Genomic DNA, 64,684 nt, shown 5'->3' on the forward strand with positions numbered 1-64,684 from the left:
CGGTTATCTCGAGAGTATTTCCTCCTGGGGTAAAAATAATCTCGTCGAATTTAATGTTTCAAAGACCCAATCCTGTCTGATTACGTCTAAAAGGGATCCAAATGATAATCTAGTCTCCTTCAACGGAAGCAATCTTCCGAACAGGCCTTCCATTGATATGCTTGGTGTAACTATAAGTGACCAGCTCAGGTACGGGGGCTCCATCGAAGCTAGAGTAAAGTTGGCCTCTCAGAAGCTGGGCATACTGTACAGGGCCCGCAGATACTTTAATAGTACACAACTGCTCACCCTGTACAAATCGCAAGTGCGCCCTACTGTCGAATTTGGCAGCCATCTCTGGTCTGGAGCCCCAAAATACCTGAAAAAAACCCTTGACTCTGTGCAGAAACGGGCGGTCCGTTTGATAGATTCCCCAATCTTAACAAACGGACTGCAATCTTTAGAGCACAGGCGTCAGGTAGGTATGCTGTCCTTGTTCTATCGGTATTACAATGGAAGATGCTCTGAGGAACTAGCGTCATTGATCCCTTCGGCACCGGTGCGTAGTCGGGATACACGCCAAACGCGCGCCCAACATTTGTACACAGTTGACACTTGTCACATGAGAACGGGTCGCTTCTACGATTCGTTCTTAAGTTCAACAGCTCGGCTGTGGAACGAACTGCCGGCCTCTGTGTTTCCTCCCTCCTATAACATGGGACTCTTCAAGACCCATGTTCACTCCTTCCTCTCCACAAAAAGACCCTCCACACAGCATCCCCAAAGATGACATAGGCCCTGAGGGAAATTATTTTCTTCAGGGCCTCCTGTGTGGAGTAAATATAAAAAAAAAATTAAAAAAACATACTCTTAGATATGTAAAATATACCATTTTCTTTAGTTAAGATTAATGTATTTTTAAACACTAAATGAACGTAGGTACAAGAAATGATTTATTTTGTATTGAATGTAAAGAAATATTGATTGGGAATTAGAACCTACAGACGAGCTGTCATGTCACATGTACTTATTATTATATACTGAATTATATATATTACTTTGTAATACTTTCGAATGTTATTGCTAACCCAGCTGTAACTTTAGTTTGAATAACTGTATTTAATTTGTAAAACTTTTGTAGGTTTATATTTAGAATATTAATTTTGAGTTAATATACATTATTTTTATTTGTACCGTTTTGCTGCCGCACATCTCGACATGGTGACACAGGAATGCCATAATGAGATGAGCGGCCCACGATTTGATTGTATTAATTTAATGTACATCAATCGATTAAACTTTCCCTTGTGTACTCTAGTCCTCTAGTCTCTAGTCGATGGCTACCATGATCAGTGTGTAAATTTTAAATCAAGGCACTGTTGTTAGTTTTGAATATTATTGGGAATGTACATTTGTTTTTTTTTTTAAATAAACACCCGCTAAACTACCAAAGCCGTAATATTAATTATATAACGAGACACATATAACTAGAAGCCACAATCAAATAGACATAATAATAATATCTTTATTTGGGAAAGTTTACACATTACAACTAGACATACATATTATGGTGTACATTGATTTGTAACTTTTATATTTAAGATTATAAAATTAAAAAAAATAAAGAACTATTAATACAAACATAATATTGTGAAGGTAAATAAAAAATATAAGTACAGTTGTGGTTTCTCAAATACCGCCTCACTAGGCTAGCCTGTGTTGAGGCAGAATTTTTCGTGTTAGTTCCTAATACCATTGAACATACCTATCGCTCAATAATGTGGTGACTTCAATAACTGCGAATTTGGGTGAATGCACCGGTAAAGGCCCTATTCTTATTTTTAATCCAAATTTTTACACTATCTTTGAAATTTTTTCGTGAATCACATTGTTTTAAGCTGTCTGGAAGAATGTTGTAGAGTCTTGTCGCAAAGTATTTACAGTTTCGTTGACCAAACGTAGTACCTATGTGTTATCGGAATTTGTAGTAAGATTTTGTTGTTGCTTCGAGTACATCGTGTATTTGAACTTTTTACGTAGTAATTATGTATATTTGAGTATAGATGAGTTAGGATAGTTTTGCATATAGCTGCCGAACATCAAACACATTCATAATATTAAAAATTAGATTCGAGTCTGTAATTATAGGTAGCCTTAGAATTATTTTTAAAATTGTTTTTATATAGAAAAATAATATTTTAAGGGACTACAATACAAAGACATACAATACATAAACATATATAACACAATCAACATAAGCATACCAGTGGTAGCTCGTGACTTTTCAGTGTGATAAAAGTCCTTATCCTTTAGTCGAAATCGATGTTTCGATTTTTTGTACGAAGATTTCAGGAAATATCAGTTTGCCGTGCGCTGCACGGATTTCCTGAAAATCTTCATACAAATTTTTCCTGAAAATCTTCAACAATCGAATTTTCGAAAAAATATATATATCGCATTCTGTTATAATAATAAACTACGAGTATAGTACACCCAAAAGCCACGGCGGCAGTGACACACAACATTCTCATATTTATACAATAACATGCACACAATCAATGGATACTAGCTTAGAGTTAGTTACGGAATATGTCTATCTTGGTGTTACAGTAGATTTCCTTTTCAAATGGGACAAACATATTAAAAAAAACCTGTAAAAGACTCAGATCAATTGCTGGCAGAATGAACACATTAATTTTTTTTCCTATCAATTGAAACACTTAAAATAATTTATATGTCAATGGCAGAATCTATTATAAGATATGGATTGACCATATGGGGAAATACTACTATAATCAATCTGAAACAAGTCCAAGTTGTACAAAACGCAATTGTAAAATTACTAGTCGTCCCTAATATTTTTAAATAGAGACATAATACACCGTTGCTGTTTCAGAGTGCCAAAATTTTACCTGTTAAGGCTATTCTATGGCAAAAAATCATAATTCAGTGTATATTTACCCCGCAGCATAAAGAAAAATTAGAACATACATACAGTTCTAGATTCACGAGCAATGACGGGTTAATAGTTCCGAAATAATACATAAATACGGACAGAGAACGTTTGAATACAACATACCGAAGATATTTAATTTATTACCTGACACTATAAAGCAATGTAAGTCTATGAATAAGGTTAAATAAATGGTGAAAAATTGGAAAAAATATTCACTTTAATATTTATGAAAAATTGTATGAAAAAAATGTTGATTCTGTAGATATAAGAAGTAAATTATAACTTATAAAAATGTATAGATATATTATGTAACTAAACTTTAAGCACCTATTTACAAGCCAATTCAATTGGCTTAGCAGGACTTGTTTGTTGATATGTATTAACTATTTATTCAATAAAAAAATAAAATTAAAGTGTATTTGTAAACAATATCAATACAGAATATCTTGGTCCATAATCACTGTTTTAGCTTTTTTAGTTCAGTTGTGCAGGTGCTTATTGCATTGGCATCTTATTGTAGACAGAAGGCACTAGATAAGTAAATAATATCCCTCAAACAGGTGATATATTAAATGACACATATAATAATTTAATTTCTCTTCTTTGTGTATATATATACGTTTGCTAACCAAAAGCTTAGTCATTGAGTATTGGATTGTTTGAACAAAATCTATATTTGTCTTACACGAGTTTCCCAAGACGTTATTCCGTATCTGAGTAGATTCGATTAGTGACAAATAGATTATTTTTAACGTACTTACAGGCATGTAATATTTAATTTTGTAAATTCACGCCGTTATAGCTCGTAGACGTTTACAAATATTAATTATGTTAGTATCCCATTTCATGTGCGAGCTTACAGTTATCCCCAAATATACATACGTTTGTACCAGTTCAATGTTTCCACATTTACAGGGCTTTGTAAAATTGTGTGTACACTCAAATATATGTGACTTTATTATATGGTATATTTGGCATGTGAAGATCATATATTCATTAATTTAGTTTGTTTGGAATTTATTATAAGGCCCGCATCATGTGACCATTTTGTAAACACAAGAAATCGTGCTGCATGAGTTTTATTGCAATGGATAATTCTTAAATTGATCCGCTATAGTGAAATCACAAATACAAGATGCAAGTAGGCACGTCAGCTGTTAAACTTTATAAAGATGTGATCTACGCAAGTGCGTGTAACATTGCCGGCTACTGACCCTTCCCTTGTCACTTGGTTGATACACTTTATTAAATAATGGCTACATAATATATTTTCGTATGACATAATAACTGGATTTTAAGGGTTTGATAAATCTAATTAACACCTCAAAAAAATTACATATTTTCCACCGGGTTTAGTAACATTTGATAAAATAGATGAGATTTCATTTAGAAACAACGATTTGCTAAGGTTTGGAGGACGATATATTGCTAAAATATTTATTGTTTTATTATTTGGGTAAAGTTATGATACTAAATACACTTCCACAATATTTTGTTTCAAGTCATTTTTGTAGAAAATTGATTTAATCTCTAACATATAGTAATATACCGCCTCCTGTTTTTTTATTTGTACGACAATAGTTGTAAGATTTTGCAGTGTCGAGCAACACTGAACAGGCGGTTCGGAACCGCTCGAGAAGTCCGAGCGCTTCCGATCCAGTCGCGTAAACAACGAGCGCTGCGCGGAGCCGCGCCAGACGGAAATTTACCCTGTTAACGAGCACACGTTACCAAACTAAGATTGTACAGCTCTGTTGTAAGAGCATTATATCGTAATAAATCTAAATACGAACCATCATAGTTTCAATCATCTAACGAGCCTTGAGCTTCAGTAAAAGTGTAGTAAACACAAAACACTACAGTGGCGCAGCCATCGGAGTCAGATTAATATTTCGACAGAGCAGAGTGGGCTAAGTCACGCCGACTTTGTTTGGGTACCTACAGCCGAGGACAGAGGAACAATTAAATTTGTTACCGTGAAAGGACGGTGCAGAAAAAAAAAAACCGAAATCCAGATAATTGAGGAAAGGGTTATCGGAAACAAGGAAGAAATCCAGATAACCGAGGAAAAGGTTATCGGAAACAAGGAATCTTTGCAGCCGCGTGCACAGCATCGGAGATTATCCCTGGAGCCAAGGTCAGGAGACATTGGTCGTTTTTGGGCTGGGAACAACAGCTATCCACGGAAGTCAGGATCCAGATAGTCGAGGAAAGGACTATCGGAAGCAGAGATAAGTCATTTGTATTTTTCTTGTGGGGGAAGTGTCGAATTTATAAATATTTTTTTCATCGCGGGTATTGTTGTAAAGGGGTGTTAAATTTTTGCTCGTGGTATTGTGGTATTTCAGTGGTAATATTTTTTTCCGTCTCGTCAGAATGGAGTTCGAGAGAATGAAATCGTTTTCGCACATTTGCGGGGATTGGGATTTATTTTGTCTTAAGTTGGGTCAGTTCCTCGTGTTACATGATGAGATCACGGAGATTAAAAAAAGGGCATATCTGATTAACTTGATCGAAGCGGAGACTTTAACCCTTCTGACTAATTTATGTTTTCCGGCTAAAATAACAGATGTTAGTTATGAGAAATTAATTGAATTCCTCGAGAAACATTGTATTAAATGCAGATCACTTTTTAAAGAGCGCGAATCGTTTTTTCAAGCCAAACAGGAACAGAACGAATCTATGAGGGAATTCGCAGCTAGACTCGGAGGATTGAGTACATATTGCCAATTTGGTACAAGGTTAGAGGACAATTTGATAGATATTTTCGCAATCGGTCAACTCCCGGGTCCGGTACGCGTAAAATTGTTCATTGAAGGGCCTAAGCAAAGTTTTAATCAGCTAGTTGAGCTTGCAGTGGCGGCGAAAGGTCCGGAGACCGATCCTAGGGAAGTGAAATCAGAAGTAAATTCAGTGGGGAGGAACTCGAAACCTTCTCCCCAGGCGCGATCGTTTGAGGATCGGGCATATAATAGAAATCCGCGAGGGCCAGATAAACGGAGTAGGACGTTTTCACCTTAGAGAAAATGCGGCATCTGCGGGAAATTAAATCATGACACGCGTGATTGTAGATATAAAGAAGCAAAGTGCTTTAATTGTGGTAAATTAGGGTATTTACAAAGAAATTGCAAGAACGGATCAGTGAAATCACTTTTGAATTGTAATAATAATAATATTGATAATGTTTCATTTGTTAAGGCAATCAAGGCACAATTGAAATTAAATGGTAAATTTTACGAAGCTATGAATGATTCAGGTACTTCAGTTTGTGTTTTTCCAGAAGCTTTGTTTTGTAAACATTTTGGGAATGTAAAATTGTCTCCCAAGTCGCGGAACATTTCGGGGTATGACGGAAATAATTTCCGAGTTGTGGGTAATTCAAATTTCAAGGTCGAGTAAAAATAATATTGTTAAATTTGTAACGTTTACTGTAGAGATTTCATGGAAGCTTACAACTTAAACATTATTCCAGGACAAAGTTTTATTAATTCGGTTTCATCAGGAATGGAAGGTTTAGATAAAATTAAGGGGAAATTCCCAGATGTTTTCGCCCGGAAACTAGGACGTTTTAATAAATTTAAAGTGAATTTTAAAGTGAAAGAAGATGCGAATATTTTTTTCTGTAATGCAAGGCCAGTACCATAATATGCAATTATGAATAAAGTGGAACTAGAACTTAAATCCATGGTTAAAGATGGGATTATTTCGCCCGTGAAGAGCAGTGAATACGCGTCTCCAATTGTACCAGTAGTTAAGAAAAACGGCGAGATTCGTATTTGTGTAGATTATAAACGCAGTTTAAATCTGGTTTCAGAATTAGAGAAATACCCTCTTCCTAGAATCGAAGAAGTTATTCACAAGGTTAGTTCGGGAAAAAATTTCGCAAAATTGGATCTGAAACAAGCTTATTCACAGTTAGAATTACAAGATAGAAACTAATTGCAGACGACGCACTAATTTATATTGCAGAAGATAATTATGAGAAAGCAATCAAAAAGATAACTAGTGACTTAGAAACATTGTCAAAATGGCTCAAACTAAATAAATTAAAACTAAATGTAAATAAGACAAAATACATGCATATAGGCAGAACAAATACGCATGAGGAACCAAAGGTTTCTATAAATGGAGAAATCATAAAAAAAGTGGAAGAAATTAAATATCCAGGTATTATAGACTCAAAATTGAACTTCTCAAAAAATGCAGACTATGCAATTAAAAAAAATTGCAAAAAAAATATCATTTCTTGGTAGAATCAGAAACAAAGTAAATAAAGACACATGCCAGATAATATACAATACAATTATATCACCACATTTTAATTACTGTTCAAGTATTCTTTTTCTCTGCAATAAAGAGAAAATGAAAAAAATGCAAATACTGCAAAATAAAGCAATGCGAATAATACTTAAGCGCAACATATACACACGGATAAGAGACATGTTAAAGGAGCTGAATATTTTGACGGTGAAGCAAACTGTGTATTTGAATGTACTTATTTTTATACATAAAATTAACATAGGGATGATGTCTAAGGAACTGAAAAGAAAAATAAATTACAATAACGAGATACACGGACACGGGACGAGAAATTCTAAGCAAATTAGATTGCCAACAAGAAAAAAAATAAGCACCCAAAAATCTCTGATGTACCAGGCCGTTCAACTCTATAACAAAATCCCGAAGGAAATTGCTGTGATAGAAAATATTAATAAGTTCAAAAATGAATTAAGAAAATATGTCTATCTCAATTATTAATGTTTCTTTTTTGTGACTTTATTGAAATATTTAAAGAATGATTATGTTTGCCAAACAATGTACATGTTTATATGTTTATAAAACTATTAGCACACACGAAGATGTGAGCTAACTTACGATTAATAAATAAATAAATAGTTGTAAAAAATTCACAACGATTAATACGCATCTAGGGTTGTTTGTTTACAATAGATTAGTGTTTGGATTGGAAGTCTGCTCCGGCGATTTTCGCTCGAACTATCGCTGGTTGCTTACAAGGACTCAAAGGAGTGGCATTTTATTTAGATGATATTATCATCTCGGGCATCGATGAAAAGGATTTATTGATCAACATCGTGGCAGTCTGCAAGCGTTTACAAGAATGCGGATTATGTGTCAATACTGAAAAATGCCAATTTCTTGTAAAAAAATAGAAGTTTTGGGGTTCATAATATCTGAAAAGGGAATTCAACCGCAAACGGATAAATTAGAAGCCATTAAAATCGCACCATATCCAACGGATATTCATCAATTAAATAGTTTATTGGGATTTGTCAATTTTTATCGGAGTTTCATACCTAATATGTCGTCAATATTGGAGCCACTTCATAATCTTTTTAAAAAGGAGGTCAAATGGGTATTTTCTAGAGAATGCATTAACGCAGTGGACACGATAAAAAAATCTGTTGTGTAGAAATACAATATTAACGAATTACCGACCTCACCTTCCAGTAAAATTGTATACGGATGCGAGTACTTCCACTTCGGGGCTTGGGGCCTGTCTGGTACATGTTTTCGCAAACGGAACATTGAGACCTGTAGCTTTCGCATCCAGAAGTTTAACAAACGCGGAAAAGAAATATAGAATCTTAGATTTGGAGGCTTTAGCTATAGTTTTCGGATTGAATAAATTTTTTCAGTATTTAAATGGCAGAGAATTTACGCTGTGCGTGAACAATTTGCCCTTGATGAGAATTCTCGGTGAACATAAAAACATTCCAATTCTTGCAGCTAATAGGCTCCAAAGGTACGGAATAATCTTAGCAGGTTTTACTTATAAAACAGAATTCGTAAGATCCTGCAAGAATCAGGCCGGTTTTTCTGTCTCGTCTACCGGTAGAAAGTACTATTGAAGAGTTCAATGAAGATTACGGGTCAGATTTCGTAAGTTATGTTAGCAATTGTGAGCACTTAGACGTCAATTTGATCACGGAAGCCACTAAAACTGACGCGGAAATTCAAGGGGTACTGACTTTTTTGAGGCAGGGCTGGCCAAAACAAATTAGGCGCGAAGATAACATATGGAAATATTGGATAAAAAGAAATGAACTTTCGATCGTGAAGGATTGTCTATTTTGGCAACATAGGATCGTCGTTCCAAGTCGTTGCATAAAAAAAAATTAGAACTTATACACCGTTCACACTTAGGAATAGTCAAAATGAAGGGTCAGGCCAGAGGTTATTTTTGGTGGACGTCGCTGAGTAAAGATTTAGAAAAAAATGTCTAGGAATGTCCAGACTGCGCGTCGACAAAGCAGTCACCTCCAAAAAGTCATTTATCTGTGTGGCCTAATTCAGGGAAGGTCTGGAGTAGGTTACACCTAGACTATTGTGGGCCATTGGCAGGGAAAATTTTTTTGGTCGTCTGCGATCCATTTTCGAAATGGGTCGATTGTATAGAGGTTCAAAGGGCAGATTCAGCTAATACAATATTTGAATTGAGGAAGTTATTCGCTAATTTTCGTAACCCTGAACTAATAGTTTCAGATAACGGAACAACATTTACGAGTGAAAGTTTTAAACATTTCCTACAGGAAAACAATATTAAATTCATGACATCACCCGTGATGCACCCCAAGAGTAATGGTCTCGCTGAGAACTCAGTAAAAACTACCAAGGGGTTCCTAAAAAAACTTATGGTAGGAAATAAATTTCAGGGAGATTATAGGGATAAATTATTACATTTTCTCTCCGATTATAGAAATACTCCACATTGTACGACTGGAGTCGAACCAGCAGTATTACTGTTTGGTAGGAAACTAAGGTCTACGTTTGACAGCTTGATTCCGACAGAGACCGAGCAAGGGGGATCTAAACAGCTGGAGTGGGTAAATGAAAACATTCTAGCTAGTCAGCGTAGGCAAGCTAAAAATTATGGGGGTGTGAAAACCAGAAATTTCTGTGTGGGACAGAAATGTATGGTGAAAGACTTCAGACAGAATAATAAATTTACATGGGTAAAGGGAATTATTACACGTAGAATTGGAAAAAAATTGTATTTGATTGAAACTTGTGATTCACATTTAGTATGGAAGCGACATGTTGATCAGATGAGGAGCTTTTCTATCAGCTGGAGCAAAGATATCTTAGATTTGCCAGATTCCGCGTCTGATGACACGAGGACTGAGCTGTCTGAGAAGGAATTGTCCAACCTGTGGAGTGAGCTAACGGTTTTTTCTCCTGATTCCAGGTTGACAGAGGGAGAGGAAGCGATGCTGGATGGTGCCGGAACGATACCTAGTACTTTCACTTTCTTGATCTCATCCTATGTAATGACTTCGTCACGGTCTCTACATGTGATGAACCATTAATTTCAGAAGACCCTCATCACACCTCACTAATCATAGAAGTTTCATTTTCGGAACCCGACCCACTAGTGGAGGAACTAAGAAGCGGTTACGTCTTTAGGCGCGGTGATTACGAACAAATTAATACATGTCTCGACCAGGTAAACTGGCATGAGCTCCTTTCGATTGGTGATGTAAACACGGCATTAAAAAAATTCTATTCACAATTAAATAATCTTATAGACGCCTACATTCCCAAAAAACTATGTAGGAATTCTAAATACACGCCATGGTATAATTCGGCCCTCATTAAATTGACATCAGAAAAATACAAATACTTTAAAAAGTTTAAGATATACAAAAACCCACCTGACTACGCCACTTTCTCTTTACTAAGATCACGCCACAAAAAACTTAATTGGGAATGCCACAATATTTACTTATTAAAAATCGAACATGATATATCCTCCGACCCAAAAAAGTTTGGAATTACATAAAATCCAACTCCAAATCCCACAGTGTTCCGAACACTATGACATTTAAAGACGAAAAAGCTGAAAATGGGTCTGCCATCTGTAACTTGTTCTCTAAATATTTCATGTCTGTCTACAACAATAATGCTCGAAACATCCAGATCCTACCGGACAACCCCAAAGAGCTCTATGTTGCTAGCATTAATAATATTGAAGTCGACCAGCATCATATACAGAAACACCTTGAAGATTTAGATCTCAAAAAAGGCGCAGGCCCAGATAAAATTCCCCCTTTCTTCATAAACAAATGTGCCCGCAGCCTATCTAAACCGCTATCCATAATTTTTAGTCGCTCCCTTAAAGAGGGAATAGTCCCAAACAGCTGGAAAACGGCATTTGTAACTCCCATCTTCAAAAATGGCCAAAAATCTAACGTCGAAAATTATAGGCCAATTTCAAAGCTCTGCATCTTTAGTAAGGTTTTCGAAAAAATTGTGTATGACCAGATGTTTTCGGCCTTGAGATCGTCACTCAATAATAACCAACATGGATTTATGAGGGGGAAATCTACAACCACTAACTTAACGGCATTCACCGAATTCTTACAAGATAATGTGGATCAGCGTATACAGGTAGATGCAATATATACAGATTATAGTAAAGCTTTTGATTTAGTTATTCATGATATCTTGCTGAGAAAACTTTTACAAATCGGTGTACACGGAGACCTCCTCAGATGGCTCTCGTCCTATATTGCAAACCGTAGCCAAGCAGTAGTCGTCGGTGGCTATAAATCGAACTGGGAAACCGTGCCCTCGGGAGTACCCCAGGGGTCATTATTGGGACCATTACTCTTTAATATATATATTAATGACATTGGGAAATGTTTTCACCACTCCAGAACTTTATTATACGCAGATGACATGAAAATATTCTCCCCTGTCACGTGTATCAATGAGTGTACCCGCGTGCAAGAAGATCTAAATCGCCTAAATATTTATTGTGCAGAACACAACCTGCAAATAAATGTAAAAAAATGTGGCACCATCAGCTTCACCCGAAATAAAAATCCCATTTCTTTTAATTACTCTCTTAACGGCACAATACTGAGCAAAATGACAGAGGCTAAGGATCTGGGAGTAGTGTTAGATCCGAAATTACTTTTTGAGCGCCATATCGAATCCACGGTTGCAAAAGCTTCCAAGGTACTTGGCTTTGTACTCAGAACCTGCAAAAATTTAAAAAAAGTAAATACCATGAAAATGCTGTACTTTGCGTATGTACGCAGTTCTCTGGAGTACGCCTCTCAAGTATGGAATCCCATGTATAAGTCACACATAGAAAGGATTGAGAAAGTGCAATATCGTTTTCTACGATACCTTGATTTTCGGGCCTATCGTCCTCATGTGAGTCACGAGGAGTCAGCAGCGTTTTTCAGGATTTCGTCACTGGAAAGTCGTAGAAACTCCGCCGACGTACTATTTTTACAAAAAATTGCCACCTCTGTGATAGATTGCCCGGAATTACTTGAAAGAATCAAACAAACCAGACAAAATCACACATTAAACATCCCTCAATGTAACACAAACTCAAAACAAAATGCTTTTATTCACCGTGCTTCATACAATTTTAATACTTCATACAGTGAATTAGACTTATTTAACTCAGCACCCCACAATTTCAAACCTAAAATCAATAAATAATTATATTATCATTTTTATTTTTTATTACGTACATGCTACACATTACACAGACTAGATCCATCCCATACCCCTCCCTTCCCCATCCCATCCCTATAGGCTAATGTAACTTTTTTTATTACATAAATATTATATATTCACTAAATAATTAAAACACTTAAGTGAAAACCTATTATTGGTTAAATAATTAACACTTAATACACCATACTTTGTAATTATTATCACTGTTGGTTTTCCAAATAAAATAAAATAAAATAAAATAAATAAATAAAAAAATAAATAAAAAAATCTTTAGAAATCCATTTCATATAATAATAACAACAAATACGTACATATATTTGACAAACCCAAATAAACGTTTGGCCTATACACCTCTCTCATCTAAATCGACCATCTCTCATGTAATAGAAAGAGATGCAACATAGGTGATCCGTTGTACGTACAAGTCACGACACATGTGACGTCAGAATTCTTTCGACCAATCGTGGAGCGTATACAGTCTATTGCTATTGAATGCTTTTTCAAGAACGTTTAACTAATTCTAAGAATAATAATATAGAAATATATTTATATATTTAGAATCGATATTTTTTGATCTACATGAACATATTTTTTATAAGTCAAAATATTTTTCACTCAACTTCCTTATTGTATTAAACTAAAATTACTTATCGGCTGCTCGGCAATATTCGGAAATGCTCGGCCGTGACGTCACAAAAAGAATCTGAGCGGAGAACCAATTTCAAATAAAGCGCCGAAACACTTCACTTCGGGTATGCTCGGATATGTTGGCCACGCCCCCTGTCGACTAGTCGCTGTGCATATAGCGACTCCCCTCCTCTACCTGGTAGGAGCCCTTGCAAGTGATACCATTACAAAAAATATTGACCTAAAATGGGACTTGGACACGGTCAAGCGGCTTGATCGCAAGCACGTAGTTTTTTTTGTCTATTGTTGTCTATTGTTGTCTATTATTGTCTATGCTTAGCGGCTTGACAGCCCGCATCAAGCCTCTCCGTCAAGCATGGCCACGCCTTCCTGTGATTTCGTGGTGGTCTATGTATATGTACTTCTATGCCTTCCTGTCATTTCGTGACTCGCGGCAAAATGGAATCTGTCAAAGACGCGTTCTTGGCTCTTACGTTAGCTTTATGTTTGAATAAAATAATAAAAAGAAACGAATTTGGTGTCAAGAATGGTACAAGTTAAGGTACCGCTTTACCCATGAGCATTTGCAAAGTGTATTACAGGCTACAGCTATTTTTTGTATGAATATCTTGTGCGGTATTCATACAAAAAATATGTTTTCTCCATTGAAAATTCAGAAAATTATTTATTCTACAGTTTGATTATTAATGACCTTGAAAACCGCTGTCATAATTATTAAAAAATACTAAAATACTTCCAAAAATTTTAAATTAGATGGATTTCTACAAATTGAACACAAAAACAATAACTAAGTACCTATTTTATAACAATTTTATTCAATTTATATCATTGTTTATGATACGTGATATTTATTTGTCTATTGTCGTTTGTCTATTCCCACAAAAATATAAATTCGCATCAAGCCTCGCCGCAAGCACGTAGAATTGCGCAATGCTTGCAAGCCAGCTTCGGTACACGGTCAAAATGCTTGACACAAAGTGCCATAGACAATAAACTACGTGCTTGCGATCAAGCCGCTTGACCGTGTCCAAGTCCCTGATAACGCGAATTTTTACGAAAAAATCGCCCATTTTACGCAAAATTACTAGGTGAATTTTGCCATGTTCACCCGATATTCTAGTATTATAAAAAACTAGGTACGTGCTAAATATTTATTGTGTGTGGTTTTGACAATTTTGAATGGCCGTAAAATGAAAGGCAAGCAAATAGTGTGCTCAGCTGCAGTGTCAGGTTCATACCTCATAACCTCGGCGTACCTCATTCCTCGAGTGATGGTTGTTCTGAATTGTTACGGTGAATAAGTTTGTTCTGAAAATTCATGTGATAAGTTATCATATGAATGCAATCCAAGGTTTGTAGAAAATGTATAATGAACGTTTTCTAACGGACAAAAAAGCCCTAAGGGCTTTTTTGGTTGGTCCATGCGTTTTTTACGAACCCTAAATGCATAAATATACCCTGAATGCCACCCATGGAACCATAAATAAAATAGAGCAAGAACAATTTCGAGGTGTGTGGATCCCTTTTAGGTGTTTTATAGGGCGAAAACATCACTATCTACCAGCCTACGCCTATCGTAGGGGCAGGGAAGAAGAAGAAAACTCCCAAAATTCGATTTTCGCAGAATTTTTACTTGTCAGAACTCGTCAGAACTGTGTCAATCGATGAACTACAAAAAACGACGAAAAACAGCGGAAAATTTCGTTTGTTCAGTGAAGATACCTTGGAATATTTTAGCAAACCCGTAAAGATGATTCAGTTATAAAAATTAATTCTTTTATGGTAAAGATAAGGAACTTTTTTAGTATTGAATGTAATTTTCTTATTAATAAAAAAAAGCACTGTTATAATATCCATTATATGCTATTTATTCTAAATCATAGCCCCTCTTACGGTTTTATTTTTATCATAATAATTTATTGCAATGGAATAATTTCGGCAAAAGTGTAAGGTTACTTGAATTTTATCTTATCTTATTATATCTTTTGTTATTTCCAGAATAACCAACAGCGGTTGTAACGTAATATCTTCAGCAGAGCATGGACATTGCAAATGGTGTAATGAAATAACATTGAATAAGAAGAATGCTTACACCTCGTCAGAAGATCCTATGGTTTGCGTTTACGAGCAGAATATTTATTATATGCATACAAGTGGTATTTAATCTGTTTGTACCGGATCACAATGCACACGTGTTCATCAGCCCCCTGGATCCGGACATATCCGTGTCATGGCTGGACCGCGGAGTGGACATTGTCCTCGGGGGCCTCAAGCGCTGGGACGCACAGTACTTCCTACACATATCCCAGTACGGGTATACCTATGAGAACTGCCTGGCCTTCTTCCCCCTGTTTCCCCTGACAGTTAGATACTTAGCCTACATCTTTTCTTACATTATTGGGAGTTTATTTAACTTCCACAGTCTGCTCATCATATCCGCCACCATTTTGAACATACTATATTTTGTGAAGTCAGCGGATGCTCTGCATAGATTAAGCTTAAAGGTCTTAAAGAGTGAGAGTTTGGCTTACAAAGCGAGTATCTTATATTGCATCAATCCGGGGAGCATCTTCTTCACAGCGCCTTATTCTGAAAGCTTGTTTGCGTGGCTCAGTTTCCAGGGTATGTTGCGGTGTACCGAGGTGGAGACCTTGAGGTTCACCAACATAGACATTCTCAGTAGCATTCCAATCGGATTATCTTTAGTAACTAGGTCCAATGGTATTCTCAACTTAGGTTTTATATTGTATGCAAGCTTTAAAAATGTGATTGAAAAAACCCTTCCAGAAATATTTCATCGATATAGAACTTTAAGGTACAGAATATTAACTCCACTACTATCATGGCCCCTGGTTGCATCCGTAATGGCCTTGATCCTCACTTTGGTTTTAAGTGTTTTACCGTTTCTTCTTATTCAGGTTTACAATTATATCAAGTTTTGTATTCCCCACGAGCACAATTTACCCCAGCATCTGATTGAAGGGGAGTGGATCTTGCCGGGCCAGGCCAAGGGAGAGTGGTGCAACAGTTCCCTCCCGGTGGCTTACTCCTATGTGCAGAAACACTACTGGAATGTTGGATTTCTAAAATACTACCACTGGAAGCAAATTCCAAACTTTTTACTGGCTACGCCTGTTTTAGTGATAATTTTATACAACTGCTATAAATTCCTCCGTCAACATTTGAGGCATAGTCTCAAGTTAGGAATATCCGTAGCCAGATTCCAAAGAACTGTAAGTTATGACAGTGCAGCTTCTAAAAGTATCAGGTCCAGTAAGATAAACAGTACGTACACATACGACCCGGATATGTTTGTGTATGTAGTACATGGCTTGTTTCTGGCTTTGTTTTGTCTCTTCTTTGTGCATGTGCAAGTAACAACGAGAATGTTGGCCTCGGCGAGCCCCCTGCTGTATTGGTTCATGGCACTTAGAATTAAAGCAACCCCTTCCAAAATGGCGGAACAGAACCATATCAATGAGCACTTTAGAAAGATCGGGGCATCTGGTAGGATATCGGGAGACTATTTTGCAATAGCAAACCTCGAAGGTATCAATAATATGTGTAGCAAATGGAAAACATTTGTTCTGTCCAATAACTTTCCTGATGTTACATTTAAACTTACAAAATTGTATTTCCTCGGCTATTTTTTTATAGGAACCGTGTGTTTCTGTAACTTTTTCCCTTGGACATGAATATGTCGAGTCAATTAGAACAATCGTAGCCTTAGTTTAAATAATAATTACTTGTATAATGCGATTCTATAGAAGCTTTGTGATTTTAAAATAATTCAATTGACTGTAGTTGTAAGTATTTATTAGCAGATTAATGAAGCCTTACATCTCCTAGAATAGACATTTTATCCCTCAGTAGACCAAAGAGTAGACACATAGTCACGGACACAGAGCATGCATGAAGATGCTTTACTTTATAGTACAAACAGTTAAAACATATTTAATATGGACTACTGATTCTTAGGATTTAATTCGGGACACAAATTCAGACATTTCCTGTTTATCTAACTTCATATCATATTGAATAAGAGTGACTTCTATTGTTAAATTATTCCAATACTTTTGTGATATTTAAAATGTAAGTTTATTTCATGATACAAAAATAAAGAGCTACCATTACTTTGTCTTTATCTAAACAATCCTAGGAAACCCACAAGTCAAAAGAAGGTTATATGAAATTCTTGTAAACATTGCTTGTTTACGAGGAGTTATTTCTTAGGGTGAGGAAAGACAACATACTGTTGTGCATATGAGTTGTACAGAAACAAATATTTCACTGCGGGGTTCTATTCTAACGTAACCAACATGGCAGTTTGATCATGTTGTTGAGATATAGCCTAGTGGACAGAAGCGTCGGGTTCGATCCTCTGCTCATTGCACAACATTTTCCACTTATGACATAAGTAGGAGTTCAAATATTGTTAGGTTATTCGTACCCAGGGAATGTATGTTTCTTTTTAAAAATTATATTGTTGCAGTCATCATAAAGAAATTTTAATCAAAATATTTTTCATTCTTTACCAGAAAAAGCTTCTTTACATGTTTTAACCAAAGGGAGACATGGCATGGAAGCCGAATGATACCAAGCTATGTCCAAAGTGCATAGACTTTCAAAGCGACGTAGCCAATGAAAGGTAGTGTGTAGGAGAAGAAACAAAGGTGGGGTGCTGCTGTATGCTGATGTGATTTGCACTGGTTTTGTGGCCCATCTCTCTTGTCTATTATCTATGATTTCAACAGTACTGAACGCTAACCTGTTCAATGCAATCTATCCCAACATGTGGCACATTCGATACAATGTTTATGCTTTAGTGAAACAATAAGCAAAATCCGCATACGGGTATGCGACAGCGGTGTAGATAAGGGAATAACTGTGGTAATGCAAATAAAAAGACAAGAATATGTATCACATATAATTTAATTGGCTTATAAAATGTAGACGATGATTGATATAAATACTAAACAGGACGAGGAGACTAAGCGCATGTGTTAAGCGCCTCCTGCAGCTTTCTGCGTGCGCGGTTGACTCTTTCCTCCTGACGCCGGATATCCTCCTCCACCACGCTGACGGCCTGCACCAGTGGCTGCTCGGGGTTCAGGAACACGCCGGGATTCTGCGCTATGGCCGTCTTGGAACCAGTTTGCCCTGAGGAGATGAAAATATTAAATTATATTTATTTTTTGACTTTCGGCATTAGCTGACCCACGTATTTGATTAACTCGAACGTTAATTTGTTTTCCTCAGGCACCCGTGTTATATTATATTCTCCTAACGGAAGATAATATAATGTGAATGAAGCAACTAACCTGTGACGGGCTGTGGGGTGACATGCAGGGCGGTGGCCAGTGCCTGGATGGTGGTGGCCTCGCTGATATGGGGGCCCATGGACTTGATGCCTCGGGGCAACGATGCACCCCCCAGAACTCCCCACGAGTCGCACGCAGTCAGGCCCTAGAATTATTACAATGTGATAGAAAAGTGAGCTTGATTATGATCTTGTTTGAGAACTTAATCTATCACTTTTGGAGGAATATGGAGAAATTTAATATAAGAGCGCCCTTGAGGTGATTTTTCACAATAACGGCACTATAAAAATCATCCAATTATTATTATTTATTATTATAACTCTTCCCGTTGGCAACAGGCCTGACCAAAATCTCTGAAATTACTATCCTCCATGCTTAAATAGTGAATTACTATATTCCTAAAAAATTTACAAAATAATGATAAAATCTGTGGGGTATATCAGTGACCCCTCATGGTAACACAAGTTTTGTCTTGCATCAGTACGCCGAAGGTTAAGAGATGAACAATTAACCGTAATAATAAACATATCTCCAGTAAGTAGGCATGGTCTAACGTATTCGTAACAGTGAAAATATCACAATACTATTAGATATCGGATATGTCAATACCTCCACCCTCCTTTACCCTTCACCAATACGCTCTTTGAAGCTCTGTCCTCATTATTGCTGCTTATTCATTATCGAACCGAAATGCGAGCCGAGCTACGAGTTATGGGAAAGGAACGAAGCAATCCCTTGCTACGTTTAGAGCTATTTGCGGTTGCTTTGTTCCTTTCCCACAAGTCGTGGTTCAGCTCGGCAGTTCGGCTTGCGTGTGTGTACGCAAATTATATGATTTATCTCTCTCTTTATGTTAATCTTACATTATAATTAATGTAACATAGGTTAGTACTAGTTAGTTTTCAATAATGCTATCTTGAAGATAGTTGAGTATAACCAAAACTAGTTAACACAATGTATTATGTAATTCTAACAAAGTGGATAAAAACAAAATAACGTTTCATCTAATGTTAATGTCAAGTCACAAAGTGGTTGCTTTCTTTCATAATTATATACCATTCTATTAATACTTTGGTAAATGAAAAAATAAAACTATGCACAATAATAAAATATATACGTTTCCTGTTTTTGGTTCTATAGGACCTTTACAGAATTAAAAAAAAATACAGAACTTAAAATCATTTTGTGTTATTTATTAATTCTTTTCCTGATTCAGCATATAAAAGTGGCCATAAGTATAATTTTCTTTAGGGCTTTGTGTTCATATTACAACACCTCTGACACAAAATCTCCGTGGTTTCGCTTACGTCTTCGAACGCATGTACAAAAAGTTTAAACAGAGGTGGATTGTTATTTCATCTCCATATTTGTGATGTACACTGTTCGGGCTTCTCTTATTGGCCGACAAATGAGCAAACTACATTATGGGATTTGAGGAATAACTTTGTGTTCTATTTTATATTGTAGCGAACATGTATATATATTATCTAGGCTTTCTAAGCGAGGTGGCGGTATTCGATGGAGAGTTGTATTGTGAAATTACGCCTAGGTGGGGTTATTTTTAAAATGAAATTAACTAGACAGGGCAAATCTAGTATGATACATCAATGGGCAGACCAATATAGAAATAAAAAAGGGCTTTGTCTTGCAAAAGGTGGTCTAAAAGGGCTTTGTCTTGCAAAAGGTGGTCTAAAAGGGCTTTGTCTTGCAAAAGGTGGTCTAAAAGGGCTTTGTCTTGCAAAAGGTGGTCTAAAAGGGCTTTGTCTTGCAAAAGGTGGTCTAAAAGGGCTTTGTCTTGCAAAAGGTGGTCTAAAAGATACTTTGATTTTATATTGTAAAGGTTCGTACCCTGAAAAAAATTTAAGTTTTCGACCTCGGATGACCTCCGCTAAAGTCGCCATTTTGTATAAAAGGTGCCAAATTATTTTTTTTTCAAAATAATTCATAAATGGTTGATTTTACGATGCTGGTGTGAAACACAAACTAAAAGAAGATAAAATTTCTCACACTTCAGAATTCTTTTTTTTTTTTTTTTAAAGTATAAGACATAATAAGTTACACAGAAAGAATTTTATTTGGTCGAAGAGGGATGATGTCGTGTCGCAGTTACTAAACGCGTGTAGAAACATAATCTTCTCACGTTTCAAACTACTTGCAGATACAGCCTTTCAACAGCTTTGCCTCTCCCAGGTTTGGATGGTGCTAATGCTGTCAGTAGATAGACGTTTTCGATAATGACCAAAACAGCATTTAAACATTGAGCAAAAGAAACGCTGTATTTAAAACTAACACATCAGCATCTTCTTCAGCCTGCTTAAGAAGGCAGCCTGTTTTTTTGTCAGCATTGCAATCAGATATACATTTTTTTTCACTGGCTAAAAATAAAAAATAAAAACCGGCATTGTTTCATCGAAAAGAACACCATCACAAAGATATTCATCAAAAACAATGAGTATTTGTGAACTGTAGTAATTTTTCACGGATTGAACATATTTTTCGCAAATTAACCAACACTAATCCTTTTGATGGCATACAACTTGTGTATGGCATCAAAAGGATTAGTGTTGATGTTAATGATTTCATCCATCAACAAAATTAATATTGTTATCTCCGAGATCCACGCCTTTTGGAAGTTGTTTGAAAACAGCATGATGATTTCATGCATTTGCGCATTCCTTCTTCTGAGTAATGGGGCTGACAGATTACGCTACACACATCATGGCTAGGCCTATTTCAGCATACAAATATCTCCGAGATCCACGCCTTTTGGAAGTTGTTTGAAAACAGCATGATGGATTTCATGCATTTGCGCATTCCTTCTTCTGAGTAATGGGGCTGACAGATTACGCTACACACATCATGGCTAGGCCTATTTCAGCATACAAATATCTCCGAGATCCACGCCTTTTGGAAGTTGTTTGAAAACAGCATGATGATTTCATGCATTTGCGCATTCCTTCTTCTGAGTAATGGGGCTGACAGATTACGCTACGCACATCATGGCTAGGCATATTTCAGCATACAAATATCTCCGAGATCCACGCCTTTTGGAAGTTGTTTGAAAACAGCATGATGATTTCATGCATTTGCGCATTCCTTCTTCTGAGTAATGGGGCTGACAGATTACGCTACGCACATCATGGCTAGGCCTATTTCAGCATACAAATAAGCTCTATCTATACAATCCCGTTGGGAATGTATAGCGAGCGATTTGCTAATATCTTTATCACCTTTTGCAAGACAAAAACCCCTACTGACTGGACTAATTGGGCAATACTGCAAAAGAACAGTTTTAGAGCGGGGACAAACAGAGGCCCGCAAGTGTTTTTGGTGCGGACCGCAAGCACTTTTAGTGTGTCGGGCTGAAAGTACAGCAAAACAAAAAAAAAAATTCAGAACAAGAGAACAGTTTTCTTTCACGGTAAAACAAATCTGCGGAAAACCATTTTTTTGTTTCGCGCGTAACTAAAATTTAAGTTGGGGACTCGCGTACAGATCCGCACTTAAGCTAAAACCAGTTTTGTGTTTTGAATGCAATGAAAAACTTCTGGGTGTGGGTACATCTGCATGATACATTTCAAAGGAAACCATTCTCATGTTCCAAGTACAAATATGAAATTAGAGTTGCAGACTATGCTGAGTTAAACCATTTTTATGTTCTGGGTGTATTGATAATAAAAGGTACCCCCACAAGGATTCAACCTTAAGTTAAAACAAATTTTTACAGAATGCAGTCACAATTCCTGATGCGGTTTCATCTGCTGACCATTTTAAAGGAACCAATTTTGACCAAGGGAAAGAAATTTTGACTGTTCTTTTGTTCCAAATTGAGTATAAAATTCTAGTTGCACACCATTTGCTGTAAAATTAGGAGGAATACCATTGGCAGATTCTGATAGTTATCCTAATTAAAGCTGGGGAACCGCATACAGATTCGCTTTTAAGTTAAAATAGTTTTGTGCTCAGAATGTAACATAAAATAGTTTTGTGCTCAGAATGTAACATAAAATAGTTTTGTGCTCAGAATGTAACATAAAATAGTTTTGTGCCCAGAATGTAACATAAAATAGTTTTGTGCCCAGAATGTAACATAAAATAGTTTTGTCCCCAGAATGTAACATAAAATAGTTTTGTGCCCAGAATGTAACATAAAATAGTTTTGTGCCCAGAATGTAACATAAAATAGTTTTGTGCCCAGAATGTAACATAAAATTTCAGTTGCGGATTCATCCACTGACACATTTAAGGAAACCTTTCTCACCTTTTTTAAATGATGTTTAAAATTCGGGTTGCACACTTGCAACATAAGGAGGAAAACTATTTGCTTGTTCCGCACATAACAATTATTTAAGTTTATGGACTTTTAAGCAGAATCACTCTTAAGTTAAAACCAGTCTAGTGTTCTGAACTGTGCGTAAAATTTTTCGACTTGAGGACTCATTGCTGACGCAATTTTATTTATTTTATTTTATTTGGTACATTATTTTTTACAATTTATGTTTTCCAGTAATGTTGGCCTCACTGGGTGGCTTGCCCGTGCTGAGGCCTTCATTTTATAATATGAAAATCTAATCTACATATTACATTTAAAGAGAAAATAATAAATTTGAAAAGAAAATAATAAATTTAAAATTAAAAATACGAAATACATAATAATACATTTAAAATTAAAAAATAATACAATGAAAATAATCATGTGTGTTTGTGAGTGATGTGTGTTTATATTGGTTTTGTGTGTTACGCGTAGGTTTTATTTTTATTTTATGCTATGACATTTTGGTAATATTGTCTTTTTTGTTCTTTAATCCATTTTGTAATTTTGTGTGTGAATTTATTTTTATTTTGCTCAATTTTATTTTCAAGTTTTACACTGTTGAAAGCTTTTATAGCACGGTATTGGTAGTGTCTTATTTCAAGGTAAACCATTCTCACATTCTGAGTGCTGTTATAAACTTTTAGTTATAGACTCATTTGTGACGTTTAGTCAAACATCTCCCCATTTTTTATTGGAAGAATTCTTTTCAGGTGTGGTATAAAAAAATCGGTGCTTGGTAAAATGAGGTTATAATAATATATCGAGAATTCCGATCCCACATACTCTTGCAGCCCGCAGGTGATACTACAAATGGCCCCTGACAGTAAAAATGTTCCTTACCCTGCGCTCTGGAGCAAGGTCATATGGTTTAAAACAGTTTATATTGTTATTTTCAATGTAGCAGCAAAGTGGTAGATGCTCTCCGGATCACCCTGGAGAAAAATCACTGCGCTGATAATGTATTGATGTTAAATATTACCTCTAGTCTCTTCTCCCAGAAGAGCTGCTTAGGTTTGTCTTGCGGCCCGTGCTTGAAGTCCGTCTTGACCTTGCTCTCCTGAGTCTTATGCACCGTCACCGGCTGCTTGAAGATGGACGCTGTCTGGCGGATGGGCGGCACCAGCGACGCGTCGGACCTCACGCCCCGGCTTAAATTAAACACTCACATTAATGGTCGGTAAAGTTTACATTAAACAGCTAGTTATTACTGGTGAAAATCGTAAGATAAAGGAAAAAGTAAGCTCATTTAAGTATGCACATTTCAAATGTGGAATTAAAGTAAGCTCCTCCTAAGGACGGAAGTACTCGTAAAGAAAAATATATGTCATTTTATCATAATATAAAGCAGTTAACTTGTATATAAGTGTGCGAGTGAAGTAGGCAGTATGTTTGATAGTATATGAAAAATGTTGACACAGCTCAAATTAACAAGCATTGCCAAAGCTGTTCGGGTTTCTATGGAATAGGGGCCTAAAACCTTATCCAATTTGAGGGATATATGTGGAAATGGATTAAGCTTAAGGAAAGGGCAGTCTGACGGTTGAGCCTTCCAAAGTGTTTAATGTAATGAAATCTTGCAGTCCGTAGGCAGCTATTGAAAGCTTTTTTCGGTTTTTTGCTTCCTATTCTATAAGTATATAATAGGGTTGGATCTCATTGCTAGGAGCCAGCAGCTATATCTCAATCCGACTGTGGCCACTAAATTGCAGAAAGCAACTAGACATTTATTATTATTATTTCTTCTGAAAATCAAGCTCCGACAATGCTCCTAACAATATGAGAATAATACAATGTATCTATTATTAGAATGATTGTAAAGTTCTCTATAGTCTGCTAATGCAAGAAATACTACAATGGATTTATCTGAAAATTCTATACAGGTAATTAAGAAAATGTATAAGGTTTCCAACACGGACGAAAGAAGGGAGAGGAGGTGGTCATAGAAACATTTCCTACAAGATTTTTGTTGCTAACATCGGGGACGGAATCCAGAGGGGAATTTCAAATTGACACTCCCATTCATCGCAGTACACTTGCCAATCATTAGTCAAATTAGCAATAGATGGCGTTCATTAAAAAATTAAATTAATTTAAACTTTTAATAAAACTGGTCGTGAAGCATAACAAAGGAAATAAACAAATATCTTATTTATATAATAACATTTACAAGTCAGTATTACAAGGCAGGCGAGCAAGCTGGTACACTAGATAGTAAAAATGTGTTTAATGTTTATTTTATTTATGTAATTATGATGAGAGGCATCTAGAATTAAAAGAAACAATTAAATCAACATGTCGTATCGACCCTTTGGAATAACACTGTTCCACCTGACAAGCCAATGCTTTGCGATTGTGACCTCTTAAGTAACTTTCTTCAAAGCACCATTTCATAATATTGCTTTGAATTTCATCTTTTATAGGTAGCTTAGCTTAGCTTAGCATAGCTTTTATAGCGCACTTTGTAGCTTATTAACAGCCTGCTCACGCTGAGCTGTGAAATCATACTGCCCGCCCGAGTTTCTTTGGTGTGCCGTGCCCAGTTGCCCTAGTGCCATCTCCTCTCCATTCTTTCCTCCATGGTTTCCAATGAAAAAAGTTCTTAAACTGTAAGCTTTGTATGAAATACAAGCTGGAATTTTAGGTATTTAAAATGTTCGAAATTGCCTTCACTGGTTTTCAAACTGCAGCTAATTACAGATATTCTGGTTTAATGAATTTCATAGCATTTAAAATATTAAAGTTTAAGGATTTTTTTCACTGAAATTATATTACATATGGGCGAGCTATGACTACCCAAATTTGGTTATTTGATTTTTATTATTTTTATAAATTTAACAATTTTGAATATATTTTTTTTATAAAACCTATCATTGGCATTAAACTCACAGTAAGCAGTTCATATGTGGTTTAATGCCAATGATTCCACCTAGATTGGCATTAAACCACATGCCAATCTAGGTGGATTCATTAACCATACCGTGGTTCAGTTCATATGTTTTCATATTTATATTTGGAGGTACGATATTAATTAAATTGAATGATCGAATCAAAAAACACCCGGAAATCTCCATCGCTGGAGTGGCTAACTATCTTTACATACAATTTACAGATAAATCATTTGTAGTATTACTTGAGTTAGCATACTAAGAAGTGATGTTTATTGTGATTTTTAAGGAAAAGAGTAATTAAAAGAGTAGTTTTTAACCCACTACATATATAATACAAAAGACGCAGAAAGATAATGGGAAACATGCACTTTATATATCCAGTGCATGATACTTTTAAAGATATGTACATAGTATTTTATTTGTCTTAGTAATTGTAAATTGTAGCTACACTACAAATAGTTGATACACCCAAAACCAGTAAAGAGCAGAAATATAAATGAAAGCTACTGTTTTTAAAATTATACATACAGATTAATGTGAGGCAATTTACTCAGAATTTTTTTTAGTAGAGGCAGTTTAACCCATCGGCATACCTGCCGCCAAGATCGGGGGCTGCACTCTTTTCGCATCGGCATATTGCCCGCACAATTGGGGCGACTAAAACTTTTCCCCAATTACTTAGATAGTTCACAATAAAATTATAATTTATATAAAAGCATAAAAAGTGTTTAATTTGGGGAAATATGGGGTGCAATACTGCACAGTAATAATACTTTTCAAGTATGCATAGGGTGTCACAAATAAAAATTAGTATGCTGATGGGTTAGTATGCAGGAAATGTATTACATATTCTTCTGAAAAACTCAAATACAAAGGAATGTGTATTAGTTTGTCAACTTACAATAGAAGTCTGTGGTCAGCAGAGGAATCATGGTTAAAAACCAGAACGTAACGTAATGTGTATTTGTTTGTCAACTGGTAACAATAGAAGTCTGTGGTCAGCAGAGGAATCATGGTTAAAAGCCAAAACGTAACGTAATGTGTATTAGTTTGTCAACTGGTAACAGTAGAAGTCTGTGGTCAGCAGAGGAATCATGGTTAAAAACCAGAATGTAACGTAATGTGTATTAGTTTGTCAACTGGTAACAATAGAAGTTTGTGGTCAGCAGAGGAATCATGGTTAAAAGCCAGAACGTAATTAGGTAATTTCAAGTAAATGCACAGCAAAAGAAAATCCATAATCAGCAGCAATGTTATTAATCAAAAACAAATATTTCACTTCAGGCCAACATCAACTCTAAATTAATTTCTCAATATGGACAATGAAATAAAAAGTACACTATCAACACACTTCCTACGGGAAGGGTAGTTCCACCTTTTACGCCGGTCCTACTTGAATGGCGGAAAAGGCATTGCTGCCCATTAATTTTATATTAATCTCTTTGTAAGGGTCCCAACTATATGTATTTATATTAATCTCTTTGTAAGGGTCCCAACTATATGTATATATATTAATCTCTTTGTAAGGGTCCCAACTATATGTATTTATATTAATCTCTTTGTAAGGGTCCCAACTATATGTATTTATATTAATCTCTTTGTAAGGGTCCCAACTATATGTATATATATTAATCTCTTTGTAAGGGTCCCAACTATATGTATTTATATTAATCTCTTTGTAAGGGTCCCAACTATATGTATTTATATTAATCTCTTTGTAAGGGTCCCAACTATATGTATTTATATTAATCTCTTTGTAAGGGTCCCAACTATATGTATTTATATTAATCTCTTTGTAAGGGTCCCAACTATATGTATTTAAAAATGTGAATCAAGTCTTCCCCATCTTCAAATTCTTGCCTTTTGTGCGGTCAAATAATTTTTAAAAAGGAAACTATTTAAGGGTAATACATCCTTTTTTGTGTAATTTGTGCGTAAAGGAAAAAAACAAAATTTGTAATGTAAACATCACTAAATGACCCAACACTGAGTTTAACTTCAGTTTATGGAGTCATATTACAAAAGTAGGTTTTAATTTTGGACAATAATTTTATAGTTGGGGTGTGGTGAGAACTATGTAAAATATTTCACTAAAATATATGTATTATTTTCAAAGATATAGATGTTTTAAACTAAATTAATTTTCTCAAATAGGACCCTTGTTTTCGCCCAGTTGAAGTGTGTTAAGCATAAAATATATGTTTCTTTCTAATAAACAAGAGTGACAATAGGTGTTTTTCACCTGGACCCTTCAGTGATTTCACATGCAAGAAGTAATTCAATTGACGAATGAACAAACTAATAGAAAAATCTTAACCAGCTTCAGTCACCCCGACAATTTATTTATCAATTTTGGAGAAATATATTTCACACTTAAAATAAAAATGTTAAAACTCTGCCAAATCGAATAGGATTGTTTAGGGCACCAGAAGTGGTTAGAAATATTTGTTTTTGTCACAAATTCGTCTCATATTAGTGATTCTATGTATGATGGAATGCATGATATTTTTGAAGCACAGGTCTATGGCAAGGTAAGATGAGAGGCTAAATGAGGTTGGCTACTAAGAAACCTGTAATCAAATTGCGTGCCACGAGGTTTCCTGCTTTTGCGCAGCAGCAGGCTGTTTAGCCGGCCCTGTTGGAAGTCAAAGCACGCCAGGTCCAGGCTGTCTCCGAGGTAGCGCGCCAGCTGCGGCTTGCTGCGGAACTTCTTGCCCGAGGGACTGTCAACCATAAACCACACTCTTCTTACTGCAGCTCTCGACACGCATCTCTTAACCTAGTTTCTGCTCTGCCCTCTCGGCCAAACTGCCCTGAAAGAGTAGTAGCCATTTCATGGATGCCATTTGAATAGTAGCGATAAAATCACTGAGTGTAACTCAATTAGCAGCTTTTAAACATAGCGATGAATCAATTAGATTTTGGCAGTCATGTGACCTCTTCGCCACTACGTGACAATACTATTATAACAATCTGGAGCCAGTGAGACTATGGCGTCCCCAATTAGGGTATGTTGTGAGGTTGAAGGTAGTGGGTAGGGAGAGGAGGTGGAGAAGAGGAATGTGGGGGGGTACCTGGCTATTCAGATCTGGTCACAAAATGGTGGTCTTGCACCAGGGCGATATTGAGAGTATCTTCCACTCTGGAAGACATCTCAAATCGCTATTTGTTGACTATTTTTCATTTGCTTCAAGTAGGACATTTCACTCACTACCCTCGCAGTTTCAGTAGTTCCGTGTGACTGGTACTAGAGGATGCAACAATTTGTCGACCATCAGCCGCGGCAATGAAATCGCTGCATATGACCGAGATTTGTCAACACGCTCCCCTTACCATTCTTCGCATCGCCTGCGTCTCATGTCGGTTTTTAGTGCCCAAATCAAATGCCAGGTGAACCATCACCATGTAACGGGTAAGGAATGAACGCAGTCACAACACAACCATGTGATACAAGATAGCACTCGGGAAGGTCTTGCCGGATGTTTTGGCCAAATATCGCGCCGAGAGTGCAGAGCAGGAAGTTGTATATTTCAAAATACACACACACAGGACACAGATAATTTAGTAATTATTTTAGCCTTCATATTGGGCAAGAAGTATTATTGAAGGGAACATGAAAGGTTTGGCAAAAGTGGCTTCGCTAGTAAAGGTGATCACAGGAAACAAATATCCAAATTCCTCAATAGTTGAAGGATAGGTTTTTACCTTTTTGGCTGATATTTTAAAATGAATCCACAAGCGTAGGTTACAGATATACAATATTAACACACTTCAGCCGGGAAAGGTAGTTCTACACGCTTGGTCGATTAATGCTTAAGGCCGGGAAGGGTAGTTCTACCTTTTGCGCCGACCTCATTTCAATGGCAGAAAAAATAGAATTATTCAATGTTATTACATGAATATTATATACCAATCTCTTTGTAAAGGTCCCAACTATATGTACATAATTATCGAATCGTAATGCAAGTCTTTTTTAAATTTTATTTTCGTGTCTTTCATTTACATTGGTATTTCAACAAAAGGATAGTATATTATTTGAAGAAATAATTAAATTCTTGGAATGAGGGTTTTTATGACCGTGAAACCCTATTCGAATCTATTTCTCCGCTCCGCACCCACTCAACTCCTATGTTGTTTTTTTTTTTTTTTTTTTTTATTTATTTTTTTTTTTTTTTATAGTGAATACCTCACAAGAGTCCCAACTGCTCCCGTCTGGAGCCGGTGAGACTATGGCATCCCCAATTTGGGGATGTTGTGAGGCTGAAGGTAAGTGGGGAAGGGAAAGAGGAAGGTGGGGAAGTACCTGGCTATTCAGATCTAGTCACTAAACACGGCTAAAGCCATTTGGAGCAACGTTTCAATTCTGAATGGTGGTCTTACACCAGGGCGATACTGGTAGTATCTTCCACTCTGGAACGTGCCGCAAATATACTATATATTATTTTAATTAATTAATTGTGAAATAACACAAATTAATCAAATAAAATTTATTTACGCACGCCGGGTTCGAACCCGCGACCTTCGGAATGGCAGTCCAATGCGTTACCACTGGACTATGTGCAAGCGAGCGAGAGATGTAGGGAGTATTTAAAGAAAGCAGGTATCAGCAAATACCGATAGACGGAGCGTAGTAAACATATTACACAGTTAAATGAGTTGCATTTCACATAATATTCGATTTTCGTTAAGTACTTCTATAGCTTGGGTAATCTGAGTTACTATGTAGAAATTTTTATTAAAATGTTTTAATTATTTTCGAAGATATAGCGATTTAAAACGAATGAAAGAAATTCGCATGGGACTTTTATTTTCGCCCGGACTTTTATCAGACTCAGCACAGCCAAAAAATACCCGGCTGAAATGTGTTAAAAGATGGCATGAATAGTAGTTTTTTGACAAATTTAAACACAACGTTGCAAGGACGAAAAGGATTAAACACACATGGTTTTGAGTTAGCACTGACGTAAAGAAGCATAATAATTTTGCCTTATGGTAAAAATCTGCCTTTTCTGTAATTTTTCCCTAACCACCGCACTTCAGGCACAGATTATGGAAATTACACTCTGTTTCAAAAATTACTACAAGAACAACTATTTACATGCAAAAAATAGGTTATTAGGTTCATAGTTAGGGTTAATTAAGTAATTTATGCGTATTTAGATTGAAACGAAACTTTCGTGTGCAACTCAATACAAAAAAAATGCCAAAATGGAGGCAAAGGTAAATTTCGAACAATAAAATGGAATTATAATGTATATTTTACCTTCTATCCCGAAATAAATCGTAGTAATTAATTTGAAACGAAGTGTAATTGCCATAATCTGTGCCTATTAAAAGTGCGGAGGTTAGGAAATATTTACTGCCTTTTCTGTAAACAGTTCTGATAAAGTGACCAATATGACATCTGATAGTTATTAATTATTATATTTTCGGTATGTCCGATGCCTTGTAAATTTATTTAATTAACTTCCCAGTATTTTAACAATAAATAAATTATGACAGTTGTATACAAAACATTAAATTACAAAGATAGTAATGTTATAAAGGTAGGGAAGGGCACACTGCAAATAAACTTGTATTTAAAATTTCAAGTTACCATCCACAAGCAAACCAAATAACTTTAGTTTTTCTTCAGAACACTAATATACTGACACCATGCACATAGTAAAGAAATTACCTTACTGACCCGTATCAATAAAAAGTAATAAAACTACGGGAATGTCGCTGAACTCAAAACAGACTGCATTTAAAGCATAATTACCTGTAGTAGTAAACGTCAACTTTTCCTGCAGATAAACCAGACTTTCTAAGAACTTCTTCTCTTTGCCAGCCTTTGGGCAAAGCAGCACAATCTGTTTTTTTCTTTTCAATCGAAACACTCATGACTTAAAAATACCTAAAGTAACTTAAATATAAATTTGTTGATGTAACTAAAGTACAATTTTATATATTATGAGCTCGATTCCACTGAACCCATTTCTAAATACAAAACATTAATCATAACATAAACGAAAAACGAACGTTCGTTTTTGACTTCACGAAAATCAATTTATCACGGATGAAAACTAACGAAAGATAGACGCGGATAGACGCATACGGCGCATAGATAATAGATAGACAACATATAGACAAATATCAAAAAATGGTTTGTTATGTTGGCTCACTTGGGACCATCTTGTGACCTGAATAAAGGTTTCGTGGCTGGCCTGTTTTATTTTGAAATAAATATCCATAGATCACCATAGATCGCCATAGATATTAAAAATTAATTTGACGTGTCAACATATCTGCTGTCAAACAAAAGTCATATCGTGAAAACAAACGCAATATTTCTTCCGCCATTTTTACATACGTTCATTCAACGTTTCTTTAATTTATCTGTTTAATTTAAACATCAAAGTGGTTAAATATTTCAAAATGGAATACCGTGATGTATGCTTCGAAATAGAAAATGATGAGTTCTATAGAGAGTACCTCCTCAATGATAAGCCCCATTTTGAAGAAGATCTTAATGCAACCGAAAAAGTTAACAAACTTACGAAAGGCATCGAAAAACTGAATTCAGAATTGGAATCCCAAGTTTTATCAAAACATCACGATCTTTTGACTCAAGCCAGCCACGCTACCAATCTTGAGAAAGTTATTGGTTCTATGCACATAGACGCCCAAAGCTTGTTGACTGGGATTGAAAAACTGCGTTCTCAGGTGCTCATACCTTACAATGCACTTGAAAGCCAAACAATTATACTGGGAAGGATTCAAAAGGTCTGCCACATAATGCGAGACGCTTCCAAAATCGTGCAATTATGTAAAATAATACCAGATCTTAATGGAGACTCGAGTGCTCAAGCCAATTTGATCTACAACATAGAACAACTCCTTGGAGATAACGATTTTAGTGGAATTGATTTTTTATTGGAACATTTACAAGTTGTTGCAGCTAAGAAACACGAGCTTGTTGAAAACGCTTCCCACCAATTATACAAGGGGCTGAACTCCGGAGATAAACTTCTGTTGCTTTCAAGTTTTAAAGTTTTTACTAACCTGCACTGCGCCAAGGAAAAAATTGATGATGTCGTCTCATCTGTCTTGAAAGATGTCAGTCAGGCCATTAAATCTGCATTTGATATTAGGAACGTGAGTGAGCCAAAGAAACAGGGAGAGCAGGGTAAGATAGGGCCGGGGAAAGCGAATATCATGAATATGCAATCCTACAGAGTCCGTTTCTGGGAAAACATGGAAAAACTATTCAATGAAAACTTGTATTTGAGCTGCAAAAAGATCATCCTTTTACAAAAGGCCTTCAATGATTTGAGGAGTTTTGAAAGTTTTCATAATTTTGCAAAATCTTTTTGGGGACAGTTATCAAGTACTTTTAGCGTGGAATTGAGGAAGACTTCGGGCTATGCAAACCAATGTGTCGAAGTGGACTATCCAAAGTTACTAAAATGTTACAATGACTTGACCGTGAAGTTGAACTATAAGGACTTTGAGGTACAAAGGGATCTCCTGTCTTTGTGGGAAAATTACTTCCTCTCCAAATCTTTGGAGAAACTTCTGGACCCTGTGAGAACCATGTGGAATAGCAACCAAGTCCCCAAGTCCGAGGACATGGATGCCGCAGTGAGGATGGTGTCTGCAGCCCTGAGTGTCTCTCTTGGAGACAAGCAGCTCAGTATAGCCCTGGCCACTAGTATCGCCAAGAGTGTCAAACAGATTAGTACAGAAGCTGAGCAAAGAGTTTGTTTAGATAATGACGTTGGACAAATTGTCGAAGCTCCGTCAACTTCTCAGCAAAGAAATGCTGACATATCCAATGCCTTGTTTTACTTCACCACCCAAATTACACGTGTCATAACAAACATGTCTAGCATTCTGCAATCGGAAAGTGTCAGCATTATTCAAAACAGTCTCAAAGATATATCAAACATTTTAATTTTACAACCCTTTTGCACTTCTATAAATTCTGCTGTTGACCTAATTTTGGGAAGCATGCACAGCGAAACCGAACTGAATAGAAGTGATTTTCCAGAAAATGTTACATGCTCTTTATACCTAAGAGAGTTGCAGCAGTTTATAACCAGGTGCAAAGAAATATATTTGTCTCTGTACCGAGATGTCGTTGCTGTGAATAAATGCTGCGAAGATATAGCTACCCATTGCATCAAGATATTTGTTCAGAATGTTTGTTCCCTGCGACCGGTCTCCGACTACGGAAGGAAGAAACTTCAGGTAGATTGCAAACAGTTAGAGATTGCATTAAAACCGTTGGTATCCGATCTAACCTCGCTGGATTGTTACAGAGAAGTTAAAGCATTATCGGCGTTGTTAAACTTAACCCCCAGTGAGATATTTGACAGTCAATCCAAAGGGGGATCTTTGCCCCATTCTTTAGTAATGATGATGCTATTCTCATACGGAGGGCCAGAACTAATATCGCCTCATCGGTGCGCCGGCTGGTCTCACCAGAAGCTGATATCCTGGCTGATAGATCATCCCAATGAAAGGGAACGGTTGGAGTTTATTGCCGGTGCTTTGCAAAGGTACCAGAGCCACATTAGGCAAAATAATATTAGTAAATATGATGATGTTTATCCTATCCTGCTGCAACTGCTGGAAGATGGGAGGAAGCAATGTTGAATTCCTGTACATAGTCCTAATTATTCTATTTATAGTGGTGAAGTCATCTGTACTTTTCCCATTCAGTTTAGTTTTGTCGTAGCTTCTATTAGAATGTTGATATTTTACATTGTCTGGAGCAAAATGTCTTACATTATTTTATTTGTTGCCTTATATTAAAATGTGTACAGTGTGTTCTATATTGTTTAGTAAATAAAAATCATAATTAAATGTCCTGTTTTATTTTGTATTGAATTGTCTTTATTAAATTCAAATATACATATTTTTATGAAAAATATAAAAAAAAAGAATAAAATTGCTGTAGTAAATAAAAAATAATTTACAAAGTAGAATAAATATTCCTAATAAACTTTAAAAATGGTATATATATTTTTCAGTAATCGGATAAACCAGAACAGTAACAAAACAGAACTTGATATAAGAATAGGTTTGTTGTTCTTTTTTTTCAATGTTGTGTTTCGTTATGGAACTGTATTTTTCAGTTGTTAAAGCTTAAACTTTATTGTTCTTGTCTTTGGGCTGAACGTGGATGATAATCTTGACGCCTTGTCCAGCTTTGGCGGCCTCGAAGGCCTTTTGGGTCTCCTCAATGGTGAAGTGGTGGGTGATGAGAGGCTTCACATTGATCTGTCCACTTGCCACCATGGCCAGAGCGAGGGGATAGCTGAAATAATAATACAAAATATAAACAGCCTCATTATATATCTACGCTTAATTCTGTTTTTACATGGTGGATAAGTTCCACAGGATACCACGTAAAATACAGTGCATTATGTACAGGAAAATGGAACATAAGTTCCATTGCATAATGTATATGTTGCTATCGGACAATAAACACATCCTTTTCCCCCAAGTGTGGTACGAAATTACTGTCATCACTGAAATTCTATTACACTCTCACTCATTTCTATAATAATAATATTTGGATGATTTGTATAGCGCCGTTTTTGTGCAAAATCACCTCAAGAGCGTATGGATACATACACCTGTGAACTATGTGAAACAGAATAGACTTTCAGAATTTTTATTATTTGGCATCTCCACCGAATGACAATTTAACCATAAATTAAGGATGCTATGAACATTTCAAATTGGATTTTTAACACATTTCAATGCTAATTTTATAAAAGTAATCATATTCACACTGTAAATATTTCAATAAATAAAGAGATAAACAAGAAAAATAAAACTCGAAGATTGAATTTTGTTTCCTTCTGGTGAAATTGATCCAATTTTTAGAAATATAAAAAATAATTTTATTGGCCTGTCTGGCACCTAGAAACCCAAAAGTCTGATGTAAATTGTGATACCGAGAATCAGCAGTTAGAAAAAGAAATAATAACCCGTGTGGAAGTGTTTTGCAACTTGGAAAAGCTTGAGAACCACTAATTTAGAGCGATGGCAGATAACATGCAATATTTTGTCCCATGGCATATTTCAACAAGAGCTAAACACATCTTGAAATACTATACAATAAAAATATCCATTAACCAGTGGCTTCTGCCAAATACAGAACCACCTCGCGGGCCGGTTGTAAAATGGAATTTGCGCGCCGCGTGCTTGGCAAAATGATGTTTTGAAAGTTATACTATCTTACCATATATCGTGTTTATGTATTTATCCAAATTTTATATTTATTGCATAAGTAGTTTCCCAAGAATAGCTACTTCTATTCAGAGAGATTTTATTTCCTTGTTAAGTAAATAAAATATATTTAGCATGCTAGATGTATTTTTTAAGGTTAAAAATATCATAAAATTGAGTCCAGTGCAATTCAGCTGCTAAAGTATCTGCTGGTGATATGCCGGACTTCGAAGGGTACAAATGTTAAATTTCCATGGTAGATATTCCGGACTTCCAAGGGTACAAATGTTAAATTTCCACGGTAGATATTCCGGACTTCCAAGGGTACAAATGTTAAATTTCCACGGTAGATATTCCGGACTTCCAAGGGTACAAATGTTAAATTTCCACGATAGATATTCCGGACTTCCAAGGGTACAAATGTTAAATTTCCACGGTAGATATTCCGGACTTCCAAGGGTACAAATGTTAAATTTCCACGGTAGATATTCCGGACTTCAAACGGGAGTTATTGGCAATTCACAGAAGATGTTTTGTGAAACTGCAAAACGTTCTTCCATATCAAACATTTATTAATTAGATTAGCGATAAAAATTCAAGCGATTGTAGAAGCATTGACCAGAACAATAATATTGATAACCTAATTTTGGATAAAAATGAGACCCACGTCAATGATTTACACCCTATCACTAAAACATAACAAACTTGATATTATTATTATAAGCACATGCCAAAGAATTAAGAGCATTTTTTTTATTGCCAGTCATCATAGTGCGTTATCTTTTTGCACTGTGCGTAAACATTTGATAAAAGTTAATTTATCTCAGTTATTTAAAAATAAGTTAAAAACAAGACGTAGGTATAATTTTACTAAATTTATTAATTGCTCTAAATTACTTTTGGTGAAAACATTATATTCCAAAGTAATAACCGTATTACATTCTTTATCATTGTTTTGAATGATCATTCAGTACCCACCTACCTACACAAAACATGAATAACAAAGGTGTATTCGTAATATTGAATGCTCAACTACACCGGGACTCTGAAGTTCCCCTCCTTAAAGATCACATCTTAAGTCTCGCGGAATCATTTTATGCGGGCCTCCCCACCCATGAAAACGCGTCCATCAACTGCCTCGCACAGTACGATGAAAATGAAATAACTACCTTTAAAAAACCCAAACAAATCCTCGGTAATTCTTAAATCCCCCATATTGCAGCCATGTATATTGCAAAAAAATTTTCTAAAAAAACCTAAAAACTAATTCTATTTTTCCTACAACCAATATTTAAAATCATGATGAAAGAGAAAGGGGCCTTTTTGGCCCGGAGCTCTGTATGCCAATATTTCATAAGTCATAAGTAATATTGAATGTAAAAACAACCGTTACTAAGGATGGGTTGTTTCACAGAATTTGAACAATGGGGTATTTTGAAAAACTAGGACCGTTAAAAATATGTGGAAGATTTAAAGTTTTTCTGTGAAACTATCACTAAGTCAATATTATTGTTCAGTTTGATATACTTAACTTTGCAGGGTAGAGTCGTCGCCACTGTAGATATTTTGGATATAAAAATTGTTTTATTTTATTTTTTATCTAAATACCACTGCTATGGCATCCTGATTTGGGTTTTTTGCGAGGCTGAAGGGAGTGAGATGGAGAAGAGGATGGTTGCTAAGTACCTGATTATTCATATCTGTTTACCAAACACAACTAAAGGCAATTTAAGCAAAGTACCGATTCTGAATGGTGGTCGTCCACTAGGGCGATGCTGACAGTACCAATCTACTACTCTATTTGTTCATTCTTTAGTTCTTCCTTTGGCAGCCTGCGAGATAAGTACATCAAGTAAAAGTGACTATGTACTTACTCGTTGCAGTATCTGAAGATGCCCCGGATGTCGACCTCCCTGGCAAGAGCGTGTTGAAGTGGAACCTTCACTTCCGAAGGTCCCATGCCAATCATCACGGCAACACCACCAGAGCGAGTAGCCTTAAAAAACATTAACCTTTACAATGCTGGCGGTCACAACACAACCTATCCCATCACGCGGTACGCTTTGACAGAATGCACGTGTTTTAGTGACACTTCATAGGTCTCATATCTACCGCGATGATAGACACTGTAACGCTGTTTGAAAGTGCAACACAGGATAATAACCCAAAAATTAATCACAATATCTGTTTATTTTTTAAACATTGAAATCAGGTAAACTACCACAGTAATTTAGAACTCTAAACATTAGATGACATTACAAATCTTACTTTCATATTGAAATCATTATTAAAAATCTTGATTCATGATTTTTAAATATTGTCAGGTTATTCGTAACCCCAGTTCTTTCTTTTTAAAAACAAATCGTTATCTCAGTTCGGTATAATATTATTTTGACGAATGACTCTAACCGATATAGTCCAATGTATGTTTATAGCAGCTAACTTTATATTTTTGAATGTGCAATTATTATTATGCATATTATCATAAATGTGTGCTATTCAGATTATGTGGGACTATAAAGATAATATTATTGATTATCAACTCAAACAAGTAAAGTAAAGGTATTAAGTTGTCTGTTTGGTTGTTAAGTTGACATTCAATGGCGGTAATGCAAGATAATGTGTACTCACAAATATGGCTATCCTGGCAGTAGATTCCACTCCACTACAGTCAAGTGTTTTTTCCGGCTCACATCCCATTGTGGCATGAATCTTCTTGACAATATCTTCATCCTTTTCTCCAGGCTTGACGAGAAGTGTGTGAGTAGCTCCCAGTTCTTTAGCCAAGGTCAGGCGGCTCTCCACAATATCTACGCAAAATAATATTATTTTTCAGTACAATGCAATGTACATGACTGCCATACAGAGATGTAAAATACAATCTTTAACTAAATAGTATAACACAAAGTCTCTATCCGCGTCTATTGGTTTGTACGATTAGTTCTTCTAAACTATGCAATGGATTTTGATAGGGTTTTCACTCCGGAAGGTTTATATATATAATACTTGCATATTATATTTATAGAATGTAGAGAAAAGTAAAGCAGCGCCAGGTACACATCAGCTAGTAGAAAATAAAACAGCATGTTTTTCACAACTATATCAACATGCCAACAAACGCATTTTGCATGTCACTCTGAAGATAAACTAATCTAACCACATTCCTCTCTTTTTCTTAAACACTTAAGCACTTGAACCGAGCGTTAATGTAAAATTTTACCCGTTGAATGCAGTACCTTCAAAAATGATGCTAGAATACTAAAATACATCATATTCGATTAGCAACAAAATAATAAATCAGAGTTCTTGCTTATCGTTGCATAAAGAGTAGTAATTTAAAAATAATAACAATGTTACTATGCACCATTCTTGAACAACCTAACACGCAGTCCGTGTTGTTTGTTAAGTGTTTTTCTTAGTTCCAAGGGTTAATCCAATTGCTGGGTTGGGTTAGGTAAGGTGAGGTTAATTCACAGTGCAAGAAGAAATATAATTACCGGTAATGAGGATGTTAGCGGCGCCCATAGCCTTGGCGGTGAGCAGGGTGACCAGGCCGATGGGGCCGGCGCCCAGGACCAGCACCGTGCTACCGATGGTCACCCCGGCCCTGCGACATCCGTGCACTCCGACGGACAGGGGCTCCAGCATGGCCCCCTCCTCCATGCTCACGTGGTCGGGGAGTCTGACATTACATAATTTATTTCGATAATAAAAAATTATGCTCAAAAGATTAAAATTATGATGTTTTCGATATAAACGGACATTATGTTAATAGTTGTGAAGATTAAGCCTATATACGTCATATAAAAATACTTCTGTTTACAAAACCAGGCAGATTTTAAATTTTTTTCAAATTTAAACTTTGTTTAAGGTTTAACCTGTGGGTCAAAACACCGATGGGTCTCTGGAGAACATTCGAGCAATCTAATATGATTTTTATTAGAATTATATGCGATTTGATTTTGACCTTAATGCTTCGAAAAATGTATGAAAACAAAATTAGCATCGTTATATCACATCATCACGCTAATATTTTTATGTTTTATGCTCCGGCCTTCAAAAGGTTAAATGGTGTTCTTTGCATTTTATTATAAGACAAATGATAAAATTTACCAGAATAAGTTTTTTGCAAGATAAGAAATAAAGATAAAGAACGGTATTTTATTGAATTCCGCAAACTGGCTAAAACTGACTTGAATGACATTTTAACCCTAGAAACCTAACCTTCGTCGATTCAACGATTACGCGACACAAAATATGTTGTCCTTTTTTAACGCATGCGCGGATGATCGTGTCGTTCCTTGCCAACTCAGTGCTCGTACAACTCTTACGGGGAGTGGCCGTGTTCGGCGGGTAAGTGCAGTATTTTTTGATATATTACGCGCATAGTCGTCGTTTCAACGAATGGTTAGGGTTTGTGTGACTTTTTGGTATATTGTTATTGTCGTTTTTTTGCAGTTTTTTCGCTATGGCTTCGCAAAAATCGCTGTCTGTTGCAAATATTCAACGTTTATTGATGGAAGAGGACACAAATTCATCAGAGGAGTCATCTGTCAGTGAACAAGAAGACAATGTGGAGGTTGATGATGTGGTTAGTGATGTTCAAGATGACCCATCGGACAATGAGGATGACCGATTGGAGGCACAATCACCACCTGTTCTATCGGAAGAGAACTCAGGCAATCAATCGAGTATCTTGACCTTGACACAAAGTAATATCCGCAGTCGAAATCGTCACATTTGGGCTACGAACAAAGGGCGTACTTCGTGCAGAGTAGCAGCAGTAAATATCGTACGTGTTGCCAGGGGACCAACTCGTGCTGTAAAAGGTATGGTTGAGCCGCTGTTATTATTTGAGCAATTTATGACTAATGAGATATTAGAAGAAATTGTAAAATGGACCAATTCGGAGATTGAGATAAAAAAACAAACATATGGACAAATAACATCTACGCAGAATGATACTTGTAAAGAATAAGTCCAAGCACTCAGCGGTATTCTAGTATTAACTGCAGCTTTGAAAGACGATCACCTGAACCTCGATGAAATATTCAACACAGAGTATTCTGGTACAAGATATGTGTCGTGTATGAGCAAAGAAAGGTGTGACTTCCTTTTGCGATGTCTTCGATTCGATGATAAAATATTGCGGTTGCAACGACAACGTGATGATCCATTTACACCTATAAGAGATATATGGGAGAAGCTCATAGGTCAATGCCGAAAAAACTACGAGCCAGGAACCAATGTTACCATCGAATGAGCAGCTGCTGGCGTTTCGAGGCAGATGTAAATTTCGGATGTATATTCCAAATAAACCCGCCAAGTATGGCCTCAAGTTGGAAATGATGTGTGACAGCGGCACAAGATACATGATCGACGGTTCGCCATATCTTGGGAAAGGAACTGATACGGGAGGCTTGCTTTTAGGAGAATACTTCGTAAAAGAACTTACTCGCAGTATACATGGTACGAACAGGAACATTACCATTTTTTTTATTTTTTATTTTTTTTTTAAAAAGAAAGACAAACATTCCCGGGTTACGAATAACCCAACAATGTTTGAAAATCTCCTACTACCACCACAGAAAGCTGAAAATGTTGCTTGTGTTGTGATGGAGGACTTAGCCAGCCGAGGAATCGAACACGCGACGCTCGGGTGAGACCCAAGCGCTATGCCCACTCAACCACTGACCGGTCGGATAATTGGTTTACATCTATACCACTAGCGAAACAGTTACTTCAGCAGCCATATAAGTTGACAATAGTGGGTACACTGCGGGCTAATAAAAAAGAAATTCCTGAAGAAATGAAGAACAGTCGATCCAGAAACGTCGATACATCTATGTTTGGTTACGATGGCCCTCTCACGCTTCTTTCTTACAAGCCTAAACCATCAAAAATGGTTTACCTGCTATCTTCCTGTGATGAGGAAGGCACAGTGAACCCCGAAACAAAGAAACCACGAATGGTTGAATTTTATAATAGCACGAAAGGTGGGGTAGATACATTTGATCAAATGTGTGCGGTAATGTCATGCAGCATAAAAACTAATCGGTGGCCAAAGTGCATTTTTTATGGCATGCTGAATATAACATGTATAAACAGTTACATAATTTATTGTCATAATGCCTCCACATTGGGGCAACATGTAATGAATCGTCGTGATTTTATGAAAAAATTGCATTCACAACTTATAACACCTTGGCTCCAAATACGACTGCAAATTCGTACAATGCCAACACACATAAAAAGTAAAATACAAGATATTATATTACGTGTCAGCACTGAAATTCAAGATCAAAGTGGTCAGTCTACCTCCAGAAATGACCCTGGATCGACAGAGACTGCCAATTTGCGAAAAAGAAAAGTTTGTGGATTATGTCCGTATAAAAAAAGGCGTATGACGAAGACTTATTGCTCAAAGTGCAGCACTGCAATTTGTGGTGAACATAAAATTGATTTTTGCACTAGTTGCGCTTCGAAAAACTAGTTTTTTTATTTTTTCACACAAGGGATCGTGATCTTTTTAATTATTTTTGCCAAAGAAAAGAGGCTGTTTTTATTTTTATTTCTTTATTATTAATTTTCTAAGTATGATCTCACTTCTAGTTTTATAAATACCTAGTGCCTTACTAAAAAAATTTAAAAACAAATATATTTTCCAATTACATTTAAATAAATAGTTTTATTTATCAATATAACCTTTGTTTCATATTTTTTGAAAATAATTTTTTTTTTTAAATAAGTTTTAAATAGATAAAATACTAATGAAAAAAATTTTCGTCGATTCGACGAATGGTTAGGTTTATTAGGGTACACATGAACGTTAGGTGTCTAGGGTTAAAGAATTTTAATATTCGTATTTCAAATGATAAAATATTTAAGAGAAAAAAGTGTGATAATTTTTTAAATAACCTTCAAAACACATAGGGGACTTCACCTATCGCATATAAATACTAGTTGCTGCTGCTTTTTACTTCTTTACGAACATTTTCAGCAGAGCACAACTCCAAAACTTCACTAGATCCTTACGAGATGTCACAATGCTTCACAGCTGATTGAATGCAATGTGTGGGTTGTAAATAATATTATAAGTTATAGTTATAACAAAATTTTTTACATACTTGTAGCAGTAATCGGCAGCGTGGGCGTAATATCTGGTTAGGTTACCATGGACGGGGGGAGTGGCACAGAAGATCATATCGGCACACAAGTTGTACTGCCCGTTGCGGCAGAAGTCGCAGTAGCGGCACGGTACTCCGGGCTCAATAGCTACGCGATCCCCCACTTTCAGGTTCGTTACACTGGAGCCCAACTAAAAGTAATCAAGAATTTTAAGTTCTAAAAACCAATGTTATGTAATCCCCAACTTTCAAGCTTGGAGCCCAACTATAAGTGCAAGAATTAGCTCGAAAACTTAATGCTATAAGATTTCTGACTTTCCATTGGAGCCCAACTAAAAGTAATCAAGAATTTGAAGCTCAAAAAATCAATGTTACGCTATTCCTAACTTTCAAGCTCGTTACATTGGATCCAAACTAAAAAAGTGTCAAGAATTTGAAGAACAAAAAACCTGTGTTAACGTAACCCCAACTTTCAAGCTAGTTACATTAGAGCTCAACTAAAATTAGAAGATTTTAAAAGTAAAAGTAAAAAAAATCAATGTTACGCTATCATCAACATTCAACAAGCTCGTTACACTGGAGACAAAATGAAAGGAGTAAAGAATTTGAAGCTCAAAAAACCTAATCCTCTAATCCCAACTTTCAGGCTGGTTGGAGCTGAACTACGGGTTGTCAAGAATTCGTTACGCCAGAAGAAAGTTAAAACTAGTTAAAAAACGTTACGCTATGCCCAACATTGTAGCCCAACTGAAAGTCCAGAATTTGAAGATCAAAAAACCAATGCTATAAATTTTTACTACTTACTGGCAAGTAAAAAAGAGTTAGGTTCACGGCTACCACCGATATGGCAATTATGTAAATATTTAGGCAATTATGTAAATGTGTCTAGTCTAGCAATTGTATTAAATTAAGAGCACGGCAGACACATTTGCATACCGGCTCAATCGTTTAACTTCAGGAACCACACACTTCCGCCAATTTCATAATTATTATGTTATGACTTTGGATAGTATATCAAATACCAAATTATTTTTTCTCCGACTTTATGTCCGGGTTAAATCTTCCCCACAGGAAAAACTAAACCCTTCCACACACTTTTCCACAATTGATCATCTAGTCCGGTGGTCCCCAACCCCCGTTCCGGAGCAAATGGTCTGGGCCGCGAAAAAAAACTTATTCTGTTGAAAACATCTTAACGCTAAGTAACCGCCGACACAATACCGTTGAACACAATTCAATAAAAAATATTATAAACGTTCTTGAATATTAACATTTAATTTAACCACCCTCAACGGGCCGCGGTAAAATTTTCAGACGTTGATCGGTCCGCGGCGACAAAAAGGTTGGAGACCACTGATCTAATCGATCCACATTATGCAAGTGCATTATATAAGCATAATAAATACAAAATAATACAAAAACAACACGTCAAATCACCAGAGATCAAATGGGAAATAATGCACAGACTCCAGATATTTTCATATCAGAGGGTTCGGCTCGATAGAACTTCTAATTCGACCTATAAATCCTACTGATCCCTCAATATAAATATTTAAAAATTCTTTCGTAATCCTACATGTATTTTAAATGACTGATTTTTGAATTTTTATGCATAAATTCTTTGACAGATCTAATACGCCTAAATTTTGAATGAGAGATATAATATACATTAGTATTACTTGCATTAATAATTAGGGTGCATTTATAAATCTGTGAGTACCGATTTTCTTTTAAATCACTTTAACCACTAAAATCTGAACAATAATAATAAATATATTTATTTATTTATGCCCTTAGCGCTTTTACATAAAATAAGTATTAATTTAATTACATTTGTGCTTTAAATTTAATATGGTAAAAATAATAATAGTTTTATTTCCAGCTACATGAATGGGATATGCAATTCAATTTATCCATATTGGCAGTACTGTACACAATAGAATATAATAAAACAAAATGAATCAATATTCATACTCCTACAACAAATACAAAGAAAAGAGGAAAAAGTATAGATAGGTACCTACATACAGTAATTAGCAAATATCAACATTAAAATAAAAAGTATAGATACCTACTTACGGTAATTAGCAAATATCAACAGTAAAAGCATTTTTTTTTAAATTTAATTAAAATCAAATTTAATAATATAATTATTAAGTTCAAAGTATTGAGTTTGAAAATGGCCTTGAAAGCCGAAACAGCTGTAACAATAACAAAAACCAAAAAATACTTGCAGAACTTAATAATTATATTATTAAATTTGATTTAAAAAAAATTAAATGGAGTTCTACGAATTAAACACAAAAACAATAAATAAAGTTATAGATTATATTAGTGAAACAAAATGTTAGAAATTACCGATTTAAATTTTAATATGGAATAAAATTACAATTCCGGTGGCAGGTTTTGGTACCGCCGACCCGGGAACCATTTATTGGATAAATTAATTAATTAGATTAGATCCTTTGACCTCTCCAACTGGTCTTTCGACCAATCGCTTTGCGCTGCAGTGGGAGGGATATATTCATATATTTTTACCTGTCACAGGTGACATCTATATAATATAGGTACCTATATAAAAACACACGCATATTCGAATGCAAAGTTGTGTCAAAATTTCAAAGCAATCTGTGAAGAACTTAAGGAGATTTAAGATTTTGAACAAACAAACATTTACATTTGTATTTATATAGATAATGTATATTGTAATAATGATATTATTTGGTGGGAATTCATATAAATTACCTTTGCAACTATTCCCGAAGCTTCGTGACCCATGATCATTGGATCTTCGACAATGAAGTTGCCACACCTTCCTCTCACCCAATAATGGACATCTGATCCACATATGCCCACGGAATCCATCTTAATTAAAACCTCTGAAATAAACCACTCAAATTAGGGATCAAAATATTTATTATGATATCGAACACAACTAGGTTATTAATTCGATAAACAAACTCATAAATGCAAAAGATTAGATAAAAAATATTCTATTATTATGGGTATGTTATTGATTACATACTTTCTCTCTTCTTTTCAGAAATTATAAATGTTTAACTTCACTACTTTTTGCCAGAATTTCAACTTACAATTAGCTCATAATTATTTATCTACTTATTAGATAGCACTTAACCCTGTTTATATGCTGCAATAACAGTTTTATTGGTTTCAAAAAGTGATGTTTTCTCCAATATACAATAACAGATTCTCGTAGGAAACTAATACAGAGTGTTTATATTTGCATTTTTTAACTTAAATTGTAGATATTTTTAAAACTGGCGTATCATTTTTAGTTGGAAATAACTTACCGCATGGTTTGATTTCAGGAATTGCTCTTTGTTCCTGTGAAAATAAAAAAAAATCTTTTTAAAGTTTGTAAAACAATAAATTGTAAAATCGTAGAAACGGGCAAATTATTTTAAAGAAGACAAGTTTTAATGTATTTGGTCCAACTACCATCAGTACCTATTCAAGTTTTAATGTATTTGGTCCAACTACCATCAGTACCTATTCAAGTTTTAATGTATTTGGTCCAACTACCATCAGTACCTATTCAAGTACTTATTGAAGCAAACTGTTTATTTCTAGGATTGATTGTTTTACAGCATTTGGACAATTCAACAAATTTCAATGTTAAAATTCAAATTCTGTGAAAGTTCCATCCAAGTTTTTTATTATTTCATTGTGGGCTGGTTATTTAAAAGGTTGGATAGTAACAGAACTTGATTGGAAATTTCAACTTTGAAATTGATGAATTATTCAAATTCTGTGAAACTCTCCGTCCTTATACTTGTGATTTAGTTGTAAGAAATAGAATGGACCTACCTTATATTTTTTTGTACAGTACTGATTTTTTTAAATTTGAATTTACATCCAAATGTGAAGCGTGAAATGGTAAATAATTTTTATCTATCAAGTAAGTACACCACTACACAAGCAAGGATCTTTATCCATCAAGTTAGGTACACCACTACACAAGCAAGGATCTTTATCCATCAAGTAGTGCACCACTACACAAGCAAGGATCTTTATCCATCAAGTAGTGCACCACTACACAAGCAAGGATCTTTTTAAAAAAATCCATAGGTAGGTATAGTGTATAAAATTAATCCATTAATTTCTAGGTATGTTAGGTTGATAACCTATTTTATTATCTCAGGAATGTAAATAAGAACAATTTTTCTACATAATAGTGTAGCTATAACCGAATTATGAATGATAATAAAAAAAACGTTTTCGGCACAATGAAAATTAAGTCCATTGTTTCGATATTGCAAGCAAAATATATATATAAAATAAAACACTAGATTTATACCTATATGTAAAATAAAACACTAGATTTTGAATAATAATAAATAAAGCTTACAGAAACAATAATATAAATGTCAACAAAACAATTTATTGACGTGTCAAGTTGTGATAAATAATGCATTTAATAAATAATACATCATGTAATGTTTCAATATTGCAAGCAAAATATATAAATAAAGCAATCGAAACAAATAGTAAAACGTCAAAAGTATTATTTTGACGTGTCAAAGTTATAGGTTAATATTTTACGTAATAATAACATCGGTCAGTTTACAAAGTTGATTCAAAAAATAACAGCAACAAATTAAAATAATAATTTACTCACCAATCTAATGTCGTCAATTTTGTAAAGAACTGCCGTCAAGTTATCTTCGGACATTTTTAATGTAGTTTCTTTTTACTTTTGATATTAATTGAAATTAATTTATTAACCAGTTTTTAATACGAAAGTGAAGAGAATACGAAGAGACAAGCACTCCACACATGAGCTGCAGAATCAAAATTGCTCGGAATCAAGTTGTGGACAATGTTATAATAGCCGCGATGGAAGTTATCGCAAACCGTTGGTCGGGATTTTGCTTATACATTTAGGTTGAAAATAAATATAAAAATACGTATTTTGTAAAATCATTATTACGAACGGTGTGCAAAATAAGGCATCATTTATTTACAAGAAAATTTAACAAGAAAAGGCAAATATACTGATATGGTGACAGAGCTACAATTAGAGGCGCACATAAATAAACCATTTCAGGCCATAACGCTAGGCGCTACCGCATAAATCAACCACTCTCCCCACTCTCCGCTACCGCCTACTAATCATAAATAAACCATTATGTAGTTTGGTTAGAGCGTTGGGAGAGTCGGAGGCAGGGGCATTTAACTAAGCTTTGGCCTCGAAACTCATTTGAAACCGCCACGCCCACCTCAAAATTCTTATAGAAAACGAATAATATGGCTAAAAGCTCAGATCTCATTGGTGAGAACAGAAGGATTGGTTTGATCTCTCGCTCTCTACCATAATGACTCGTGTAACAGAAAGAGATGACGGAATTTTGACAGTTTCAAATCATTCAAACAAAATGACAGTGGTTTATTTATACACGCGGGTTGTCATTTTCTGCCGAAATACTATCATTTCCGTCGAAAATATTGCGTGTTAAAGTTGTTCGTGATAAAAATACAATATAAGCCAGTATAGTGTTAGCGAGTTACAAACATATTATATTCAACCTACCTACGTAAGTTCAAGTTTAAAGTGAATTAACAGTTTTAGGTTATTCGTTCGGTTTTTTGAACAATGCTTCATACTTGACATTGATATGTCCCTAGGTATATACATGACTTGAATTCACAGAAAGACCAAAGCGAACACGTGCTCCAGCATTTGTCTCTGTGATTTTACACGCAGATGGAGGCGGCAGTTCGAATTATTAGACATTAAGTATTTAGTAAAGAGCCTGGCCGGAAATCGCAATAAAAATTTAGAAAGCCAACTCAAGCAATACACCCATTAGTCGGCAGATTTAGCTCTAGACCCTCATCAAGTCGTAATCCGAAATGGGTGTATTGTTAAACCAGCGACCCGGCAATAAAAACCTTCGCCCAAGGCTAGGCCATATTGTAATTGTTTGAAAGCTTTGTACAAATGTCATTTTAGCATCTTTTAAAATAATAATAACGACTACGGTGAGAATGTCGATGCCAGCGCCATGGACTCAAGACAACGCACCGAAGTGGTGTAAAGCGGAACCACTTTAGTTCCAGCACCCCACGACAGGTGCGCTACGGTCGCCGGATTGCGCAGCTCAACACATTCCGCAACCAAAAACAGTCAACAGTACCCAGTCAGGAGAGTGGTATATTTATGCCAGTCAGAGAGTGATCATCTCGCCTCCCCTTGGGGCGGCCGCCGAGGCGCCTCCGCCCAGGAGGCTGCCCTCTCGGCGGTCACGATCTCGCCTCAACAGCTGAAGACAGATTCCGCAACCAACAGTCCCGAGTCAACAGTACCCAGTTAGGAGTCACAATCTCGCCTTTCGAGAGTCATCATCTCGCCCCCCCCTTGGGGCGGTCGCCGAGGCGCCTCCGCCCAGGAGGCTGCCCTCTCGACAGTCACGCTCTCGCCTCTGAGGAGTCACCATCTCGCGTCCGCCGAGAAACCTCTTGCCCTCCCCCTTGGAGCGGTCACCGAGGCTTCTCCCGTAACCCCGCGAACTTCCGCCCAGGAAGCCAGAGTGGTCGCCAGACTTCCGCCCAGGAAGCTGCCCTCTCAGAAGTCGCTGCCTGCCGACTCCGCCCTTCGGAGCCTTGGCCCAAGCTGAACTGATTCCGCCCTTCGGAACCAGCCCAAGTTGCCGCTTTTTGTGTATCAGTGATAAGTGCGAACGTGGAGTACGCGGTTCCAGAATCATCGTAAAGGGAAGTGCCTGAACAATTTTTGCATATTTATCTCGTAACGTGACCCAACTTTTAAGACATTGAATGAACAATAATTTAGGATTAAGAAAAAGGACAATTAATTTTAAGAATTACAATTTAAAACTATCATTAAGCTAGATTAAGACTAACCCTTCTTTATACATTTTTTAAAATAAATTTTAATCGTGTTCGAACTTAAGTAACTTCTTTTTTTTTGTACTCGTTCCTCCTTATCTTTTACATGAATAATATTAATTATTAACTTCCCTTGAGTAGAGTGATAACAACATTATGTCTTCCTCCACAACGTATAAATGTTATTTATTATATCGATAAACTTATTCATGTTATTGATTAGTGTTATCCTGTATTATCTTATTGTTTTGGTGAAATTAAAGATTTTTAAACATATGTAACCATGAGTTCATGAGGCTGAAAAATGTCGGAATTCTTCGTCATACTGTCGGACAATCATGTTTTGGAAATTTTCTTCAGTGTTTTTGCAAATTTCTTGTCATTTTGGGTTTCTTCTTCTCAGATTTACAAGTTTCATCTCAAGGAAATGCACTGTAAAAGTTTATTTTCTTAGTCAGATGAACCTTGCCCTTGGAAAACATTTCGACATTTTTCTGCTTCAAGGACATTTTTATTTTTAAAATATTTTTTTGGGCTAGTGAATGAATGGAGTAGGCCGAGAGCAATTATATTGTCTATGGTTGCATCTTACTTTTAGATGACCTTGAGTTTTTTCTATCTTGTCTACTGCTCTTTTCCGCACGGTAGGTACTGCTTGTATATCTGTGGTTAAGTACTGTATAATTCTGTTGTATACAAAAAGCCCGAAGATATCGATCTAGAGAGTGGTATATTTATGGTCGGAGGTATAAAATAGGAACTCATTTTTTCGCTTCATTTCTCTTCTAAATATAATATGTACATCAAAAGGTACTGCCACACGTACGCTTCGGGGCGGCGCACAGTGGGCTAAAAATCGCCTTTCATAGACATAGAGACTTGAATTTTCAAGGGTATTTTTTTTGGCTAGAAATGGATTCTGCTGATCATTACTATCTAACTAACTAACCAAATAGAGTAGATTTTACTAACAGGTTACTAATACGCAGCACTTGCTTACTGCGAATAACATTGTATGCATGGACATTTGGAGGTCTTGTTTTGAAATTTTAAATGTAGACTCGTCATATCAAAAAAATTAGCGTCCTTGCGAGAGCTCTGAAGGGGTACCATCAGTACCTAAAACAGGGCGGGGAAGTGGTGGGCCTTCTCCAAATGATCATTACTATGCTATAAAATTTCGTACGAAGCAATTGCGTGTACAAATGAAGGAGTTATCATTTTTTAAAGAAAAATTTGTATGGCACTGACATTAAAAATGAGGCTATCTCTGGAATCATAAGGTTGGCCATTCTATCCTTACACACAGATATACTACTATTTATTTGTATTCTTTTGACATACTTCGTATTGTGGTGCAACATGCGATTTTTTTTTTTTAAATCTTCAAAGTTTAAAAAAAACACTTTTGAATGTTGATGATTCATTTAAATGCTTAAATGCTTTAAACATGCAGTGTAAATAAAATATTGTAAACTAGAAAAAGCATACTCAAGCATTAAAATGAATCATCAACATAAAAAAAGTTTTTTTTTCAACTTAGGGATTTAAAAAAAAAAATCGCAAGTTGCGCCACAATACGAAGTATGTCAAAAAAATACAAATAAATAGTAGTATATCTGTGTGTAAGGATAGAATGGCCAACCTTATGATTTCAGAGATAGCCTCATTTTTAATGTCAGTGCCATACAAATTTTTCTTAAAAAAATGATAACTCCTTCATTTGTACACGCAATTGCTTCGTACGAAATTTTATAGCATAGTAATGATCAGCAGAATCCATTTCTAGCCAAAAAAATACCCTTGAAAATTCAAGTCTCTATGTCTATGAAAGGCGATTTTCAGCCCACTGTGCGCCGCTCCATTGATATACCACTCTGCGCCGCTCCGAAGTGTACGTGTGGCAGAGCCTACAATCCTGTTTGTTGAAAATAAGACAGGTGGTTAGGTACTGGTCGGCATAAATAACTGGTATCTAGTAGAGGTGGGTCCTATGAGTACTTTTCGTTACTGGGTACAATGAGTACAGGTACAAAAAATACCTGGTAAAAATACCGGTGACAAAATACTCAAAAGTATGGATTCAGAATAAGTAATTCTAATGAACTCGCATAAATTCTGCCCACATATTCCCCACAAATATTCTACAGGAGCTTGATTCCCCGTTTTATTATTCGAAATCCGTGGGGGGGGGGGGGGTTGTTACAGAATTTCTGTAAACCATGATTCCCCACAAATTTTTTTCAAAATATGTAGTACTCCCAGCAAAATTTTGAAATCCATGGGGGGGGGGGGTACCCATCCAAAATACCTATCAAAAATACCTACTAAAAATACCTATTAAAAATACTTGTCAAAAATACCTGGTAAAAGTACCTATTAAAAATATTTAGTCCCGGTATAAAATACTCATGAGTATTTTGGAACCAGGTATTTTAGAGATCTGTCACAAGTACAAAGTATCGCATGGAAATACCCGGTACTTTTTTACTGGGTACGATAAATACGCCTCACCTCTAGTATCTAGCGATTCTGTCACTGCAACCGTCGATATCAATACCGGGCCTTTTCTTTGAGGAACCGACTATTTTTGGAACTGGTTCCTTTTTGAATATCTATCAAAAATGGAAAAAAATTGTATAAAAGCGACAAAATATTATTCGACCGGTTTTTAACACAGTTTGACTCGTGGGAATTGAAACAGCTGTAACTAGTAATTTGCGAAATAGCTGCAATTTTCTCAAAGCTGAAACATGGAAGATGTACAAATTGTCAATGCCACCTTGCTTTTTTATCTTAAGTATTGTGATACGTGCTCAATTAGCGTTTCAAAAAGTTTTCGGTCGGTAGCCTTTAAATTTGTATTGTTCCACAACATAAGTCCGGGCGTCCCATATTCAGAAAATTAAAAACGGTAGACGAAATTATATTATCATTCTCATTTTCAGAAAGTTTGAGTACACCTTATCATCAAAATAGCATGATATTATCTGGAGAACTAGCTATATATGTTTATGTTTAGATTAATTTGAATGGATTCATAAATTTACATAATCTTATTATACTACATATTACGGCATTTATTTTGCAATGTCATGAAAGCATCAAGTGGAGTTCAAAGTAATAAAAATAACACTGATAATGAGCCTCTTGCATATATTTTCAATTGGCCTAGAAAAAATAATATGTGATGTCTCTACCCCATGCTATGGAAAAAAAAAATTATCAATAAAAAAACCCCCTTAATATATAAATCGACAATAAGGCTAACTTATGCAAGTGCCATCTGGGCCCACGCTTCAGAGTCACATTTGAAAAGACTCCAAACTTTCCAAAATAAAGCCATACGTATTGTCCTGGGAGCACCCAAAAGGATGAGGGTTTCCCAACTTTATCGGGACCACTCCTTAAAAAACACATCTTAAGTCTCGCGGAATCATTTATCACGAAAACGCGTCTATCAATTGCCTCGCCGAGGCGACGAAAATATAAAAATCCTTTATAAAAAACTGAAACAAATCCTATGTAAAGACTAACTCTCCCCATATTGCAGCCATGTTTCATTGCAAATAATCTTTCACAAACCCTAAATTACATCTATTTTTCAACAACCTATTAATTTAAATCATGATGAAAGAGAAAGGGGCCTTTTTGGCACGGAGCTCTGTATGCCATTATTTCAACAAGTCAGTTCTCCCAGAGCTGCAAACTCCAGCTGTTACCAGCACTTAGCTGCCAAAACTACCACGGACTGTCCGACCGCGGAAGTTCCCCTCAGGAACGCGATCGCCCCTTTGGGAAGTAGATCACTGCAAAGTGTAGAGTACCGTGTGTAAAAGAGAATTGTGAAATAGGCACTCCTTATCTTTAAGAATATTAGAACCGTTTAAATATAACTAACATTTGTCAATAAAATTACCATCACAAAGACAATTAATTTTATTTTTTTTGATCCCCATTGTTACCTCCCCCTATGAACTTATATATGATTTTCCATGAATATTTTGTTGCTTAGTAATAAATAAAATGATTTAGCTGAGTGGACAAATGCGTTTGGTACTCACCCAGGCGTTGTGGGTTCAATTTCCTAGCTAAGTCCTCCATAATAATTTCACCAGCAACTTCTAAAAGGTGGTAGAGGAGTTTTTAGAGATTATAATGTCACAGGAATGTTTGTTTTCAATAATTTTATAGAGGAGTCAATTGAATGTATTTGTGCTTGATTGAAAGTTTCGGAACAGCCCAAACAAACAATCCCATCTCGAAAAATTAGTAGTTTCTACACCCAGCACTGCTAGTTGCCTGTGACGATAGGTACTATATGCAAATGTTCCTCGTTTAAGGTGACCATTCATACTGGCTTTGTGTATCAGTACAGTGCGTACTGGTCTTTGGTCCTCTGTCCTGGTTAATAAAACTCAATTTTGTTTACTTACATCTAATTTGGCAGTCAATTTTTGAGAGCTCAATTAAAAAATATATATGCTTTAATTTCGGAAAAAAAAGCAACACTCACATAAAAAAGCTGTGACATTGAAAAGAATAATACATATTTTTAAATACTCACTGAACCAAAAAAATAATCATCATGCAAGTTGCTCCTTGTTTCTATGGGCCAACATTACTTTGGCTAAATATAGCATTGGCTATTTAAGCCAATTTTAGCTCAAAGTTACGTGCCGCTAGCAGTGGCTGAGCTACCGGTGTTTACTATTATTTTGTTTTTGAGAACTTTCTTATAAAAGAAATTGTGTTGTTTTTATAATTTTATTGGTTGAATGCCAACTCTTTTATTCAGAATGATCATTTGTTTGGCGTGCAATGCTGCTTGAAATAATACAATGCTTGCCAGTATTTACCTATTAAAACCAATTTTAATATTTATTTTCAAATCAATGCACAAATATTCAAGAATGGTAGATACCATAGAACGATGTGACTTTTAAGTTTCTGTAAAACTAGCAGAGACAAAATCATAAAAACATTTATGTATGAATATATTAAAATTAATATGTTTCAAGTATAAATATGCTATGTAAACTGTATTAAACATCAAATATCATGAGTTTGGGCAGCTGGCTTTCCATATTCACCTATTTATTTATTTATAACAAATATTTATGGGAAAAAGTTAATATTTAAAACACATTTCAACTCTATTTTAATTAGATTAGTTCTAGCATCCTCCAGTAGAGATTCGAATACTTCTGTCCAAGTTTGATCAGAATGCCACTCGCTTCAGAGTTTTCTTCTCTACGAAGAACAGGATCAAGAGGAGAAATTCCTGATGCGCCGAAACCAGCTGCCAAATTTACAGTCTATTAATTCTTAAGTGCTAAAGCATCCTGGAAATTTCACTATATATTTTTTTAAATATAAAATAATACATATATTTTACAATTAATATACAAATTATTTTTACATGTTTAGGGTAAACTTAATAGAATTCATAATCTGCTCTTTCTTAGACGGCGCTAATTTAATTATTTCATTGGAAAGTTCAAGTTCAATTGGAAAGTTCAAGATATTGTGTAGGAGCCACATCAAGCAAGGAAAAACATAGTATATTTATATGTAACAAATTAATTAGTCATTTGTAAACTTAAATGTACAAATTACTAAAATAAAATTAATAAATAAAATAAAATTTCACTTAAATACACTTTTTTGCAAGTTTTGCTTTAAAATATTAAGACAAATTATTTGTTTTGGCATATAAATACAATATTGGATTAAATCACCGATACAATATTGCATTTGAATGCCTTTCTTGAAAGAATTGAGTGTTTTTACAGACAAAACTATTTATTCACATTTATATTGCGCACGTACGGGCGCAAACAAATAATTTGTCTTAATATTGTATAAGTATAGCTTGCAGAAAGCATTAAATTAAAACCACCTATGAACATGTAGATTATAGCGAACGTCACATTTAACCTTAAGGTGGATTTAGACAAAACGAACATAGAGCTGGAACAAGAGCTTTCTTTCCTGATCTTTTAGTGTAAACGTTAATTCGTTTTCACCATTTACACCAAAAGAATACCAACAAACAAGAACTACAATTCTTGCAGATGCTCTAGGGCAGGTTCTAAGAACACAAGAACGCTTTGAAAAGACCGCCTTGAGGAGCGATCGTATCCAAACATGCTCTAGGAAACTGTTCAGGCACAACAAACAGACACGTCGAACAAACGAGCCCTCTACAAAGTTTGGCGAATACACTCGAAGCACTGAAAGAATGCTTTCGCTCGTTTGGTTTAAATCGGCCTTAACACAGTTTAATTATAAAGAAAAATAATAATGGCTTTTAAAGGGAAAAGGCTCTTGTGTTTGGCGAGGGAATTAAAGTTCAAATAATAAAATTATATAATTTTAGTAACAAAATATTGTAAATAATAATAATAATAATAGAGTGGAAGATACCCTCAGTTTCGCCCTGGTGTAAGACCACCATTCAGAATTGAAACATTGCTTGAAATGGCCGTGTTTGGTGACCAGATCTGAATAGCCAGGGACTCCTCCACCTTCCTCTTCCCATCTCTTTCTCCTCCCCACTACCTTCAGCCTCACAATGGACCCCAATTGGGACTCTTGTATGGAATTCACATTTAAGAAAAACCCAAGATTTATTGATAACAGAAAAAAAAAAAAAAAACATGTTATAACAAATATGGACTTTGTTTTAGGTCATTTTTCAATTTATTCTGAAATTCATGAATAGTTTTTAATAATTATAAAATTTAGATAGAGAAACAATAGCGCGTTTTACTTTTACCTCCAACAGATGGCGCTGTTTTTTTCAAAAAAGAATGCAAAATGTCACAGGTGACATCTATATAATATAGGTATATAAAAACACACGCGTATTTGAATGTAAAGTTGTGTCAATCAAAGCAATCAGTGAAGAACTTAAGGAGATTTAGGACGGGTTGTTTCGGAGAATTTGAACAATTCATCAAATTTCAACGTTCGTTTTCGGCTTCTGTGAAAGTCTTATTCAAGTTCTGTTATTATATAATTATAGGCTAGTTACTTGACAGAACTGAAATAAAAACAGAACTTCAAAAAATCTTTCAAGGAACCTGAAAATGATCGTTGAAATTTGATGAATTGTTCAAATTCTCCGAAACAACCCGTCCTTAAGATTTTGAACAAACGAACATTTACATTTTTATTTATATACGAGGGTGGGTCAAAAAGTCCTTAGAAAAAAGCATTAAAACAGTTTGTATTTTTGTATTTTTTTTTTATTTCTCAACATAATCTCCTTGGAGCTCAATACACTTGGTTAGACGTTTCTCAATTTTTTTAAACCGTCAGAAAAATAAGTTTTCGGTAGGTCCTCAAAATAAGCATTTGTCCGATCGATGACTTCTTCTTAAGTTTGGGAAAAGGAAAAAGTCACTGGGGGCTAAATCTGGCGAATACGGTGGGTGGTCGACCAATTCGAACTTCAATTCTTCAACTTTAGCCATTGATCGTAAACATGTGTGAACACGGGCATTGTCCTGATGAAAGAGGATTTTTTTCCTGTTTAAATGAGGCCGTTTTTCTTCAATTTTGTTTTTTAGCTGGTCCAATAAAGATGCATAATAATCCCCTGTTATTGTTTTTCCTTTTTCCAAATAGTCAACGAAAATAATTCCACGTGCATCCCAAAATACAGTAGCCATAACCTTACCAGCTGATTTTACGGTTTTCGCCTTCTTTGGACATGGTTCGCCTTTCGCAATCCACTGCTTTGACTGTTCTTTCGTCTCGGGAGTATAGTGGTGTATCCATGTTTCATCTACAGTCACAAAGCGACGAAAAAATTCATCCGGATTGCGTTGCATGAGCGACAACAGGGCTTTAGAGGCCACCACCCTATTGCGTTTATTGTCGACTGTGAGCAAACGCGGCACCCATCTTGCAGAAATTTTTTTCATGCCCAATTTGTCATGTAAAATAGAAATGACGCTACCTTTTGAGATCCCTGTAACCTCAATTATCTCACTCAATTTTAATCTTCGGTCACTTAACACCATATCGTGGATTTTATTGATCATTTCTGGTGTAGTCACCTCTACAGGACGTCCTGAGCGTGGTTCATCCTTTGTTGATGTACGACCACGTTTAAATTCATTTAACCAGTTATAAATAGTTGCAAGTGAAGGAGCAGATGTGCCGTGAACTAAATCCAACTCATTTTTTATTTCCTTTGCTGTTAACCCTTTTATATTAAAATGTTTAATAACAGCTCTAAACTCAATTTTCTCCATTTTTGTAAACAAGCAAATTTTTTTTTTTTAAATGTACGAGAAACACACAACAACCCGACCAATCTGCTTGAAACTTTGCAGCATACTGAATCGGTAGTGCCGCTGCATGAAAACAAACTACTTACAGTACTAGTCGCGCCACATGTCGGCTTTTCTAAGGACTTATTGACCCACCCTCTCTAAAATAAACAACTATTCTTTTCAAATAACCAATAATTATTAATTTCAAATAACGAATTATTCACTTCAAATAAAACTTTTTATTGAAAAATAATAATACATACTGACCTTCAAAGCGAAATTCACAATTTAAAATTGATAGAAGTGAATTTTTAAGTAAACCTATTAAGACTGGCCGTAAATTAACAATACGCATTCATCAGAAAATTAAGTGCATTATACTTCTACCATGCAACATTACAAATTTATAAAAACTATATTCAAAATAAAATTGCACCCTTTAACCCGGAGGCTGCCGTGCGCATCTATGTTTGATTCAAGATTCCGGGCCCTCGCTGCCGCGCGCAATCATACGTGATTTTAATTTCATCTTGCGATATCTCGGAACTTTCTGTATAGATGGCGCAAAACTCGGGCTTAAAAAATAATTTGAACCTTTATCTAGCGACATCTCTACACAGATGTGACAAATGATTTTGTTTATATTATGAAAGACCTCGTCAAACTGGAGACTACAATATTTCCCCTCACAGTGTTTGAATTCCCCGCGCGCGCGTAGTTGTGTTAGTTCATCACGTGGTTCCTTCTTATCTCGACGGTTCGCGAATACTTAGAATCTGCAACGAATCGTGGTTCTAACGTTATTATTTTAACAAATTGTTTTTATTAACTACTCATATTTTTAGTGCAAATAAGTTTTGTGTTAATCAACATGTTTTGTTATTTTAAATGAAATAAGTTGTTATATCCGCCTTTCGAGTGAAAAAATAATCATATACATTTTCTTTTAATTATCTGTGTTTAGAAACTAATTATTGTGTTAATTTGTCGTTTTTCCTAATATTTTTTTTTGTGTAACCCTCCATCATGGCTCGACGCGACTTGTCTGATGACCAAATAAGGGAATATTGTCTCTATCTTATATCTGTTAAATTATTTTACTGTACACAACAGCATAAAAAATTCAGGTATGAGCTTCTCCGATTATCAGTTATGTGTGATAAGATAATTAATCGCAAAACACCTCAAAAATACTCAACTCGACTCATCATGACACACCATTACGTCTGAGCCAACACCAGCAAAATCAAAACAATCCAAGCCATACCTGTTTTTAAGTCTACCATTCGAATAAAAACTATAAACATAAATAATACAATAAGAAACTGTAAATAAAAGTTGAATAAATAATGAAGTTTAAAACAATAATATTATCACAAGTGAATCGTGAAAAATGGTGAGCTGTCGCAGAGGTCTCACTTCAGAGACGTGAGTTCTGATATTACTATAGTATGTCTGTATGTGTTGGTGAGATTACTGATTTGATAATGGCGGCGGGTCGAAGTTTGTTGATGTTTCATAGATAGTTTTTATTCGTCAAATAATGCATCAATTCATAAAGATATCTTGCTTAGACTTTTCAAGAGTGTAACGTAAACAAGTTTTTTTTTGTTTTGGTAATAATTTACAATCTCTAAGTGCTGAGGATAATAAATAATGACGCAATATAAAAAAATTCTAAAAACCCTTGGCGTGAGAGTATCTATCTTGTGTTTACATTCGGGCAGCAAAAGGGTTAAAAATAACAGAAATCTTAGACAAACGTCAATACTTCCTACTCCTAAATGTAAAAAAACAATAGAACAGTTCAACCATGAATATCTCGGAGTTAAATTTTTTAACTCATTACCAGAAAAAATTAGAAACATGAATGCAAATATAAAGGAATTCAAAAGCCACCTTAAAAAGTATTCCGAACAGTTGAACTGAATCATATCAAATATAAACCAATATAACAACACCCCCATACACACAAGCCCTGCTTATTTATGGGGGTACATCAAATACTAATATTATGTAATTAATAACTGTACTATATTGTGTAATTATATTATGTAATTATTAAAAAAAAAAAAAAAAATCAATGACAAGACACCTGCATCCAACTGATGACAACGACACTCGTCACCTATAACTCTTTCTTCCCAAGGATGGCGTAATACATGAAGATAGGCACATATCCGGCCTGTCCCAAGTCACATCGACTCCCAACATATTACAACCTAAAGGGCTATCTGATCAATGGACAAAAGTTGCACGCAAACGGCGTGTCACCGTACGGGGTAATCAAAAGAGTAAAAAGGAGCCATCAGTATTGAACTTCTTTCACTGTTATCCCTTCCATCCTGATACTTCTTGCGATGACATGTCGCATTACCTAACGTCACTATATGGCGCCGCTTCATATAAGGTCGTAAAAATTAAAACTCGGGGTGAGTACTCCTTATTTAAGATTGGCGTGCCTCAGCAAACAATGGCCGCGCCGCACATTCATCAAGGAATGGGAAGAAAGGCTGACGACGCCTCGTCTTCCAGCGGTTGAAAGTCTCTCCACATTGACGAGATCTTTCACCACTGCCTGAAATTTCTTTGGAAATTACACATTTCTTGCAATTTCTTTTTTTATGTATAAATACTGAAAACAATCTTTTGTAAAAAATTTATATAACTTAATTTCTTATATGCATTAAACCCTAATTTGTAATTGTGTAAGAAATTAATAAATAAATATTATTATTATTATTATCATTCTACGGTACTTTCGGTAAGTACTCAAAGACCACCATTCAGAATTGAAATGGCTTTAGCCGTATTTGGTAACTAGATCTGAATAGTCAGGTACTTCCCAAGCTCATCTTCTCCGTCTCTTTTCCCTTCAGCCTCACAACATGCCAGCTTTTGAGATAAAATAATTTCAAATTAATCTTAATGGATATTATTTAAGAAATATATGACATCATATCAACCATGAGATATTTTCTAAATGTAATTATTCTGATAAGCACTCATTAAGATTATTATAACATAATCTATTTACAAGTAAACATGGCAATTATGGTAAATGATAATAAAGTTGTCATTCAAATTATAACACTTCAATAAAGGTATTATAATCAATTAAGGCGATTCACTATGTCATGTAATATTTTAAATTGAGCCGCTACCAATAACAACCCTTACGTAGATGGCGATAAGGTTTAAATTCCCGCTTAACACCATCCTCCTGTTTTGATTTATGCAAGAAAAAAATATGGCCAAAAAGTGCCTTTTATTTTATTTTGTGGATGTTCAGGCATAAATATTTAATTTTTTTCGATCATTTTATAAATAACTTAATTTGCCACAATAAAATCATAACCGAAAATGGGTTCGTAAGTAGGAGATTTTGAACTTTAAAGCAGTTTTGATAGACCTTATACATTATTTTTTTCTGGGCTTATAAAGACTTATCTAAAAAATGCTCGATTATTTCAAAGGCCAAGGTATATTCTACTCGCAGTATTTAATTAAAGCATCTGAAACATTTCTAGGCGACCAAATTTTCAAACCAAAAACACATGATTTTGCATTACTACGTATGGCATCGCCTTAAAGCTATTGGGGGCAGGTCAGGCTTTAAGTCTTATAATAATTGCAAAACATGGTGCAGCACAACATGCTTGACTTTGTAGCAGGAGGCGTCACTGGTATAGGATCTTGTGAAAAAAAAAAAAAATTGTTTAAAAAATACTTCTCTCGTTAGTTATTCCTCTGCTTAGCTGCAAAGTAATCTATTTACTCTCCTTTACTGTCCAATTCTGTGGGACGATGCATATCACACGGTACAAACGTGCTGGCATTAAGTTCTTGTCAATGGAAACATGTGAAAGACATAAAGGTTTGTTTTCAAATTTTTAAAATGCCATCTACTTCCAATGAGCACCAGAAATCGCTGGTTCGTATTGTTATCTTCTGTAGGTATACGTATTATTTTGTTGTAACCTGAATTCATTCAGCAATTTATTTTACAGGTTTACTTAAAATGGTCCGGTAAAGATATATTTTTGTACTAAGTGGAAATTACTTAACCCCTCGACCACAACCTCCGTGGTCGAGGGGTTAGGCTCTTGACCAGCAAGCCGAAGGTCGCGGGTTCAAATCCCAAAGTGCGCAAGTAAATTTTATTGGATGAATTTGTGTTATTTCACATTTTATTAATTAATTTATTTATTTGAGGAACATAAACAGTCTTAGTAATACAATATACATAAGAGGATAACAAAAAAACAGACCAATTATTAATGTTCACAGATTCAGAAACATAAAACTAACCTGTAAACTAGAATATTTAATAAAAATAGAAAAGAAAAAAAAACAGAATAAAGCAGCAAATAAGAAAAATAATAATACGCATGTTAATTCAACAAACGATAAACCTATAATATGCCTACAATAAACAGCAATAAATAAATGCGATTACATATAACTATACTTAATTTAAACCATTATAATATATTTGCGGCACTTTCCAGAGTGGAAGACACTCTCAGTATCGCCCTGGTGTAAGACCACCATTCCGAATTAAAACGTCGCTTGAAATGGCTTTGGCCGTGTTTGGTGACCAGATCTGAATAGCCAGGTACTTCCCCACCTTCCTCTGCTCACTTACTTCAGCCTCACAACATACCCTAATTGGAGATGCCATAGTCTCACTGATTTTTGTGCATTATTAAAATTAAGATTTTTTTTTTATCAAATACATACATATTTTAGTTATCGTAAGAGTTTTCAAGCTTTTATGTTAATGTGTATCAGATATGCTTTTTAATAAAGATTCTTTTATTATACTATTGACATTTGTTTGAATTTTCCATTGAATACAGAATAACAAGAAGTGCCCTAATAATATGGAGAGAGAAAACAACTAAATTACTTATTAGCATCGCATAGTTGCACTCTTCTCTTGCCATCGCGCTTCCCTTGCTAAACAGAGACTAGAATAGTTTCATAGCCTATGTTCTTTTTTTAAACATATTGTCAAATTCTAATTGTTTGTTGATCATTTACGGGTGACGCCATCATTGTTAGTGTATTTCTTTCGAACTGTCAGTCAGCTAATTATAAAATATGAACTTAAAAGCAATACCTCTAAATAGTATAAATCGAAGTCGTTATACGCATATGTCTGTTTGTGCGCTTAGTTCTTCTAAACTGCACAACTGATTTTGATAGGGTTTCCACTGTCATTTAGAGAATTTCTTCCGAAAGATTTACAAGCATCGAATAAGCACAAAGGATCGGTTCTGTCTCCGACTTTGTTTTTGTTGCACATCAATGACCTTTTGACATGTGCACCGATTCATTGTTACGCGGATGACAGTACAGTTCATGATAGCTTTTTGTTTGACAAGCCCCCAAAGGGCACACAAACTCCAACGGCTCGGAGGGCTTTGAAGCAGAGAATGGACGGTTATCTCGAGAGTATTTCCTCCTGGGGTAAAAATAATCTCGTCGAATTTAATGTTTCAAAGACCCAATCCTGTCTGATTACGTCTAAAAGGGATCCAAATGATAATCTAGTCTCCTTCAACGTAAGCAATCTTCCGAACAGGCCTTCCATTGATATGTTTGGTGTAACTATAAGTGACCAGATCAGGTACGGGGGCTCCATCGAAGCCAGAGTAAAGTTGGCCTCTCAGAAGCTGGGCGTACTGTACAGGGCCCGCAGATACTTTAATAGTACACAACTGCTGACCCTGTACAAATCGCAAGTGCGCCCTACTGTCGAATTTGGCAGCCATCTCTGGTCCGGAGCCCCAAAATACCTGAAAAAAACCTTTGACTCTGTGAAGAAACGGGCGGTCCGTTTGATAGATTCCCCAATCTTAACAAACGGACTGCAATCTTTAGAGCACAGGCGTCAGGTAGGTATGCTGTCCTTGTTCTATCGGTATTAAAATGGAAGATGCTCTGAGGAACTAGTGTCATTGATCCCTTCGGCAACGGTGCGTAGTCGGGATACACGCCAAACGCGCGCCCAACATTTGTACACGGTTGACATTTGTCACATGAGAACAGGTCGCTTCTACGATTCGTTCTTAGGTTCAACAGCTCGGCTGTGGAACGAACTGCCGGCCTGTGTTTCCTCCCTCCTACAACTTGGGACTCTTCAAGACCCATGTTCACTCCTTCCTCTCCACAAAAAGACCCTCCACACAGCATCCCCAAAGATGACATAGGCCCTGAGGGAAATTATTTTCTTCAGGGCCTCCTGTGTGGAGATAATATAAAAAAAAAGCATATTATATTTTTGAAGTGAAACTTCTTTAGGCGCGTAATGGATTTTCGGGGACGGAGTAAAACCGAGTCAGGATCGACACGAAAATGCGGGTACCCCCACCACCGCTCACCGTTCACTGTCCCTCTCTCACCATATGCGCTTGTTGAGGTGGGGGAGCCGCTCACGAACGTTCTCTCTCTTCTCTTCTTTCCTCTCTCTCAGACACCAGCGAACTGCGCCACGCCAAGCATCAGCTGCTTGGTTAGTATACTGCGTCGTGAGTGTAATACGAGTGAAATACGTAATTGATT

General features: G+C 35.7%; 5 protein-coding genes across 7 annotated transcripts; 3 read left to right on the forward strand and 2 right to left on the reverse strand.

Annotated features, from left to right (window-relative positions):
- The first annotated feature begins 14,114 nt into the window (after nucleotides 1-14,114).
- On the forward strand, nucleotides 14,115-17,201 carry PIG-V (phosphatidylinositol glycan anchor biosynthesis class V). 2 transcript variants are annotated; one of them, XM_089644702.1, is made up of 2 exons: nucleotides 14,115-14,217; nucleotides 15,080-17,201. In XM_089644702.1, the coding sequence occupies exon 2, from the start codon at nucleotides 15,166-15,168 to the stop codon at nucleotides 16,774-16,776; it is 1,611 nt and encodes a 536-aa protein (XP_089500828.1). In that variant the 5' UTR covers nucleotides 14,115-14,217; nucleotides 15,080-15,165; the 3' UTR covers nucleotides 16,777-17,201. The 2 variants fall into 2 exon arrangements, with proteins under 2 accessions (XP_089500828.1, XP_089500822.1); XM_089644696.1 differs by lacking the exon at nucleotides 14,115-14,217 and adding an exon at nucleotides 14,725-14,863.
- Nucleotides 17,202-18,004: 803 nt separating this feature from the next.
- On the reverse strand, nucleotides 18,005-31,674 carry MBD-like (methyl-CpG-binding domain protein 2). Of its 2 annotated transcripts, none has more exons than XM_089641552.1 (5): nucleotides 31,367-31,674; nucleotides 28,176-28,328; nucleotides 23,697-23,865; nucleotides 18,403-18,547; nucleotides 18,005-18,241 (listed from the first exon to the last, which is right to left on the reverse strand). In XM_089641552.1, exons 1-5 carry the CDS (start codon nucleotides 31,486-31,488, stop codon nucleotides 18,072-18,074), a joined length of 759 nt encoding a protein of 252 aa, XP_089497678.1. In that variant the 5' UTR covers nucleotides 31,489-31,674; the 3' UTR covers nucleotides 18,005-18,071. The 2 variants fall into 2 exon arrangements, with proteins under 2 accessions (XP_089497678.1, XP_089497684.1); XM_089641558.1 differs by having other exon boundaries at nucleotides 28,176-28,418; nucleotides 31,367-31,499.
- Nucleotides 31,675-31,885: 211 nt separating this feature from the next.
- On the forward strand, nucleotides 31,886-34,411 carry fws (Conserved oligomeric Golgi complex subunit 5 four way stop). The gene has a single exon (XM_089641569.1). It carries the CDS (start codon nucleotides 32,023-32,025, stop codon nucleotides 34,243-34,245), a length of 2,223 nt encoding a protein of 740 aa, XP_089497695.1. The 5' UTR covers nucleotides 31,886-32,022; the 3' UTR covers nucleotides 34,246-34,411.
- Nucleotides 34,412-34,450: 39 nt separating this feature from the next.
- On the reverse strand, nucleotides 34,451-48,087 carry LOC149425751 (sorbitol dehydrogenase-like). The gene is made up of 8 exons (XM_089641582.1): nucleotides 47,596-48,087; nucleotides 46,268-46,301; nucleotides 45,702-45,835; nucleotides 42,957-43,147; nucleotides 39,327-39,511; nucleotides 38,461-38,639; nucleotides 37,704-37,825; nucleotides 34,451-34,909 (listed from the first exon to the last, which is right to left on the reverse strand). The coding sequence occupies exons 1-8, from the start codon at nucleotides 47,647-47,649 to the stop codon at nucleotides 34,738-34,740; spliced, it is 1,071 nt and encodes a 356-aa protein (XP_089497708.1). The 5' UTR covers nucleotides 47,650-48,087; the 3' UTR covers nucleotides 34,451-34,737.
- Nucleotides 39,522-40,957, forward strand: LOC149425752 (uncharacterized). Its single transcript, XM_089641591.1, has 2 exons — nucleotides 39,522-40,182; nucleotides 40,288-40,957. The coding sequence occupies exons 1-2, from the start codon at nucleotides 40,115-40,117 to the stop codon at nucleotides 40,805-40,807; spliced, it is 588 nt and encodes a 195-aa protein (XP_089497717.1). The 5' UTR covers nucleotides 39,522-40,114; the 3' UTR covers nucleotides 40,808-40,957.
- Nucleotides 48,088-64,684: the final 16,597 nt, after the last annotated feature.

The sequence above is a fragment of the Hesperophylax consimilis genome, chromosome 2, assembly GCF_061612785.1.
Source record: "Hesperophylax consimilis isolate HC1 chromosome 2, BYU_Hcon_1.0, whole genome shotgun sequence".
Classification (NCBI taxonomy): domain Eukaryota; kingdom Metazoa; phylum Arthropoda; class Insecta; order Trichoptera; family Limnephilidae; genus Hesperophylax; species Hesperophylax consimilis.

Excerpts from the sequence above, each read along its gene's own strand:
- LOC149425752 (XM_089641591.1), top strand. The coding sequence starts at position 40,115 with ATGATCGTGTCGTTCCTTGCCAACTCAGTGCTCGTACAACTCTTACGG. Across the intron at positions 40,183-40,287 it reads GGAGTGGCCGTGTTCGGCGG|TTTTTTCGCTATGGCTTCGC; the intron begins GTAAGTGCAGTA and ends GTTTTTTTGCAG.
- fws (XM_089641569.1), top strand. The coding sequence starts at position 32,023 with ATGGAATACCGTGATGTATGCTTCGAAATAGAAAATGATGAGTTCTAT.
- LOC149425751 (XM_089641582.1), bottom strand. The coding sequence starts at position 47,649 with ATGTCCGAAGATAACTTGACGGCAGTTCTTTACAAAATTGACGACATT. Across the intron at positions 39,512-42,956 it reads GCTGCCGATTACTGCTACAA|ACTCCCCGACCACGTGAGCA; the intron begins GTATGTAAAAAA and ends ATGTAATGTCAG. Across the intron at positions 34,910-37,703 it reads ATCTTCAGATACTGCAACGA|CTATCCCCTCGCTCTGGCCA; the intron begins GTAAGTACATAG and ends TTATTATTTCAG.
- MBD-like (XM_089641552.1), bottom strand. The coding sequence starts at position 31,488 with ATGAGTGTTTCGATTGAAAAGAAAAAAACAGATTGTGCTGCTTTGCCC. Across the intron at positions 18,548-23,696 it reads TCTGGGAGAAGAGACTAGAG|GGCCTGACTGCGTGCGACTC; the intron begins GTAATATTTAAC and ends TAATAATTCTAG. Across the intron at positions 18,242-18,402 it reads CACCCCACAGCCCGTCACAG|GGCAAACTGGTTCCAAGACG; the intron begins GTTAGTTGCTTC and ends TCATCTCCTCAG.
- PIG-V (XM_089644702.1), top strand. The coding sequence starts at position 15,166 with ATGCTTACACCTCGTCAGAAGATCCTATGGTTTGCGTTTACGAGCAGA.